This window comes from Cucumis melo, chromosome 1 (genome assembly GCF_025177605.1).
Source record: "Cucumis melo cultivar AY chromosome 1, USDA_Cmelo_AY_1.0, whole genome shotgun sequence".
Lineage (NCBI taxonomy): Eukaryota > Viridiplantae > Streptophyta > Magnoliopsida > Cucurbitales > Cucurbitaceae > Cucumis > Cucumis melo.
In genome coordinates this window covers 17,966,944-18,039,032 of record NC_066857.1, presented here as the reverse complement: position 1 = coordinate 18,039,032, position 72,089 = coordinate 17,966,944, and the positions used below count along the sequence as shown (strand labels likewise).

Sequence of the window (72,089 nt, the reverse complement as noted above, 5' to 3'; positions counted from 1 at the left end):
ATTAATTAAATCAAGCCAACCATCTTCTCTCTCTCCAAATCTCACCAAAAACTCAACCAACCCACCTTTAAATAAACACAATTGATTTTGTTACCTTCACAAACAAATATTTTATTTTATCTTTAAACTTCAATAATTAAATAATCAACCAAAGTAACTCTTTAACCTTAATTAAGTATAAGGTCAAAAATAATCCAATTCCATAACAAATTTTGAATTTACAAAATTACTCTTAAGATGAACAAATGAAACTCCAATCAGTTGGGGCGTTACAACCTTCCCTCCTTAGGAAACTTTCGTCCTCGAAAGTTCTAATCCTCGAACAGCTCGGGGTACTGAGCCCTCATGTCCTCTTCTCTCTCCCACGTGGCCTCTTCCACTCCATGGTTCTGCCAAACGACTTTGACCAGTGAAATTTCTCGACTACGAAGCTTCTTGACCTCCCTTGCCAAGACCTCGACAGGCTGCTCCTCATAGCTCAAGTTCTCGCAGACCTGCAGTGGGTCGAAGTCCACTTCATGCGTCGGGTCTGCGACATACCTCCTCATCATGGAGACATGGAATACGTCATGCACTGCAGAAAAAGATAGGGGCAACGCCGGCCGATAGGCCACGGGGCCAATCCGCTCCTGTATCTCAAACGGCCCTACGAAGCGTGGACTCAGCTTCCCCTTCTTCACGAACCTTAGAACACCCTTCATAGGTGCTACCTTCGGAAAGACCACGTCTCCCACCTCAAACTCGAGATTCTTACGTCGTACATCAGCATAACTCTTCTGTCTGCTCTGTGCTGTCAGCATACGAGCTCGGATCTTCTGTATGGCTGCATTGGTAGTTTGCACTAACTCGGGGCCTAGCATCCTCTATCACCAACCTCGCCCAAGCAGACGGGAGATCTACAACACTTACCATACAGAGCCTCAAACAGTTCCATACCGATAGTAGTCTGGTAACTGTTATTATAGGCGAACTCCATCAGATGCAGATGGGAGTCCCAACTCCCTAAAAACTCTAGCACGCAGGCTCGCAGCATGTCTTCCAAAACCTGGTTCAATCTCTTTGTCTGACCATCAGTCTGAGGGTGGAAGGCCGTGCTGAAGTCTAATCTCGTACCTAACGCAAGTTGAAGTCCTTTCCAGAACTTCGATGTGAAACGGGCATCCCTGTCTGAAATGATGGATACGGGCACTCCATGCAGTCTCACTATCTCCGTCATATATAACTGCCCCCACTTACTGGCAGTGTAAGTGGATTTCCCTGGCACGAAATGGGCCGACTTCGTGAGTCTGTCGACAACAACCCAGATCACTGTATAGCCCTTTAGGGTCTTGGGCAGTCCCGTAATAAAATCCATCGACACACTCTCCCACTTCCACCCTGGCACACTCAAGGGTTGCAACAACCCGGCTGGACGCTCTCTAGGTGCCTTCACCTGCTGGCACACCAAGCACCTACTGACAAAGTCTGCCACTTCCCTCTTCATGTTCCTCCACCAATAGACACTCCTTAAGTCCTGGTACATCTTCGTACTCCCAGGGTGCATGGTAACCGGGGAACTGTGAGCCGCAGTCAAAAGCTCTGTCTTGACTGCGCTGTCTTCCGGCACACACAAGCGTCCCTCAACCATAAGGCCATCGTTAGAGGATATGGAGAAGTCCTCACCTTGCCCTGTCTCTACCATACGACGCTTCTCGACTAAGTAAGGATCATTCAGCTGAGCAACGATGATCTTTTGCCTCAAGGTTGGCTGAACTGACAACTGAGCCAACTGTGAGGTAACCTCCCCTACTGAGACTGCAATCTCGGCTCTCTCAAAATCTCTGAGTAAGGGGATTTGCTTGGTGATCAGTACTGCTGAATGTGCAACCTTCCTACTCAGCGCGTCAGCCACTACATTTGCTTTACCTGGGTGGTACAGAATCTCGCAGTCATAGTCTTTCACCAACTCGACCCACCTCCTCTGCCTCATGTTCAACTCCTTCTGGGTGAAGAAGTACTTCAGGCTCTTATGGTCAGTGTAAATCTGTATCTTCTCACCGTACAGGTAGTGCCTTCATATCTTCAGTGCAAAGACTACAGCTGCCAACTCCAAGTCGTGGGTAGGGTAGTTCTGCTCATGACTCTTCAACTAGCAGGAGGCATAAGCAACCACCTTACCTTGCTGCATCAGAACACAGCCCAGTCCCTTCTTGGAGGCATCATTATAGATCACAAAGATTCCCGACCCATCGGGCACTGTCAGGACTGGTGCAGTCACCAGCTTCTGCTTGAGCTCCTAGAAGCTACTCTCGCATGCTGGCCTCCAGACAAAAGGGGTTCCCTTCCTGGTCAACTGGGTCAAGGGGTGGCTATACGTGAGAAGTCTTCAACGAACCTCCTCTAGTAACCTGCCAAGCCCAGAAAACTTCGAATTTCACTAACTGTGGACGGTCGAGGCCAGTTGGTCACTGCTTCGATCTTTGCTGGATCCACAGAAACTCCCTCACTGGAAACCACGTGGCCAAGGAACGTCACCTTCTTTAACCAGAATTCACACTTGGAGAACTTGGCATACAACTTGTTGGCTCGAAGAGTCTCTAAAACCTGGTGCAAGTGTTCCTCGTGCTCAGCCTCAGTTTTTGAGTAAATCAAGATGTCATCAATGAAGACTATGATGAACGAGTCTAGGAAGTCCTTAAACACCCTGTTCATCAAATCCATGAACACTGCAGGGGCATTAGTCAAGCCAAAAGACATCACAATGAACTCGTAATGTCCGTACCTCGATCGAAAGGCCGTCTTGGGAATGTCACTGTCCCTGATCCTCAACTGGTGATAGCCTGATCGCAGGTCGATCTTGGAAAAGACAGTGGCTCCCTGCAACTGATCGAACAAGTCATCTATCCTGGGCAAGGGGTAGCGGTTTTTAACTGTCACCTTGTTCAGCTCTCGGTAGTCAATGCAAAGGCGCATCGACCCATCTTTCTTCTTCACGAACAACACTGGGGCTCCCCAAGGTGACACGCTGGGCCGGATGAAACCTTTGTCCAGCAACTCCTGCAACTGGACCTTCAGCTCCTTTAGCTCGGCCGGAGCCATTCTGTAAGGTGCCCTCGAGATAGGAGAAGTGCCCAATTCTAACTCGATGGCGAAGTCTACCTCTCTGGGAGGCGGAAGTCCTGGGAGCTCGTCGGAAAAAACATCAGGGTACTCCCTTACCACTGGTTCGGAAGATAAGGAAACTTCTGGCTCTCTAATATCTACTACGCTTGCCAAGATGCCCCAAGTACCCTGGCTGAGTAGTTTACTAGCCTTCATGGCTGAGATGACCTTGGGTACACATACCATGCCTGCCCCTCTAAACTTGAAACTAGGCCCCGATGGAGGACTAAAGACGACTTCCTTACCAAAACAGTCTATGCTTGCATGGTTCGCTGACAGCCAATCCATGCCTAAAATCACATCAAAATCCTGCATATCTAACACTAGCAGGGTCACGTCTAACTCATGATTCGCTATCTCTACTCAACATGCCTTTATTTTTTCTTTAGACAACAGGACCTCCCCAGATGGAGTAGAAACAGACAAAACACTACCCAAAGGTTCTACCTCTAAACCCACATGGTGAACGAATACAGAGGATATAAACGAATACAGAGACCCACTACTAGTCCCACTAGGTGCCTGTTAGCTTCATATCAGAGTCCTGTAACTTGTACCCAATCTCTGGCACGTTCCCGAACACGTGCAACATGCGCTCCCGTAGGAACGTAAATCTGGTCTTCGGTGTCCCGGGGGACACCTAGAACAATCGGGATGCGAGGACCCCGTCAAGTCACTCGAGTCATATCTATATCCATGCTAGACTGGTGTCCCGTCGGACCACACAGTCCTAAATAGGTGGTGATCCCGAAGGACACCCATGCAGGTACGACTCTAATAGGCTAAGCTAACAGGTACCCTAACCATAGCATACATACACATAGCATCATCATATAATCATAACAGACTAATCATCATCTCACACTCCATCTCAACAGCCGTCGTACAGTTATAACAGTTCTCGTCATCACAATATCATGCCATAATGTAACCATATCATCAATCGCATCATGCTATCATCAATTTCATGCATCATACAGTCTAGTCCTCAACATGCACAACTGAAGGTGTACGTGATCTCATAATTCTAAACATGGAGCTAGCAGTAGAAATCTCTTACCTGGAGATTTACTTGGCGAGTCCTAACCGCAATTCAAGTGTGCTTTCCAAGAAACGAGGTCCTAACTGTTTATTACGCCAAAATTCATAATTAAGTCCCTAACGACTAACGGCTCAAAACTCAGTTGAAATGACTTACCCTAGAAAGAGGTTGAAATGCTTGAGCCCCTACCGAAGAAATCCCACGCTGCAGCGGTTACTTGGTCCAAGACGTCCCTTAAGGAAGATAATTTAATTTAATTCCAAATTAAATTATTTAGTGTCCAAAAACATTGAGTCTTACTGGGTAATGCCAAAATAATTAATTAATTTACCAAAAATTAGATGGAAGGAGCCAAACTAGGCTTGGCGGCTCGGCTGGAAAAAGAACAGGGATCGGCTCGGCTCGGCTTGGCGCAGGCTCGGCTCGGCTTGGCGCAGGAACCGTGCGCGTGCGACTCGGCTTGCGACAGAAGAGAGGCGCGGCTCAGCTTGCAGTGCAGGCGGCGCGGCGCGGCTTGCACGTGGAAAGGGCTGGGCACGCGCGGGCACGGAGCGGTATGCGGACGTAGGTTCGGTTTGCGACTCGGGGCGGCGCGCAGGCACGGAGCGGTATGCGGATGCGGGTTCGGCTTCGGGCTACGGCTGCGAGAGACGGGCTGTGCGGCGGACGCTCGGCGTGTGCGGATCGGCTTGGATGGATCGCCGACCCGGCTGGAAGATTGGCGACGGCTCGGGTGGTCTGCAAACTCGGCTGAGCTGCTGAACAGAAGGAGGAAGGCTTGGGCGGCTCGGGTACTCGGCGGCGGCGGCGTGCGGCGGCTAGGGTTTTGTTTTCTTCCTTTTCTCCTTTCTTTTCCCCTCTTTCTTTCTTTGATTTTTTTTTCTTCCTTATGCACGGGACCCAAGGCTCTTTTATAATAAAAGTCTCTTTTCTTTTCCATTAATTAAATCAAGCCAACCATCTTCTCTCTCTCCAAATCTCACCAAAAATACAACCAACCCACCTTTAAATAAACACAATTGATTTTGTTACCTTCACAAACAAATATTTTATTTTATCCTTAAACTTCAATAATTAAATAATCAACCAAAGTAACTCTTTAACCTTAATTAAGTATAAGGTCAAAATAATCCAATTCCATAACAAATTTTGAATTTACAAAATTACTCTTGAGATGAGCAAACGAAACTCCAATCTGTTGGGGCGTTACAAAGATGGAAAGGCAAACCTGGAATATTTAAAAAATGGCTAACCTTATGTGTAACGACCCAACTCCTTATACTGAGCCGAAGTCATTACTAAATGTAATTAACAAAATTTTAAGTCATAAAGTTTAGTTAAAATGAATAAAACCTCAGAATTTTATTTTAAAAAAATCGAATCAGGGAAATGTGCAAAATATAAACGAATATTAAAATCCTACTCGGGCCCTATCTACTTTTAAAGAATTGAAATAGTAAATAAAGAGGAAAATAAAGCTCAAGTACTAAAGGTTTAAAACGGGGTGTAAGCAGAAGCAGAAATCCCTATGGCTCGCCACGGTCACTTCTGGTCGCTCGCCAGCTTGCCCTTGCCCCTACCTCGGCCTCTACCTGAAATACATGACATGGAAAGAGTGAGTATAAAATACTCAGTAAGGGACCCACTACTAGTCCCACTATGTGCCTGTTAACATCCTATTAGAGTCTTGATAATGGTACCCAAACTGGCACGTTCCCGCACACGTGCAACATGCGCCCCAGTAGGGACAAGTTGATCCTTGATAATTCCCAAGGGAATACCTAAGACGCCCGGGCTGTGAGCGGTCCCGTCGGATCACTCACGTCATGTCTGTGTCAATGTCAATGTCAGACTGATAATCCCGTCAGACTACGCAGTCATAAGTGGGAGCGACCCCGTCGGGTCTCTCCATCATGTCTGTGTCATAAAAGTGGTGATCCCGAGGGACACCCATGTAGGTACGACTCTAATAAGAAGTTAACATACACCCTAACCATAGCATACATATACATAACATCATCATGTAATCATATCACATCTCATCACCACAACCAAGCATAAAGTCATAATGAGCCACGTCATCACATTACCATGCCATCATATAAAACCATATCATCAGTCACATTATGCTCTCATAATTTACATGTGTTATACCGTCTAGTTCTTAACGTGCATAACTGAAAGTGTATGCGGTCTCATGGTTCTAGTCATAGAGCTAGTAGTAGAAATCTCTTACCTGGAGATTTGGACGACGAGTCCTAACAGTAAGAAAAAGATGTGCTTTCCAAGCAGCGGGGCCTTAAATTGTTAGGAACAACAATTAAAACCTAACCTTCAAGGAAAAGAGGTCCAAGAGTCGTTCGAAGCAACTTACCCAAGATTAAGGTTGCGTTAACCCCCTTTCAGTCGAGAAATCCCACGCTCCAACTCCAACTGGTCCAACTGGCCCTTTCAGAAAAATAATTTAATTTAATCCAATTTTAAATTATTTAAAACCAAAATTACTTTTCGTTGGGTATGCCAAAAACCCAACTAATTTATCAAAATCTTACCAAGGACACGCCGGGAGGGACCAAAAACTAGGTGGCTCCAAAAAGGCTTGGCGGCTCAGCTGGAAGAGCAGGGATCGACTCGGCTTGGGCATAGGCGTGACTCGGCTCGGGCGCAAGCGCGGCTCGGCTCGGACACAGGTGCTGCGTGTCACAATCGTAACTTCTCAACACGATTGTGTGGCACTTGTTTAGCTCGATTAACAAGTCAGTCGTTCGAAATTCGGAATCTGCGGACAAACTCGCGGTATGATGTAGCGTCCCTCCTCGTTCTTCAGAAAATGTTTTTATAAAACAGGAGAGAGAAATTAAATAGTTGAAAACATCATAAAGAAAGCATTGAAGACTGTCAATTGCAAAGAAAATAGCTTAACTTGGAAAGAGTGCGTAAAGGCTTGGGCGGGGGTCGGACTAGTCATGTACCCCCTATAGTACATATTGAGATTTTTGGCCTTGGCACGCTTGCATATGAAAAAGCCGAAATGTCACACTGTGACTCGGCGACACCTAAACGAAAGAATTAACCTAAACTACTTTCACGACATAAAGATAATGTGATTTGGTGGTATTTGGGGATACGACCATCGGTAAATAATACCTTGGACAATTATGCCCTTGACATTCTCCCCCACCTAAATGGTTGACGTCCCCGTCAACTGGCGAAGCTTGGAATCTTCTATCTTCTGCTTCCACACTTCGAGATCTTCGACACGTTCCCAGTTGGTCTCCTCCACATGAAGGTTTTTCCACTTTACCAGATACTCGTGGATCCTTCGTGCGAGTCTTCTTCCCCTCCTTACTCGCTCGACCAGAATTTCTTCAACATCTTTGTCTTCCTTCTGACTAAGGTCGATAATTGGGCGAGTTATGATATTCCGCTGCAGATTTTCCGTGTCTTGATGGTACGGTTTCAGGTTACTAACATGAATTACTGGGTAGATTTTCATCGATGTGGGCAACGCTACTCTGTAAGAAGTATTCCCTACCTTTTTCAGCACTTCAACTGGTCCTTCGTACTTCCTGACGAGACGCTGGTCTTTGCGTCCTCGAAACCTGACTTGCTCTGGTTGTAGTTTGATGAGTACCTGGTCTCCCACCCGAAACTCAAGAGGCCGTCGCTTCTTATCTGCCCACTTCTTCATCCGCTTCGATGTTTTTTCTAAGTACGCTCAGGCGATGTCGTTTGTCTGTTTCCACTCCTTCGTGAAATTGAGGGCTTGAGGGTTCTTCCCTGCAAAGGGATGATCAACAAGGTGTGGCAGTATTGGTTGCCTCCTAGAAACAATCTCAAATGGGCTTCTCCCTGTAGATGAACTTGTCTGAGCATTGAAACAGAATTGAGCTACGTCCAACAGCTGGACCCAGTTCTTTTGTCTTGCGTTTACAAAATGGCGCAAGTATTCCTCGAGCATGCAGTTGAATCACTCAGTCTGGCTGTCAGTTTGGGGATGGTAGCTTGAGGATATGTTCAGACTTGTCCCCAAGAAGGAAAATAATTTCGTCCAGAAGGAGTCAATGAATCTACCATCCCTGTCACTCACTATACTTGTCGGGACTCCTCACAACTTAACAACATGCTTAAAGAACAATTGAGCTGTCATTTCTGCTGAACACTGCTTGGTGGTGGGCATGAAGGTGGCGTACTTTGAAAAGCGATCAATGATGACTAAGATGGCTTCAAAGTCGCCTACCTTAGGATGATGGGTGATGAAGTCCATAGAGACACTCTCCCAAGGTCTTGTTGGAACCGGTAGACGGTCAAGAAGTCCAGCAACCTTCACTTTCTCTACTTTATCTTGTTGGCAGATGAGACACGTCTTAGTGTACTGCATGACATAATCTCTCATATTCGGCCAAAAGTAGCCCTTCTTCAACAGGGCGTACGTCCACTGCCATCTGAGATGGCCAGCCCATAGAGTGTCGTGACACTCATACAACAATTTCTTCCTTAAGTCCCCTGCTCTTCGAACATATAGCCGATTGCCCTTTATGACTAACAAGTCTTCCTCGACCCAAAGCTGTCGTGTTTTGCCCACCTTCACTAAATTCATGACATTCTGAGCGGCATGATCTTTCTGTAGGAACTCTCTCAAGGTGTCTCTAACCGACCGACCAATCTCTCTCCCCCTGAGGTGAGCTAAAAGGCACATGACTGCATGTTCTTGTTTTCGACTTAAGGCATCAGCAGCCTGGTTGCTCGACGCCTTCTCGTGTTCAAATTCGAAGTCGAACTCGGCCAGAAATTCCTACCATCTTGCTTGTTTCGAAGTCAACTTTGGCTGAGTAAAGAAGTGGCAGGTTGCACTATTGTCCGTCTTCACTACAAACGACGAACCTAGTTGGTATTGTCTCCAGGCCCTCAAACAATGTACTACTGCGAGCATTTCTTTTCCAGACACAGTATACCTCATTTCGGTTGCATTCAATTTTCGACTTTCGTATGCGATCGGGTGCCCATTCTGTAGGAGCACACCCCCCAACGCATAATCAGACACATCTGTTTCAACTTCGAAAGGTTTGGTCACATCGGCAATTCCTAGAAGTGGCCCCTCCATCATGGCTTGTTTTAAGTCGTTGAAGGCGGCTTGGCACTCGGGGTCCCAATTCCAGTGAACGTCTTTTTTCAGTAGTTCAGTCAGCGGGCTGGCTCGTTTGGAGAATCTCTCGACAAATCGACGATAGTAATTTGCCACCCGAGGAAGGAGCGTAACTCCGAGACTGATTTCGGCACTCCTCAGTCGCGTATCGCAGCAATCTTCCCTTCTTCCATTCCAATTCGGCCACCCTCTATCACATGGCCCAAGAAGTTTATCCGCTCTTGTGCAAAAGAGCATTTTTCTCTTTTGACATAAAGTTGATTCTCCTTCAATTTCTGAAAAACCTTTTGCAGGTGGTCTCTATGTTCCTCCATGGTCGTACTATAGAGCACTATATCGTCAAGGTAGACTACTACGAATTTATTGAGATATTCGTGGAAGACCTGGTTCATCAACGTACAGATAGTGGCAGGGGCATTGGTGAGACCAAATGGCATTACGAGGAATTCGAACGCACGATATCGGGTGACACAAGTTGTCTTCGGCTCATCTCCCTCTGCAATTCTCACTTGGTAGTATCCCGATCGCAAGTCTAACTTTAAAAAATACTTCGCCCCATGTAAGCGATCGAACAAGTTAGTAATTATGGGAAGTGGATACTTGTTGCGAACCGTGAGCTTATTTACGACACGATAATCAATACACAATCATAAACTCCCATCTTTCTTCTCTGGAAAAGAACTGGGGCCACATACGGAGCTTTTGCAGGCCTAATGAACCTTGCATTCAGTAACTCATCTAACTGTTTCCGAAGTTCAGCTAACTCCGGAGGTGCCATACGATAAGCATTCTTCGCAGACGGTTTTTCCCCTGGCACCAACTCGATCTCATGATCAATCATTCTTCAAGGTGGCAAAGACTTGGGCAAACTATCAGGCATCACATCACGGTACTTCTCTAGCACACGCATGATCTCCTTAAGGACTGTCTCCCCTGAGTTCTCTGACGAATTGAGTGGGATGGCCATAAATGTTGGTTCGTCTCGAGAGAGACCCTTCTTTAATTGCATGGCCGAGATCATTTTCAACTCATCTGGCTGACGTAGGTCAGTCTGTACAACCGAGGGTGTAGGTCCAGTGATCACCAAGCATTTGGCCAAAGGCATTTGGATTACATGATGTTCGAGTAGGAACTCCATTCCCAGTACCACATCAAAGTCATCCATTTTTACTACTACAAAGTCTACGAGGCCACTCCATCCTCCGAATCTTATCATCGTTCGTTTCACTAGTCCGATGATAGGTAGGGCAGCAGAATTCACAGCTTTCATTCTTCCTGCATCCTTCTCCCAGCGGAGATTCAAATGTTTAGCTTCTGCTTCTGTTATGAAATTGTCGGTGGCACCGGAGTCAACCATAGTGCTTTTGGTTGGCTTCTCGTTGATCCAGGTGTCACCGTACATTAAGCCCCTTTCCACGGTGTGTTCGTCTCCCCCACCTTTTTCTGGAGAGATGACAGAAATTTCAAGGCCCCCATTCGATGGGCCTATGGGCTTTTTCCATTTTCAGAAATATTCTATACAATGTAAATATTTTGTCTTTTTTTTTATATTTTTAAAAAGACTTCATTTATCTTTCTTGAAAATAATTATCTTTCATAATAATTAATTATTATTTATCTTTCTCCAAAATAATTAATTATCTTCCAGGATACTTAATTATTATTTACCTTTCTCCAAAATAATTAATCATCTTCCACAAATATTAATTTTTATTTATCTTTCTATAAAATAATTATCCTTTTACAAATAAATATATTTTTTTAAAATATAAATATTTTTCTTTTCTCCCTTAATAAATATCTTTTCTCCAAAATATATATTATATTTTTCTTAAATAATTATATTTCAACAAATATAATTATCTTTCCTTTCCCATAATAATTATATATATGTTTCCACATATACATATAATTATCAAATTTCCAACAAAATTTCCCTCTACAATTTAATTAAATAACATCCATAATTATTTAATTTAATTCAATTTCAACATCACAAGCTAAAACCTCTAGTTAATTAAATATTCATCAAACAAATATTTAATTAACTCTAATGTCTACAAAATCAAATAATTTTCATTAAATGAATTCAAAATAATACTCCATAAATTAAATCTAGTTAAACAAAACTAAGATAATTAACTCCAAAATTATCTTAATTTTTGGAGCGTTACAATCTTCCCTCCTTTAAGAAACTTTCGTCCTTGAAAGTTATAATCTTCAAACAACTCGAGATACTAGGCTCTCATGTCTATTAATAACAATTTCTACCAAACTCCATAATCTTTAATTAAATATGCATATCCATGTATATATATTTAGTAAAACCAACACAATAAACCAAATCAATTCCTTAACTTCTAATTTTAATGAATCTAACACCAAACAAATTCTACAACTTCCAATTCTACTTAATGTAATACTCATAATAAGTTCATTAAATTTTTGGGATTTTACATCAAATAATCCATGGCAATGACAAAAATGAAGGGAGAAATTGGATCCCCTTGCCTAATACCTCTTATAGATTAATTCTCCCATGGGGTTTTCCATTCACAATAATTAAGTAATTCACATTACTTATGCAGGCTTTGATCCATCTTTTCCATCTTTGAGGATAGACTTTCATTTCTAGCATGTAATCTATGAAACTCCAGTTGATGGTGTCAAAGACTTTTTCTATATCCAACTTCATTACAAAGCCACGAGGTTTCTTCACTTTCCACAAATCAACCGCCTCATTAGCTATTAGAGAATAGCATTTGTTATCTGTCTGCCTTCCACAAATGCCATCTGATCAGCAACTATGTCTCTTTTAGAGTTGTCTTGAGTCTAGTTGCTAATGTTTTAGCTATCATCTTATAGAGAAATGTTTTAGCTATGATATGAAATCATATGTTTTGATGCATTTTTCATTCGGTATGAAAGTGTTGTTGACATTTTTATTTATAATGCCCTTGTTGCGGAAGTCTTCAAAGACATCCATAATGTCTTTTTTTTATTAGAAGTCAACAACTCTTGTAAAACGAGATTATGAAACCATCAGGACCAGGGGCTTTTCCATTTCTAAGAGAGACTATAGCCCTTTTTACCTCATTCTCATTGAAAGGGGCACACAGATAATGGTGGTGTTCCTGATTAATTTGGTTATAATCCAGATTGGAAATCCTCATAGGGGGAATTCTCTCATTTTTATAAAGAGTTTGGAAATGTGAAATGAAGGTATCGGCTATGGATCCATTTGTGACATGTTTTGTGCCTTTGCAATCTTCAATTTCAGAAATTTGGCTCTTTCTTTGATTTATGGAATAAGCTTTGTGGAAGAAATTAAGCAGTGTTTTCATCCTTTTCAGTGATCCATAATTTTCTCGTTCTTTGATCCTATATTTGCATTTGTTTCATCTCCTCTTCATTTAAGGTTGATTTGAGGGATAGCCCTTTGGTGTTAAGGATTTTTGTCATCTGACCATTTGCTTGAACTATGTCAATCTGTTCAATTTCTATTAACAACCATTTCTTTTCTTCAACATGTTGCTTCTGTTTACTAAATTGTCAACTCTTAACTATTTTAGCTAGAGCTCTAAGCCTTAAGGTGAAGAAAAAACCATGAAGCCTTATTTGAATTGTATTTTCCCACCAAACTTGGATATTCTTTTTAAATCCAAGTTCCTTTAGAAAGACATCACTTAGGCGAAAGGGGCATGGACCCCATTGAATTTGATTTGATTCTAGGACAATTGGAAAGTAATCAAATAATGTTCTACTTAAAGCTCTTTGAGACGTGTAACGACCCAACTTTTTATACTAAGCTGAGGTCATTACTAAAAAAGAAATAACAAGAGACACTTTTTTGAAAGGAGGAAAACTAAATTTTCATTAAAAATAGAATGCTGGAACACTGATATATATACGCGGAAGCAAAACTGTGTCCCCATATGGCATGTCACAAATCCTTCTCTGTCACTCGCCAACTTTCCTCTACCTTTATCTTCGCTTGAAATATTAAACATAGAGAGAGTGAGTATAAACATATACTCAGTAAGGGACCTACTACTAGTCCCGCTAGGTGTCTGTTAACTTCCCTTTAGAGTCTTGTAAAGAAGTACCCCTGAACTGGCATGTTTCCGAACACATGCAATCTGTGATTCGTAGGAACAAATTTGGTCCGGTGAACCCAAAGGAACACCTAAGACAATCTGGTCTTTAGTGTACCCAAAGGAAACACTAAGACAATGGGGCTACGAGCAATCCTGTCGAATCACTCGCATCATGTCTGTTAATGTCAATGTCAGACTGGTGGTCCCGTTGGACTACGCAATCCTAAAAGGTGGTGATCCCGAAAGACACCCATGCGGGTACGACTCTAATAGAAAAAGTTAACAAAACGTCCATCCATAGCATGTAGCATAACATAAACATCATAAACAAGATAAGAATATTAATTTTAACGTCCTTAATCATGTGATTAATATATATCATGCATTAACATCAACAGTCATCAAAATAATATCAGTCATCATCATCAATAATCAATATAATGACAGTCATTATCAATAGCATCAAATTATGCATTTTAGCTACCATCAATGCATAATCATAATTACATGCGGTCTCTTAAATTCAGTTCGAAGGTCTAGTAGGAGAATCTCTTACCTAAAGATTTTAGCCAAACAAAGTACTCCCTAGCTGACAGTAAAAATTCTCCAATTAACTTGATCCTAATCATAAAAGGAAAAACTCAGTATCTTAATTAATAAAAATTAGCAATTGGCTAACATCCAAGAATTCTCCCAAATTAATTAACTTTCTAAAAATTGGGGTTGAAACCAATTCAACCTTGATTGGGAAAAATCCAAGATTTAAATCTTAGAAAATTAGCCAATTGAACCTTTAATGAAATCCCAAATAGATCTAAAATTAAATTAAGAAAATATTAATTTAATTTAAGAAAATAACCTTGATTGGTTATTCAGATGGAGGTTGAAAAATTCTCTTATCCTTGATGGGAAAATTCATCACTTTAAATCCTTAAGCTTTCCAAAGAGACCAATCTTAACTACAACTTGTGAGACGGATTCTTTGAAATATTTTTCTTGGCTTTTGTATGATCTGATTCAGATGAAGAATCTGTCATCAATGCTCTATTTTCGAACTTGCTTTCCAACTGTTCAAGTGGGATGGCTTGAGCTCCGGTGAAAGAAAATATCTCAGCTTGCCCATTGTACTCATAAAATTCCATGGCTACTTCACTCTTGAAAGAACCATGAATTCTAATATTTCTCTCAATGAACCATCTACTTGTTGGTGGTAGGACTGTATGAACAACAAACTTTTTACCTTCTTTGTCAGAAATGAGAATTGTAGCAGGGACAAAACCAATGTTAGTTATGACGAACTTTGATTTTAGCTTCTATCAGATTGTCCAGATCCATCGTTTCCCTTGCTACTGCTGAGAAACCTCCAAAAGCTTTACAAATATTGGTAAAAGATTTGTAGTTCCATAAGTGAAGAGGAACTCTCCGAAACTTAACCATCCACCATAACTGGGAATGAGAGTGTGTGTTACGTGAGAATCAGATTTCCATTCCTAAAATTTTACATAGTGTTTTCCAACAGTAGACCAACCATTTACATACTTATTACTGCATAGAAGTTTGGCATGTTCAGGTGCGAGAGTGAGGATAGCCTTGTCCGCATGAAATGGTTTGTAAGAGAAATCAAATTCAGTCTGTTTCTTCAATGCTGACATAATTCGTTCCATTCATCCTGAAAGTATCTTCTTGTTATAAAAACTAAGCCTTCTAACTCCAAAGGTGATTTTAAAGAACCTGCCTTTCTGAAATTGGAATTGGAGCTTTTCTTGCTTGAGCTTTCATCTAAGTAGTTTCTATTTCTTTTTTTTTTCTATCATCTTCACTATTGTCTGATAGAACAACTACATATGATTTCCTTGGTGTCTCGGAGTCAGAGGAGGAAATGTACCTTGTCTCATGGACTTCTCTGTATGTTGATCTTGGTCTCTTTGGAACCCAGTCGGATGTGAAAGTAATGAAAGACAGGAAAGTCTGCCAACCTTTTTTTATCAGATCCCTCTAGAACAAAGATGCTACATTTTCTTTCTTTGTTATCAATCCTGAAGATCTCAGCAGTGTTTCCTGTCTTACTCTTGTTTTTGGTTTTTCTTATCCACATACAGTTATCAAGTTGTCTCCTGTCTACAAAGAACTGCTTGCTTGAGTGATTCTGCATCAGATCCTTAAAACATTTTCTCGTCCAGTCAGTTTGTCTTGCTATGCATGGAAAGAAGAAATTATTTCCTTTATAATTAATTGACAGTATTTTAGAAGCTGCTTTATGAAGGACATCTTTCTGTTTCTTTGTTGTCTGAAAAGGAAAGGGAGAAAAGGACAGTAGGGGAAGGTTCTTACCTTTTTTAGTAACCACAGAGATTCTTTTATCCTTGTTGCCCGATCATTAGGCAGCTGGAAGTGGTAGTTGTGAATGATGAGCTTCGAAGTTTGCGTAAAATGAAAGTTTTAATGGTTATCAAATAGAGTAGTAACTTTTAAAAAGTTGTTTTTGATTTCGAAATTAATGTTTCAAACTTTCAAAGATACCATTATAAAGAAATGGTAATAAAACGAACATAGTCTTCCTAAACAAAAAAATAAACACCAACAGTTGTAAAAAACAGGTCTCCTTAATGGAACTTCTAGCCCAACTCCAAGCAGTATTCAATGGTGACTCTAGTGGTGGCTTCAATACTTCCATTGAGATATGTGAGGTAGGAGTGGGATGTTAGTGTATGTGTAAGGAGTTGAGCTCTTGATACTCATTTATCTTAAAAAACTAATAGAAATATGTATAGGTATAAAAAGAAATGGATTAGAACGTACACTCTGGTCGAGCGTGGCAGAACACTGGGTTGGTCGGTGATGGCGGAACACTGAGCTGGTCGAGCGTCGGCGGAAGAATCAGAACACTGGGCTGGTCTGTGCAACGGAAGAATCGGTGCACTGGTCGGGCGTCGGTGGCTTGGTGTCTGCGGAAGAATGGGAAGAGTGGTCGACTGTCGACGGCTTGGTGTCCGCTGAAGAATGGGAAGAGTCGTCGACCGTCGACGACTTGGCATTAGCGAAAGAATGGGAGATCATGGTCGGGCGTGGTAGCTTGGCATCTGCATAAGAAACAAACTCCTGGTCGGGTGTCGGAGCCGGCTTCGCGTCTGCGGAACAATGGGAAGATTGGTCGCCCGTCGACGCCTTACCGTCTGCGGAAGAATAGGAAGAGGCAAAAGAATTGAACGATTGGGGTTGGCGCAAATTTTGGGATTCTCAAAATGAAGATGAAGACTAGGGATTTTATGTTATTTTTAATAAAAATTGGGCTTTTTTATTTTAATAAATTATATTAATAAATCCTATACCTTTAATGACACCAAATAACTGTCACGGAAAACAATATCCGAAAACGTCTTTTCCTGCCAAAAAAGCGCATTTTCACATATTATGATAATTGTTTCTTCTCTCCTCTCAATTGTTTTTCTTTAGAAATGTCATAGAAAATCACTTTTCTTATAGTGTTCATTTACTTGAAATCAATAGATTTGAAGTTTTGCGGCTGGGTCTCAAAAGAGTTGATACACTTGTAAAGAGAATCTCTCTCATCCTTCTGTCACTACTCCCCTAATTAAGTTGGTGAATAATATGTATTAGATAGCATGTTGTTTTATCTTAAAACTAAATTGATTATGTAATGAGGAACTCATCAATCTCATAAGGAGTTATTAAACAAAAATATGGATCAAATTTATCTATTGCCTTCATAACATTTAAATTTTGGAAAAGTGTAGTGGGTAATAAATGAAGATATAATATTTAAAGTGTGTCACACACTTTTTCCATTCTAATTTGCAGATATGACACTTTTTTATCTAGTGTGTTGTAACGCCCCGACAAATTTGATTTTCATTTATTACTATTTAAGTGTGGTTACAGAAAAATCCGAATTTATTTGAGGAACTCTATCATTTTGATTGTGATTAATTAAGGTTTGGAGTTTTTATTTGGTTGGATTTTAATTATTTTATTTGGGAATAAATTGGTGAAGTTTTGTTGTTAAAGATTAAAATTGGTTGGTTAAGGAGAGAGAGGTGAGGATTTAATTAGGGAAAAGAAAGAACGATTCTTTTTCTAAAAAAGAGAGCAAAATGGGGTATTTATTAAGATTTGGGGAAAGAGAGAGAAGGTAGAGTAAGTGGGTTTAAATAAGCATTGGGACCCGTGTACAAAAAGTAAATTTTCTTTTTGGAAAAGAAAACAAGAGAGAGAAACCTAGAGAAATTTTGGAAGAAAAAAAATAATAAAAGAAATTGTTTGGAAACCCTAGCCGCCGCCGACCCTAGCTCCGCCACGCCGCCGCCAGATTCCAGCCAACTTGTACGGGAGCCCAGCCGCAACCCCCGAGCCAAACTCCCTCGTCCGTCCCACGCCGTCACGTCGAGTCGAGAGCTTCGAAGCCGCGCAGCCCAGCAAGCCGTTGCCTTTGCGGATCGGAAGCCGCCGCATCTTGCCAGTCGAACTCCGTCGTCCGCAAGCCGTCGCGTTCACGGATCGGAAGCAGCCGCGTCTCGCCAGCCGAAACCCGTCTGCAAGTTGTCGCCGAGCACCGCTAAAGCCAGCTGTCGAAGCCGCGGTGTTAGCCGGATCGCCCCGCAGCCCGTTCACGTTTAAACCCGACTCGGCCGAGCCTCCGCCCTGCAACCCAAGCGACCCGCGTCCGCACGCGCACAACACTTCCGACCAAGTTGAGCCGCGTCTGCGTCATAGCCGAGCCGCTTCCCACCACGCCACGCCTGTCTGCGCCATGTTCAAGCCGATCCCAGTCTTCAAGCTTAGCCAGTTCCTGCTTCTCTAGCCGAGCCGATCCGCCTGCCCTTGAGCCGCCAGTCCGCTCCGGTTCCTTTTCACCTACTTTGGTGAGTCAAAAGTGTTTCTTACACCCAGCCAAGATTTGAAACTTTAATCTAAATAATTTAATTTGGACTAAATTAAATTATTCCTTTTAAGGAACGCCGTCGACCAATTGACTTGGAGCGTTGGATTTCTTCAGCAAGGGCAAGCGTTGCAACCTCGACCTAGGGAAAGTTGTCCCAACCACATTTGTTTGGTCTTGGGTCATTTGGTGATTCAATTACGAGTTTTGGTGTTTTAAACATTTAGGATCTCGCTGCTTGGAAAGCACGTTTTCTTGCCGTTAGGGCTCGTTGAGCAAATCTCCAAGTTAGAGATTTCTACTACTAGCTCTGTGATTAGAACCATGAGACCACTTACACCTCCAGTTATGCATGTGAAGGACTAGACTGCATAACACATGTAATTAATGAGAGCATAATGTGATTGATGATGTGGTTACATGATGGTATGATATTGTGATGACGTGACTTGTTGTAACTGTATGTTGGATATTGTGATGGTTGTGAAATGGCAATTAGACTGGTTTGATTACATGATGATGCTATATGCATGTATGTTATGGTTAGAGTTCTGTTAGCTTAACCTATTAGAGTCGTACCTGCATAGGTGTCCTTCGGGATCACCACCTATTTAGGACTGTGTGGTCCGACGGGACGTCAGTCTAGTATAGATATAGATATGATTCGAGTGACTCGATGGGGTCCTCGCATCCCGATTATCTTAGTGTCACCCTCGGGTTCACTCTAGACTAGTATGTCCTAGGTTCTCCCCCGGGACACTGGAGACCAGACTTTCGTTCCTATGGGAGCGCATATTGCACGTGTTCGGGAACGTACCAGAGATTGGGTACCATTTACAGAACTTTAATAGGAAGCTAACAGGCACCTAGTGGGACTAGTAGTGGGTCCCTTACTGAGTATTTATACTCACTCTCTCCATGTCATGTTTTTCAGGTAGAGGCCGAGGTAGGGGCAAAGGCAAGCTGGCGAGCGACCAGAAGTGACCGTGGCGGGCCATAGGGATTTTCGTTTCCGCTTACACCTTGTTTAGACATTTAGTACTTGAGTTTTGTTTTCTTCACTATTTACTATTTCATTTCTTTAAAAGTGGATAGGGCCCGAGTAGGATTTTAAATATTTAATTACATTTTGCATATTATCCTGATTTGATTTTCATAAATAAAATTTTGAACTTTGATTCGTTTTAACTAAACTTTATGGCTTAAATCATGTGTTTTACCTTTAGTAATAACTTCGGCTCAGTATAAGGAGTTGGATTGTTACAGTTGGTATCAGAGCCTAGTGTTTTAGGTTCTGTAGACTGACTTACGAGGTAGGTCTTGTTTTGTTTGGTTTTACTTTAACCCTATGGCTATACGGTCCTTCGTCACTCGCCAGGTATGTCTCAAAGCCTTGCTAGTGTTAAGATTATAATCTTGCCTGAATAGACTAAGCTTAGAAATTTGAGTGTCATGTTCTTGTGGTGAAAGTTTTTACTAGTGAAATTTAGGGAGAATGCCGCCACGTAGAGGTGCACGCCGAGGAGGTGGTAGGGGAGGCAGAGGAGCCGGTCGTGGCCAGCCAGAGGAGCAACCCGTTGTACCGGCGGTCGACCCTAACGCACTGGTCACCAAGGCGGATCTCGCCGCGATGGAGCAGCGTTATCAGGATATGCTGCAAGCTGCTCTAGCGCCTTTCCTCACTGCCCAGCAGAACCAGACCGCCCCTGTTCAGAACCAGGCCACCCCTGTTCAGGACCAGACCGTCATTCCTCCAGCCCCGGTGGAAGCTCAGCTCCTGCCAGTTCAACTGTCAACTGAGGCCAAGCATTTGAGAGACTTTAGGAAGTATAATCCTAAGACTTTCGACGGATCCATGGACAACCCCACAAAGGCCCAAATGTGGTTGACGTCCATAGAGACTATCTTTCGGTACATGAAGTGCCCAGAAGACCAGAAGATGCAGTGTGCAGTTTTCTTCTTGGAGGATAGGGGCACCGCCTAGTGGGAGACTATTGAGAGGATGCTGGGGGGCGACGTCAGCAAGATAACCTGGGAGCAGTTCAAGAAGAACTTTTACGCTAAGTTCTTCTCGGCCAACATGAAGCACGCCAAGCTACAAGAATTCCTAAACTTGGAGCAAGGCGACATGACCGTGGAGCAGTACGACGCCGAGTTCGACATGCTATCTCGTTTCGCTCCCGATGTGGTAAGGGATGAGGTCGCCAGGACTGAGAAATTCGTTAGAGGTCTCAAACTAGACCTTTAGGGCATCGTTCGAGCCTTCCGACCAGCCACTCATGCTGATACACTACGCATAGCACTGGATTTGAGCCTGCATAAGAGAGCTGATTTGTTTAAGGCTACCGGTAGAGGGTCGAGCCTTGGCCAGAAGAGGAAGGCGGAGTCACAGCTTGCCCTGGCACCACAGCGAGACTTGAGGTCAGGAGGCGTCTTCCAGCGGCATCGTCAGGAGCTAGTTGCTGCAGGGAGGACGTTGAGGGAGCTACCTCCTTGTGGGAGATGTGGGAGAGTGCATAGAGGTTGTTGCTTGTTAGGGAGCGGGGTTTGCTTCAGATGCAGACAGCCGGGGAACACCGCTGACGCGTGTCCTCGGAAACCCTTTGAGACGACACCGCATCAGCCTTCTGCTTCTCAGTAGGGAAGAGTTTTTGCCACTACCCGTCAGGAGGCTGAGCGAGCTGGTACAATGGTGACAGGTACGCTCCCAATCTTGGGGCATTATGCTTTTGTATTGTTTGACTCTGGGTCGTCCCACTCGTTCATATCCTCTGTTTTCGTTCAGCATGTGGGTTTAGAGGTAGAACCGTTGGGTAGTGTTTTGTCTGTTTCTACTCCATCTGGGGAGGTCCTGTTGTCTAAAGAGAAAATAAAGGCATGTCTGGTAGAGATAGCCAATCACGTGTTAGATGTGATCCTGCTAGTATTAGATATGCAGGACTTTGATGTGATTTTAGGCATGGATTGGCTGTCAGCGAACCATGCAAGCATAGACTGTTTTGGTAAAGAAGTCGTCTTTAACCCTCCGTCTGGGCCTAGTTTCAAATTTAGGGGGGCAGGCATTGTATGTTTACCTAAGGTCATCTCAGCCATGAAGGCTAGTAAATTACTCAGCCAGGGTACTTGGGGCATCTTGGCAAGCGTAGTAGACACCAGAGAGTCAGAAGTTTCCTTGTCCTCCGAACCAGTAGTAAGGGAGTACCCTGATGTTTTCTCCGACGAGCTTCCAGGACTTCCGCCTTCCAGGGAGATACACTTCGCCATTGAATTAGAGCTAGACACTGCTCCTATCTCGAGGGCCCCTTACAAAATGGCTCCAGCAGAGCTAAAGGAGCTGAAGGTCCAGCTGCAGCAGTTCTGGACAAGGGTTTCATCCGACCCAGTGTGTCACCTTGGGGAGCCCCAGTGTTGTTTGTGAAGAAGAAGGATGGGTCGATGCGCCTTTGCATTGACTACAGAGAGCTGAACAAGGTGACAGTTAAGAACCGCTACCCTTGCCAAGGATTGATGACTTGTTCGACCAGTTGCAGGGAGCCACCATCTTTTCTAAGATCGACCTGCGATCAGGCTATCACCAACTGAGGATCAGGGACAGTGATATTCCTAAGATGGCTTTTCGTTCGAGATACGAACATTACGAGTTCATTGTGATGTCTTTTGGTTTGACTAATGCCCTTGCGGTGTTCATGGATTTGATGAAGAGGGTGTTTAAGGACTTCCTAGACTTGTTCGCCATAGTTTTCATTGATGACATCTTAATTTACTCTAAGACTGAGGCTGAGCATGAGGAGCATTTACGCCAAGGTTTGGACTCTCCGAGCCAATAGACTGTATGCCAAGTTCTCCAAGAGCGAGTTCTGGCTGAAGAACGTATCTTTCCTTGGACATGTGGTGTCAAGTGAGGGAGTCTCTGTGGACCCAGCAAAGATCAAAGCAGTTACCAATTTGCCTCGACCGTCTACTGTTAGCGAGATTCGTAGCTTTCTGAGCTTGGCAGGAGGTTCGTGGAAGACTTCTCACGTATCGCCAGCCCCTTGACCGAGTTGACCAGAAAGGGAACCCCTTTTGTCCGAAGCCCAGCTTGCGAGAGTAGCTTCCAGGAGCTTAAGCAGAAGCTAGTGTCTGCACCAGTCCTGACAGTGCCCGATGGGTCAGGAAGCTTTGTGATCTACAGTGATGCCTCAAAAAAGGGACTGGGCTGTGTTTTGATGCAGCAAGGTAAGGTAGTTGCTTATGCCTCCCAGTAGTTGAAGAGTCATGAGCAGAACTACCCTACCCCGACTTGGAGTTGGCAGCAGTGGTCTTTGCATTGCTGATATGGAGGCACTGCCTGTACGGTGAGAAGATACAGATTTTCACTGACCATAAGAGCCTGAGTACTTCTTCACTCAGAAGGAGCTAAACATGAGACAGAGGAGGTGGCTCGAGTTGATGAAGGACTATGACTGCGAGATTCTGTACCACCCAGGTAAGGCAAATATAGTGGCTGACGCGCTGAGTAGGAAAGTTGCACATTCAGCAGCACTGATCACCAAGCAAGCCCCCTTACTCAGAGATTTTGAGAGAGCCGAGATTGCCGTTTCAGTAGGAGAGGATACCTCACAATTGGCTCAGTTGTCAGTACAGCCGACCTTGAGGCAAAGGATCTTTGTTGCCCAGCTAAATTATCTTTATTTGGTCGAGAAGCGTCGTTTGGTAGAGGCAGGGCAAGGTGAGGACTTCTCCATATCCTCTGACGATGGCCTTATGTTTGAGAGTTGTTACAACCCTTGAGTGTGCCAGGATGGAAATGGGAGAGTGTGTCGATGGACTTCATTACGGGACTGCCTAAGACCCTAAGAGGCTATATTGTGATCTGGGTTGTTGTCGACAGACTCACGAAGTCGGCCCACTTTGTGCTAGAGAAATCCACTTACACTGCCAGTAAGTGGGGGCAGTTGTACATGACAGAGATTGTGAGACTACATGGAGTATCTGTATCCATCATTTCAGACAGAGATGCTCGTTTCACATTGAAGTTCTAGAAAGGACTTCAGCTTGCATTAGGCACGAGGTTAGACTTCAACACGGCCTTCCACCCTCAGACTGATGGTCAAACAGAGAGATTGAACTAGGTTTTGGAAGACATGCTGCGAGCCTGCGTGCTAGAGTTTTCAGGGAGTTGGGACTCTCATTTGCATCTAATGGAGTTCGCCTATAATAACAGCTACCAGGCTACCATCGGCATGGCACCATTTGAGGCTCTGTATGGTAAGTGCTGTAGATCCCCTGTCTGTTGGGGCGAGGTTGGTGAGCAGAGGATGCTAGGTCCCGAGTTAGTTTAAACCACCAATGCAGCCATACAGAAGATCCGAGCTCGTATGCTGATAGCACAGAGCAGACAGAAGAGTTATGCTGATGTACGACGTAAGGATCTCGAGTTTGAGGTGGGAGACATGGTCTTTCTAAAGGTAGCACCTATGAAGGGTGTTCTTAGATTCGAGAAGAAGGGGAAGCTAAGTCCACGCTTCGTAGGGTCGTTTGAGATACTGGAGCGGATTGGCCCCGTGGCTTACCGCTTGGCGTTGCCTCCATCTTTTTCTGCAGTGCATGATGTATTCGATGTCTCCATGCTAAGGAGGTATGTTGCAGACCCGACGCATGTAGTGGACTTCGAGCCGCTGCAAATCAGTGAGAACTTGAGCTACGAGGAGCAGCCTGTCGAGATCTTGTCAAGGGAAGTCAAGAAGCACCGTAATCGAGAAATTTCTCTTGTCAAAGTCCTTTGGCGGAACCATGGAGTTGAAGAGGCCACATGGGAGAGAAACGAGGACATGCGAGCCCAGTACCCCGAGCTGTTCGAGGATTAGAACATTCTGAGGATGAAAGTTTTCCAAGGGGGGAAGATTGTAACGCCTCGACAAATTTGATTTCCATTTATTACTATTTAAGTGTGGTTACGGAAAAATCCGAATTTATTTGAGAAACTCTATCATTTTGATTGTGATTAATTAAGGTTGGGAGTTTTTATTTGGTTGGATTTTAATTGTTTTATTTGGGAATAAATTGGTGAAGTTTTGTTGTTAAAGATTAAAATTGGTTGGTTAAGGAGAGAGAGGTGAGGATTTAATTAGAGAAAAGAAAGAAAGATTCTTTTTCTAAAAAAGAGAGAAAAGGGGGGGGGGATTTATTGAGATTTGGGGAAAGAGAGAGAAGGTAGAGTAAGTGGGTTTAAATAAGCATTGGGACCCGTGTACCAAAAGTAAATTTTATTTTTGGAAAAGAAAACAAGAGAGAGAAACCTAGAGAAATTTTGGAAGAAAAAAAAATAATAAAAGAAATTGTTTGGAAACCCTAGCCGCCGCCGACCCTAGCTCCGCCGCGCCGCCGCCAGATTCTAGCCAACTTGTACGAGAGCCCAGCCGCAATCCCCGAGCTGAACTCCCTCGTCCGTCTCGCGCCTTCGCATTGAGTCGAGAGCTTCAAAGCCGCGCAGCCCAGTAAGTCGTTGCCTTCGCGGATCGGAAGCCGCCCCGTCTTGCCAGCCGAACTCCCTCGTCCGCAAGTCGTCGCCTTCGCGGATCGAAAGTCGTCGCGTCTCGCCAGCCAAAACCCGTCTGCAAGCCATCGCCGAGCACCGCTAAAGCCAGCCGTCGAAGCCGCGGTGTTAGCCGGATCGCCTCGCGCCTCGTTCACGTGTAAACTCGACCCGACCGAGCCTCCGCCCTGCGACCCGCGTCCGCACGCGCACAGCACCTGCGCCCAAGCTGAGCCGCGTCCGCGTCGTAGCCGAGCCGCTTCCCCCCGCGCCGTGCCTGTCTACGTCGTGTTCGAGTCGATCCCAGTCTTCAAGCCGAGCCAGTTCCTGCTTCTCTAGACGAGCCGATCCGCCTGCCCTTGAGCCGCCAGTCCGCTCCGGTTCCTTTTCACCTACTTTGGTGAGTCAAAAGTGTTTCTCACACCCATCCAAGATTTGAAACTTTAATCTAAATAATTTAATTTGGACTAAATTAAATTATTCCTTTTAAGGAACGCCGTCGACCAATTGACTTGGAGCGTTGGATTTCTTCAGCAAGGGCAACCGTTGCAACCTCGACCTAGGGAAAGTTGTCCCAACCACATTTGTTTCGTCTTGGGTCATTTGGTGATTCAATTACGAGTTTTGGTGTTTTAAACATTTAGAATCTCGCTGCTTGGAAAGCACGTTTTCTTGTCGTTAGGGCTCGTTGAGCAAATCTCGAAGTAAGAGATTTCTACTACTAGCTCTGTGATTAGAACCATGAGACCGGTTACACCTCCAGTTATGCATGTGAAGGACTAGCATGCATAACACATGTAATTAATGAGAGCATGATGTGATTGATGATGTGGTTACATGATTGTATGATATTGTGATGATGTGACTTGTTGTAACTGTATGTTGGATATTGTGATGGTTGTGAAATGGCGATTAGACTGGTTTGATTACATGATGATGCTATGTGCATGTATGTTATGGTTAGGGTTCTCTTAGCTTAACCTATTAGAGTCGTACCTGCATAGGTGTACTTCGGGATCACCACCTATTTAGGACTGTGTGGTCCGACGGGACGTCAGTCTAGTATGGATATAGATATGATTCGAGTGGCTCGACGGGGTCCTCGCATCCCGATTGTCTTAGTGTCACCCCCGGGTTCACTACAAACCAGTATGTCCTAGGTGCTCCCCCGGGACACCGAAGACCAGATTTTCGTTCCAATGGGAGCGCATGTTGCACGTGTTCGGGAACGTGCCAGAGATTGGGTACCATTTATAGAACTCTAATAGGAAGCTAACAGAACTAGGTTATGGGCCAAATTTTTAACTTATTTTGCCATATTTGTAAGAAAAGCCTTACAATTAAACTAATTTAACTACAAATTTATTTTCATGTTTTTTATTTAACCATGAAGAAATTTTTTGTGAATATAATTTTTAAAATTTTTCGAATGTCATTCATCCATAATATAAATATGAATGTCACACAGTAAGTGCTAACAAAGATAATTGTAGTTAACCAGATAGTTAGAGAAACAATAAGAACACGTACGAAGTTGGTAATATAGTTTGGTGATGAACCACTTACGTCTAGGGACCAATCTGCCCAAAAAAGAAAAATAATAATAATAAGAAGAAGAAGAAGAAGTGATTACAACATTATCCTTATCTGCAAATAACAAAAATTACAATGACACGTGTAGAGCCAAACATAGGTAAACATCTAAGCTCTCTTTATATGTGAGACTCCCTCTCTTTTAAACTTAAGCTCTAAGTATGTGAATGTTAGTGTGGTGCAATTTTAGGCTTCCCCTACTTAAGTGTTTGAGATTCTCCCTCACTTGAAGATATCTTATTCTTACTAAGAATTTGATAACTCCCTTCTCGATGACAACACCTAAAGATCCTCTTAGAGCTGAGAAATCCTTCTCAAACAACATAGTCTTAGGTGTCCCTTAAGACCAACCAATACTTCGTTTGAGATAAGAACAATGTATAAAATCAATCACCACACTTGAGAATAATACTCTCTTCTTCAAAACACGGAAAATGTAGATGAAAGTAGTCTATAAAGCTCAATGAACAGTCTGACATAACAATTTGTGCGACAACCCTAATATAAAATCAGCAGAAAAGAAAAACAATCCAGATCAGTAAGTATTTTGCAAAATATGTTAAATAAACAAAGAAAAAATTTGCAGAATCAACATCTTAAGCCGCAACCTCCTTCGGAAACAAGATCTCAACAGCCAATTAATAAAGCTTTACATATATATCTTAAAAAATATTACATAAGCTAAACGTGTTCCAAGTTGTATAAAGTAGTTGTCAGGTATGCCTTTATTTTCTTACATTCAATATTTCCAAAAGAATGCAATATTCAATCAATCATAAGATGGGCCCATAATAGTAAATTGTGATAGTTTTGTGGAATTCAAACTATTCCCTGTGCATATCCTCCTTTTATTTATTCTATGTTAGGAACAAAAAAATATTTACATTTATATATTCAACACTTAAGTTTACCATTAAGCAACGTTTCTATGAGTACCCCACATTCAAAAACCATAGAGATTTTACACTCTTCTACATATACATACATAGGTTTACTCTCTTTATAATATCATTATTTGGTTTGCCAATTAAAATACTATGTTTTTATCAATCTACAATGATATCAATTCAAATTTTGATTTGCTGGTTATAATTAGAAGGCATTGTGTATGTTTTTAGAATCTATATTCTTCCGTAAATATGATATAATCACATTGAGAATCTCATTAAATAGTATTTTTAATATAATTAAGAGTTATTTTAATTTAGTTTATAAAAATGATATCTTCTAGTCAATTAAACTTTATTTATTCTTAAATATATAACATTTAGTTTACCTAGGAAACACATCATCGTAGTTTTGGAAGGTATATATATAAAACTTAATTATGAATACCAATAAACTTTACAGTAGTGTACATAGATTTAGTAGGAACATTTTCATTTTTATATAATTTTGAAAAGTGGTATCACGTGTAAGGAAAATTATTAAAAATGGCAAAACTGTTGAAAATATTTAAAAAATATAACAACATATCATGTTCTATTAATGATATATATCGATAGAAGTCTATCAATATCCATTAAATGTAATATAAACATTGATAAAAGTATATCTGTGTCTATCATATTATAGTTCATTACGAACATATTTGAAAATACCTCTTTTAAATAATTTATAAAATACTAGTGCTTCTAGAATAGTACTTTTGGAGGAAGGGAAAATAACTCTTTGAAAGATACTGATTCTCCATTTCCAATTGTTTGTTGCATCTTTTGTCCTTGCAACATCTTATGGTTTCTAAGGAGACAAATCATTGAAATGCTCTTTCAAGGGAAAAAAAGATATCTCATTGCCCATTTGAAATTACCCCACCTATGGAGAACAAAAAAAATTCAAATAGGCCGCCATTATGTAATTGCTGATCTTAAAATAATCACGTCTAAGGATTATCATGAAATAACGGTGGGATTGTGGCAACCTAATCGAATAAATTTTTTCCCCATCAACCCTTTGCTTCCTACTTATAAAGAGCACCCATTGCTCATTCTCTGGCACACACATTATCGTTTGTTTCCCACAGCAAACTTTTGAATCCCTCTTTCAAACCATTTTTTTTTTTCACTTCTTCAAAACAATTGAAGCTTCTCTTTATTTATCATCAATGGCTTCGATGTCTTCTCATGGATCTGGTACATGGACTGTAAAGCAAAACAAGGCCTTTGAGAAGGCATTGGCAGTTTATGATCAAGACACACCTGATCGATGGCTAAATGTTGCAAAAGCTGTGGGTGGAAAAACTGCTGAAGAAGTCAAGAGGCATTACGCACTTCTTGTCGAGGATGTTAAGTTTATTGAGTCTGGCCAAGTTCCTTTCCCTTATCGAACCTCCGGAGATGGTAACCAAGGTAATGCATAAGCCTTTCGTGTTAGTTGGTGATTTAATACACGGTATTAGAGTATGACGGTTTGTTTCAAAAATGTTAGTTTTTGTTCACCTTATTTGATCATCTACTATGTTTTGAAGCCTATAAGTGAAACGAGAATGTTAATTAATATATCGATATATAGCTAAATTTAGTATAACTTCTAAGCGTGGGAGATTTTAGGTTTGATTATTTGTTTAGACGATGACAAAATTAAACGGTATATACATTAAAAAAAGATTAATGATGACAATATATATTAGACAAATGAGATTATTTCATTTCAAGATTAAACTATTCGACCTTATTAGAAGTATGACTAATATATCTTCTAAAATTGTAAGGCTTTTCCATTATTATAATGTGGAGATTTTATTCACTCTCAGTATTCTATCTTTGAATTCACGATATATTCTTGTGTTGGAACTCAATTTTTGTTTGGAATCTAATAATGATTTGGTTTTCATAGACTTTGATACTTATTTAAAAAAACAGTTCTTGGATTAAATCATTATCTTTATAGTAACTAATACAATATAGTATTATTGTATAAAGTCATCTTATATTTAATGAAATAAATGATTCGAAACGTATATTTTTGTTAATAATTAGTCCTGTTTTCAACTGATATAGTTGAATTCAAACAAAGTACCCAAATGATTTTTTATGAAAAAGAAAAGAAAAAAAACAAACCCTCCCCCCTAACCCATTGGGTTTTGAATGATGTCTTGGCTCTCTTGCAAAAGCTATGTCTTTATACAATTTGTATGTATATGAGCAGAGGAAATGTCAATATCAATAAATAGTAGCCCCCCATTTGGCATGGCTTCTTCTCTGAATTTATGGTTGCATGTCTCAATAAAAATACAATATAATAACTCTTGATCTTGTAAGCTTTTTGAAAGGCCCCCTCTCTCTTCTTGTTCTTTGAAACTAAAGCTGCACCAATCCCTTAGCATTGCCTCTTCACAACCCCAATAAAAACAACATTTATATATATTAGGAATACTATAATAATAATATATCGTTTATAGAAATTAACATCTTGTTGTGTTGTTATTATTATCATTATGTTTTTGACTTTTTTTTTTTTTTTTGATTCTTAGGATGAGGAACATGAAGTTCCACCATGAGATTTGATGGTGAGAAGTAATGGAAGAATAAAGGAGGAAAGAAGAATGAATCTTTTGCTCTAACTTATATATAAAATATGATATATTTCTTGTGTTTTGTTTTTTCAATGATATCTAATATTATTGATTTGTGTTAAGCTTTTAAGTTATTGGTTAATTCCATGTATTATTGTGCATCGACCTCTGATTTTGGAGGGATCAACAGATTGAAATGAATCATTCCTTCCTTTTTCGTGAGGTTAATTAATGAGTATTTGTGTTTGTTTTTATAATGAAAAAATCTACTCATGATATTGTTCGAATTCTTACCTTACATGTCTCAATGATTATTTAAGTTTTTTTATTTGTTTGTTAGTTCACATCTTGATTGGATGTATGTTAAAAAATAAATGTAATTAGCAAATGAATACGTGTCCATATTTGTGCCCTCGTAGACATTTTCATATAATTAATAAATAAAAACATGGAGATTCAGACTTCTGATCTATAGAAGGAAAAGTATATTGATATAAACAAAATTTGACAAAAATAAGTTTAATTCAATGGTAATTGTCAAATATTTTCTCTCTTGAAAATAAGAGGTCTAATGCATTGTACTAGTGATTGTTGTACTAAAAAATAAAAATTAGTGATTTAACAATTGTATCAGATGAAAAAACTCTTGTAGTTTGAACTTCGAAAATGACATTTAATTTCTTTCTCATATAATACATATGTTTAAAATAATGTACAACAAAAAAGGTAGATCAAGTTGTGCACTCGAATATTTTAACTAAATTGACACATCTTCCTATTTTAATCATCATATACCACCATCCAAAATTGGATGTACTGATTCCAAGATGATTTTTCTTCCTAAAAAGAGTTTGAAGAAAGCTGAATACAACGAAAGAGATTAAGTTAAGTACAAATATTAGAGGAAAGCCTTTCTGTAACGACCCAACTCCTTATACTAAGTCGAAGCCATTACTAATTTTTTTTTTAAAAATAAAGTTTATAAAGTTTGGATAAAATAAAACAAAACCTCAAAAATTTAAATTATTTAAAAGCCTAATCAAAAGTAATTTGCGATATGTGTAAAGGTAAAATCCTAACTCGGACCCTATCTAATTTTAAAGAAATAAAATAACAAATAAGGAATAACTAAAATGCAAACATTTAAGGTCTAAACTCGGATATAAAGCGGAAGCAAGAGATCCCTATGGCTCGCCACGGTCACTTCTGGTCGCTCGCCAGCTTGCCCTTGCCCTTAACTCTGCCCCTGCCTGAAAAATGAAATGGAAAGAATGAGTATAAAATACTCAGTAAGGGACCCACTACTAGTCCCGCTAGGTGCCTGTTAACTTCCTATTAGAGTCCTGAAAATGGTACCCAAGAATTGGCACGTTCCCAAACACCTGCACCATGTGATCCCGTAGGAACAAAATCTGGTCTTCGGTGACCCAAAGGAACACCTAGGACAAACTGGTCTGTAGCGTACCCGCATTACAAGAGACGGGGGTACTCCCGACGCACAAATACGACGGCGAAAATCAAAAGATCGTCGGAAAAAGATATCCCGACGTATAAAACGGCGTCGGGAAGAACGTCGGAAGAAATGCGTCGCGAGAGGCTTTCCCGACGCCGTACATGGATTTAGTTCATATCTTGCGTCGGGAATAAGGTATTCCTGACGCCGTCTATGCCAACGCATATCTTGGCGTCAGGAAAATCGCTTTTGTCGACGTTTTTTTTTCCTGACGTAAAGAACGTCGGGAAATCCTTTTTATATATTTTTTAAATATTTTATTCCTACTTTTTTCCTTATAATATTCGCTCAAACATTCACAATGATGTTCGGATTGCTTAAAAAAATTTTGCGACGTATTGGATTAAATTAAAACAAATTAAATATAAATTAAAATAAATTAATAAATATACAAACACAAATTAAAAAAATAGAATTAAAATTAATAATACGAATAAGTTGACTACAACAAAATATAGTTCTCAAAATAGAAAAAACATAAACATAATGAAAAGTCTCCCAACGAGGTGCGTATGCGCGTCATTCTAGACCTTCGGTCCTAAAAATGGTATAAAAATAACTAAGTTTAGTACATAATCATATATTGCAAAAACTTAAGAATAATAGAGACATATACATACCGCAGAGCTAGGGACCATGTGGTGGTCCCTGTTGTGCACGAGTTAGTTTTTCTATCATCTTTTTCATACTTTCCACTTGTGAAGCTAATGCTTGGTGATTTCTATCTTGTACTTCAATCCGTTCCAAAGCTTCATGGAGTTTAGCTTGTAATTCAATCTCTTTTTCGGTGGACGGCGAACAAGATGTCGACGAACTGCTTGCACTCGCCGTTCTACGGACCTTCGGCTTGGGTCCCCAACCAAGACCTTTTGAGTAGCTTAGTCGTCTACTCAACACCTGATTGCATATCTCATCCTCAGAGAGTGGCTAACTACCCTAAGACAATCGGGCTGCGAGGATCCCATCGAATCACTCGAATCATGTCTATATCAATGCCAGACTGGCGGTCTCGTCGAACTACGCAGTCCTAAATAGGTGGTGATCCAGAAGGACACCCATGCAGGTACGACTCTAATTGGGTAAGCTAACATGCACCCTAATCATAGCATACACGTAACATAGCATCATTACGTCATCATGTCACATCCTATCATCATATCACACCACATCATCATGTCAAATCATATCATCATATCAAATCACATCATGTCATATCATATCCTCATTAATTGACATGTCGTTATGCAGTCTAGTCAACAATGTGCATAACTAAGAATGTATGCGATCTCTTAATTCTACTCGTAAGGCTAGTAGTAGAATCTCTTACTTGGAGATTTGCTCAACAAGTCCTAAACGCAAGGTCACGCTTTCCCAGTAGCGAAGTCCTACTTGTTAGAACACAAATTTTTCATAACTTAATCACCAATCGACCAAAGACTCCATACATTCCATTCAGGTAACTTACCTTAGGTCGAGGTTGCGACGCTTGAGCCCTTAACTGGAGAAGTCCCACGCTCCAAGATCAATTGGTCCTAGATGTTCCTTAAGAGAAATAATTTAATTTTTAACCCCAAAATTAAAGTATTTGAGATCCACCAAATTTTAAATGTTTAATTAGGTATTCTAAAACCCAATAAACTTACCAAACTAGGTGAAAAGGACTGAAGCAGGCTAGCGGCTCAAAGACGGGCGAAGCGGCTAGGCGACTCGGCTAGAAAGTAGAAAACGACTCGGACAGACGGCTCGCGCGTGCAGGACGGCTCGATAGGAGGCTCGCGTGTGCGACTCGGCTACTGTGTAGGCACTAGCGCGGCTCGCGATCGACTCACGGAGAAGGGCGCGGGTCGGATTGCCTTCACGCGGTGAAGAACACGCGGGCACACGGGTCAAGTTCCGGGTCGAAGGTGAGGGCATGACTGTTCGGGTCGGGTAAGCGTGTGCGACTCGGGTTGTGGAGGCGCAGGCACGGCTGGGCTTTGCAGACTTCAACGGACGGTGCTCGATGTGCGATGGTGTGGCTGAGTGAGCGGCTGGGCAACGCGGGCTTCACAGACTTCGATGGACGGTGCTCGATGTGTGACGGTGTGGCAGGGCGAGCGGCTGGGCAACGCGGTTGAACTCGTAACAACAGCTGACAGAAATGCTCGAGCGGACGACGGGTCGACGGAGACGATGCGATGGGGCTCCCCATGAATGGTTTGGAGACGCGGCTGAAATCCGCGCGTGACGGCTGGAGCTCAGCGATGCGTCGGGCTGCGATCGACGGTAGTGGCGGCTAGGGTTAGGGTTTGGTCCTCCTCCTTCTTTTTTTTTCTCTTTGTGAAGAAGATGACCCACTTCCCAAGAAGCCTATTTAACCAATAATAATAATACAATTATTATTATTTTTCTCCTTTTCCTACTCCTTTAAAAATTCAAAAACAACCAAATCTTCTCTTTTTAAATTTCAAAAACAACCTATCATTTTTATCTACAAACCAAATCTCTACCAATTTTCATTATCCAAACAAAATAATTATATTCCTCAAAACTTAATTAATTACATAACCAAAAATTTCATTAATCAAGTTTCCTCAAATACATCCAAAAATTTGGGGCGTTACAATCTTCCCTCCTTTGAAAATATTTCGTCCTCGAAAGTTCTAATCCTCGAACAGCTCGGGGTACTGGGCTCTCATGTCCTCTTCTCTCTCCCATGTGCCTCTTCAACTCCGTGGTTTCGCCAAAGAACTTTGACCATAGAAATTCCTCAATTACGAAGCCTCTTAACCTCCCTTGCTAAAATCTCAACAGGTTGCTCCTCGTAGCTCAAGTTCAAATTAATTCGCAATGGTTTGAAGTCAACTACATGCGTCGAGTCTGCGACATACTTCTTCAGCATGGAGACATGGAATACATCATGTACTGCAAAGAATGATGCGGGCAACGCCAAACGGTAAGCTATAGGGCCAATCCGCTCTAGTATCTCAAATGGCCCTACAAAACGTGGACTTAGCTTCCCCTTCATCTCGAACCTCATAACACCCTTCATTGGTGCTACGTTCAGAAAACCATGTCTCCCACATCAAACTCGAGATCCTTACGTCGAACATCAGCATAACTCTTCTGTCTCCTCTGTGCTGTCAACATATGAGCTCTAATCTTCTGTATGGCTGCATTGGTGGTCTGCACTAATTCAGGGCCTAGCAGTCTCTATTCGCCTATCTCCCCCTAACAAATAGGAGACCTGCAACACCTACCATACAGAGCTTCAAACGGCGCCATACCAATGGTCGCTTGATAACTGTTATTATAGACGAACTCCTTATACTAAGTCGAAGTCATTACTAATTTTAAAAAAACAAATAAAGTTTATAAAGTCTAGATAAAATAAAACAAAACCTAAAAAATTTAAATTATTTAAAAGCCTAATCAAAAGTAATTTGCGATATGTGTAAAGGTAAAATCCTAACTCGGGCCCCATCTAATCTGAAAGAAATAAAATAACAAATAAGGAATAACTAAAATGCAAACATTTAAGGTCTAAACTCGGTTATAAAGCCGAAGAAAGAGATCCCTATGGCTCGTCACGGTCACTTTTGGCCGTTCGCTAGCTTACCCTTGCCCTTACCTCTTCCCCGGCCTGAAAAAATGAAATGGAAAGAATGAGTATAAAATACTCAGTAAGGGACACACTACTAGTCCCGTTAGGTGCCTGTTAATTTCCTATTAGTGTCCTGAAAATGGTACAAAAGAACTTGCACGTTCCGAAACACGTGCAACATGTGATCCCGTAGGAACAAAATTTGATCTTCGGTGACCCAAAGGAACACCTAGGACAAACTGGTATGTAGCGTACCCGGAGGAAACACTAAGACAATCAGGCTACGAGGATCCCGTCGAATCACTCGAATCATGTCTATATCAATGCCAGACTGGCGGTGCCATCAGACTAGGCAGTCTTAAATAGGTGGTGATCCCGAAGGACACCCATGCAGGTACGACTCTAATAGGATAAGCTAACATGCACTCTAACCATAGCATACACGTAACATAGCATCATTACGTCATCATGTCACATCCTATCATCATATCACACCATATCATCATGTCAAATCATATCATCATATCAAATCACATCATCATGTCATATCATATCCTCATTAATTGACATGCCGTTATGTAGTCTAGTCATAAATGTGCATAACTAAGAATGTATGCGATCTCTTAATTCTACTCGTAGGTCTAGTAGTAGAATCTCTTAATTGGAGATTTGCTCAACGAGTCCTAACCGCAAGGTCACGCTTTTCCAACAACGAAGTCCTACTGGTTAGAACACAAATTTTTCACAACTTAATAACCAATCGACCAAAGACTCCAGAAATTCCATTAAAGTAACTTATCTTAGGTCGAGGTTGCGACGTTTGAGCCCTTAACTAGAGAAGTCCCACGCTCCAAGATCAATTGGTCCTAGATGTTCCTTAAGAGAAATAATTTAATTTTTAACCCCAAAATTAAATTATTTTAGATCCAACAAATTTTAAATGTATAATTGGGTATTCCAAAACCCAATAAACTTACCAAACTAGGTGAAAAGGACGAAAGCAGGCTGGCAGCTCAAAGACAGGCGAAGCGGCTAGGCGGCTCGCCTAGAAAGAAGGAAACGGCTCGAACAGGTGGCTCGCGCGTGCAGGACGGCTCGGCAGGCAGCTCACGCGTGCGACTCGACTACTTTGTAGGCACTAGGGTGGCTCGCGACCAGCTCACGAAGAAGGGCGTAGATCGGATCGGCATCACACGGTGAAGAAAACACAAGCGCACAGGTCGAGTTCCGGTCGAAGGCGAGGGCGCAGCTGTTCGGGTTGGGTGCGCGTGTACGACTCGGGTTGCGGAGGCGTGGGCGCGGCTGGGCTTCGTAGACTTCAACGGACGGTACTCGATGTGTGACGGTGTGGCTGAGTAAGCGGCTTGGCGACACGGGCTTCGCAGACTTCGACGGACGGCACTCAATGTGCGACGGCGTGGCTGGGCGAGCAGCTGGGTGACGCGACTGTACTCGTAACGGCAGCTGACGAAAATGCTCGGGCGGACGACGGGTCGATGTAGACGATGCGGCGAGCCTCCACATGAACGACTTCGAGACGCGGCTAAGATCCACGCGTGATGGCTGGAGCTCGGCGATGCGGCAGGCTGCGGTCAACGGTGGCGGCGGCTTGGCGGCGGCTAGGGTTAGGGTTTGGTCATCCTCCTTCCTTTTCTTTTTCTCTTTGTGAAGAAGATGACCCACTTCCCAAGAAGCCTATTTAACCAATAATAATAATATAATTATTATTATTTTTCTCCATTTTCTACTCCTTTAAAAATTCCAAAACAACTAAATCTTCTCTTTTTAAATTTCAAAAACAACCAATCATTTTTATCTACAAACCAAATCTCTACCAATTTTCATTATCCAAACAAAATAATTATATTCCTCAAAACTTAATTAATTACATAACCAAAAATTTCATTAATCAAGTTTTTTCAAATACATCAAAAAATTTGGGGCGTTACACTTTCGCCATCTCAAATAAGAATGATTATATTTTTCAAGTTTAAAGAAACTTCAAACCGACTTCATTTGGTGTTATCGAGGCTTTAAAGCCTCCTTATGTTCTTCCCTCGGGTATCTTTTATATATATATTTTTTAATATTGTTCATCTTTTCCTCAGGAGTAAGTTGTGGCTTTTCATTCTTTGTACTCATTTGAGTCTCCTGAGTCTTTTGATTCTTTCTTAATTTTACATTTTTTCAAATATCAAAGAAATCTCCAACTTCGAACTATCTGATGCCCTTCAAAACATAGAAGATTGATGAATTTGGAATGCTACGCCGATTCAAACAAGAATGGGCCAAAAAAGTAGAAGAACTTTTATGTGTCTTAACAGGGGACGAGTCACGTGGAGCAGGAGGCAGCCAATCACTAAACTGTATTCAATTTCCTTTTACTACTTTAATTATTTGCTTTCTGGCTCCATTTTTTCTTACCTATTCTTAGGTGCTAGAAGAAGAGGAGGAAAGATGGGAAGAAACAACATCACCACCATCCTAAAGAAGTAAACGTTATCAGGGGAGGTTTTTTGCGCTCTTGTCTTTTTATTTCTTTTATACCTCGATTAGATATACATTACGGAAAAGTGTATCATTTTAATTTGGTGGTGGTGTACATCTGTTTTTCTGGTTGGAGCTCTTGAGCATCTGAGCTCGAGCTATTATGTGTACTTCTAATTTGTTGCTTGCTTTGTTACCTTGTGCTTTTCTACGATTACTGACTTATTATACACTTTTAGAGTCATGCATGTGTATGTTGGGACAAAATCCTCTCAATTATACAGCAGAAATAATTAGAAAATAGTAGATAAATTTAAAAAAAAAATCAATGAAAGCTAAAAACACAAGAATTTATGTGGAAAACTCCTAAACTAGAGAAAAAAACCATAGACCAGAAAAATACTACTACATGAAAAACTATTACAATCACACACAATATTTTCCACTCTTGTCCTCAATTACAAAATCACTCTCTTCAAAGCTTTTGACTAGTTACACCATTTTTCTCTTTCAAATTAAAAAATACAGAAGGGAATTTAGTTCGAGTCAATATACAAGAGCTTAAAGTGCAGTCAATTGGGACATTTGTAAACAAAGGCGAGGTGTGCTCCTTTTATAGGTTTGGAGCCACCCACTTTCCTACAAAATAAATGATGTGAGATTCCCACATCCTGCATCTTATCGGACCCAACTCATTCCACCTTGGCAAGATATTTGAAGAATCCACATCATACATTCTTTTACCGACAATCATAATTCCCAACTTAGAGAATTATAAATCACTCCACCATAAAGAGGACGTAGTTTCCAAGAACATTCCTATTTTATCACATGCCAGAAAAGCTTTCTAATATTTATTGTTCAACTTTCACCTACTTGGCTCATCTAGAAGTTCTTCAGCCGTCGATATAACTTTCACCACACACCTTGCATAACCTCCAAGTCAATGCATGTGTGCAAACTTGTCGAACCGCTTACATCACATTCTCTATCATAGCAAAACGAGCATATCACAAGAATGAACATTGTCCTGTTTCAATGGAAGTCACTATTCGTGACAACAGAGACAAAAATTAGCACTTCGATTTAGAGCTTTTTTAAGAACTTGCTCTGTTTGAATATTTCTTTCTTAGATGGCTAGACTGTCCACATTCCCAAGAAATCCATTTCTATACGATCTTTTCTTCTTCCATTTGCTAGCTACTATAATTGAACTCTTTTGTGAAGTATGCCTCTTCACTCTTCGATATCTTTTCTCTTCTAAAAGAAGTTTATTATTAACCTCACAAAAATCTAAAGTTTCTCACCCATACATCGAAAATTGGCTTTATATGTTTATAAGAAGAAGGAAGTGACAAGATAAGTCATAGTGCCTTATCTTCATCTTCTATCTTCACTTCTACTACCTTCTGCTAAAAAACAAGCTAAGTTCATTGACGACACTCAGATGATCTGAGATTTTTGTACCTTTTGATGTTTGCAGCAAAGAAAATTGCTCCTTTAGGTAGAACCAATTTAACAAACTTTTTGCTCTCGATACATTACTTCAAGCTTTTCCTAGATTTCTTTTCTTTACAAAATTTCATGCTGGTTTGCAAGAACATTTTTCGCCGACGTTAGCCTCGTCAAACTTTCAAATCTCAAATCGATTTCCTTCTAACCTTCACCTCTCATGTTGAACGTTTTAGAACCTCCACTGGACTCTCCTGGACCACCATCACCGCTTGAATCTTTGGAAGCACCATTGCCTGGTCTTCCCATCAATGTCTTTTGTAATCTAGTGTAACACCCCCAAAATTAATTAAGGTAGTTTTGTTACTTAATTATCTTGAATAATTTATGATTAGATTATTATATTGGGTGTTAGATTAATTGAAATTGAAAAAGTTAATAAATTTATTTGGTGTAATGTATTAGATTAATCAAACATTTTAAAATTTGGTTGTAACGCCCAACAATTTGATATTTCTTTTTTGTTTTGCCCATTGTCATAAATATTAAGTGTGGTTATGGGAATTTTAAATTTATTGGAAGAACCTTACCATTTTGATTTTCTCGAGTAATTAAGGTTGGGAACCCTTATTTGTTTGGGAACCCGCAACGCCGTCGCTCACACGCCCAGCCACGCCGCGCCGCTTAGATCCGACGCAGCGCAGCCGGAACGTTCGTCAGCCAGCCGTCGTGCCGATGGAAATCCAACAGCTAAGCCTCGCGCGCCTCCAGCCGTCGAACCCAAACCCGGAGCCGCTCCACATCCGCGCGCCCGAACCCGAAGTCGAATCCGCGTGTGAGCTGCGTCCGCGTGTGAAGCCGCGCCGCGTCTCCCTCCTGTTGCAAGCCGAGCCGCACGCGTAAATCCCTGTACCGAGCCGAGCCGCGCCTGCGCCAAGCCGAGCCGGTCCCTGTCCTCTTCCAGCCGAGCCGCCAAGACTAATTTGGCTCCATCCACCTAAATTTTGGTAATTTAATTAATTATTGTGGCATTTCCCAGTAAGACTCCATGCTTCGGACGTTAATTAAATTAATTTGGGACTAAATTAAGTTATTTTCCTTAAGGGACGTTTTGGACCAAGTAATTGCTGCAGCGCGGGATTTCTTCAGTAGGGGCTCGAGCACTGCAACCTCTTTCTAGGGTAAGTTAGTTCAAATGAGTCTTGAACCGTTAGTCGTTGGCGACCTAATTACGAATTTTGGCATATTAAACAGTTAGGACCTCGTCGCTTGGAAAGCGTACTGCCTCGCGGTTAGGACTCGACAAGTAAATCTCCAGGTAAGAGATTCTACTACTAGCTTCATGTTTAGAAGTATGAGACTATGAATGCTCCAATTTTTCATGTTAAGAATTAGACAGTACGATGCCTGAAATAAATGTTAGTATGATGCAACTGACGATATGGTTATACTATAGCCTGTTATGTGTGGCGAAAGCTGTTATGGCTATACGACGAAGGTCGAGACGGAGAGTGTAGAGACGATTTATGTGATATGTTATATGCTTATGCCATGTGTATGTATACTGCAATTAGGGTACCTGTTAGCTTAATCTGTTAGAGTCGTACCTGCATGGGTGTCCTTCGGGATCACCACCTATTGAGGACTGTGTGGTCCGACGGGACACCAGTCTAGCATGGATATAGATATGACTCGAGTGACTCGACGGGGTCCTCGCATCCCGACTGTCCTAGGTGTCCCCCGGGGCACCGAAGACCAGAGTTACGTTCCTACGGGAGCGCATGTTGCACGTGTTCGGGAACGTGCCAGAAATTGGGTACCAGTTACAGGACTCTAACAGGAAGTTAACAGGCACCTAGTGGGACTAGTAGTGGGTCCCTTACTGAGTATTTTATACTCACTCTCTTCATTTTATGTTTTCAGGTAGAGGACGAGGCAAGGGCAAGGGCAAGCTGGCGAGCGACCCGAAGTGACCGTGGAGGGCCATAGGGGCTACTGCTTCCGCTTATCCTTATTTTAGACTTTCGTATTTGAGTTTGAGTACTTTTCATTACTTATCATCTTTTTATGTAGATAGGGCCCGAGTAGGACTTTAGAACGCATTACACCTTTTTGCATAACTACCTTGTTTAAAATTTTCATAAATAAAATTTCTTAAACCTTACGTGTTTTTAATAGATTTTATGACTTAAACCACTTGTTCTATATTTAGTAATGACTTCGATTCAGTATAAGGAGTTGGGTCGTTACAGTTGGTATCAGAGCACAGTGTTTTAGGTTCTGTAGACTGACCTACGATGTAAGTCATTTTTGTTTTGGTTTTACTTCACCCTATGGCTATACGGTCCTTCGGCACTCGCCAGGTATGTCTAAAGCCTTGCTAATGTTAAGATTACGATTTTGCCTGAATAGTCTAGACCTAGAGATAGGGTGTTAAGTTCTTGTGGTGAAAAGTTTGTTGGTGAATTTTAGGGAGAATGCTGCCACGTAGAGGTGCACGCCGAGGAGGTGGTAGGGGAGGCAGAGGAGCCGGTCGTGGCCAGCCGGAGGCTCCACCTGCTGCACCGGCAGTCGACCCAAACGCACCGGTCACCCAGGCGGATCTCGCCACGATGGAGCAGCGTTATCAGGACATGCTGCAAGCTGCTTTGGCGCCTTTCCTTGCCGCCCAGCAGAACCAGGCCGCCCCTGTTCAGGCCCAGGCCGTCGCTCCTCCAGCCCCTGAGGAAGCTCCACCAGTACCAGTTCAACTGTCGGCCGAGGCGAAACACTTACGGGACTTTAGGAAGTATAATCCTAAGACCTTTGACGGATCCATGGACAACCCCACAAAGGCCCAAATGTGGTTAACGTCCATAGAGACTATTTTCCGGTACATGAAGTGCCCAGAAGACCAGAAGGTGCAGTGTGCAGTCTTCTTCTTGGAGGACAGGGGCACCGCCTGGTGGGAGACCGCTGAGAGAATGCTGGGGGGCGATGTCAGCAAGATAACTTGGGAGCAGTTCAAGGAGAACTTCTATGCTAAGTTCTTCTCTGCCAATGTGAAGCACGCCAAGCTGCAAGAGTTCCTAAACTTGGAGCAAGGCGACATGACGGTGGAGCAGTACGACGCCGAGTTCGATATGCTGTCCCGCTTTGCTCCCGATATGGTAAGGGATGAGGCTGCCAGGACGGAGAAATTCGTTAGAGGACTCAGGCTAGACCTTCAGGGCATTGTCAGAGCTCTCCGCCCAGCCACGCATGCTGATGCACTACGTATAGCACTGGATTTGAGCCTACCTGAGAGAGCCGATTCGTCTAAGGCTGCCGGCAGAGGGTCAGCCTTGGGGCAGAAGAGAAAGGTGGAGACGCAGCCTGACGTAGTACCACAGCGAACACTGAGGTCAGGAGGTGTCTTTCAGAGACACCGACGGGAGCTTGCAGCAGCCGGGAGGACTCTGAGAGAGCTACCCGCTTGTACTACCTATGGGAGAGTCCACGGAGGTCGTTGCTTGGCTGGAAGTGGAGTCTGCTTCAGATGTAGACAGCCGGGGCACACTGCTGATGTGTGTCCTCGGAAACCCTTTGAGACGACACCGCCCCAGCCTTCTGCTTCCCAGCAGGGGAGAGTTTTCGCCACTACCCAGCAGGAGGCCGAGCGAGCTGGTACAGTGGTGACAGGCACGCTCCCAATTTTGGGGCATTATGCTTTTTTGCTATTTGACTCTGGGTCATCCCACTCGTTTATATCCTTTGTTTTCGTTCAGCATGTGGGTTTGGAGGTAGAACCCTTGGGTAGTGTTTTGTCGGTTTCTACTCCATCTGGGGAGGTTCTGTTGTCCAAAGAACAAATAAAGGCATGTCGGGTAGAGATAGCGAATCGTATGTTAGACGTGACCTTGCTAGTGTTAGACATGCAGGATTTTGATGTGATACTAGGCATGGATTGGCTGTCAGCCAACCATGCAAATATAGACTGTTTTGGCAAGGAAGTTGTCTTTAACCCTCCCTCCGGGGCTAGTTTCAAATTCAGGGGGGCAGGCATGGTATGCATACCCAAGGTCATCTCAGCCATGAAGGCTAGTAAACTACTCAGCCAGGGTACTTGGGGCATCTTGGCAAGCGTAGTGGATATTAGAGAGCCAGAAGTTTCCCTATCTTCCGAACCAGTGGTGAGGGAGTACCCCGACGTTTTCCCAGATGAACTCCCAGGACTTCCGCCTCCCAGAGAAGTAGACTTCCCCATCGAGTTAGAGCCGGGCACTGCCCCTATCTCGAGGGCCCCTTACAGAATGGCTCCAGCCGAGCTAAAGGAGTTGAAGGTCCAGTTACAGGAGTTGCTCGACAGGCTTCATCCAGCCCAGTGTGTCGCCTTGGAGAGCCCCAGTATTGTTCGTGAAGAAGAAGGATGGGTCGATGCGCCTTTGTATTGACTACCGAGAGCTGAACAAGGTGACGGTCAAAAACCGCTACCCCTTGCCCAGGATTGATGACCTGTTCGATCAGTTGCAGGGAGCCACTGTCTTTTCCAAGATCGACCTGCGATCAGGCTATCACCAGTTGAGGATTAGGGACGGTGACATTCCCAAGACGGCCTTTCGTTCGAGGTACGGACATTACGAGTTCGTGGTGATGTCTTTCGGCTTGACTAACGCTCCTGCAGTGTTCATGGATTTGATGAACAGGGTGTTTAAGGACTTTCTAGACTCGTTCGTCATAGTCTTCATTGACGACATCCTGATTTACTCAAAAACTGAGGCTGAGCACGAGGAGCACTTGCACCAGGTTTTGGAGACTCTTCGAGCCAACAAGCTGTATGCCAAGTTCTCCAAGTGTGAATTCTTGTTAAGGAAGGTGACGTTTCTTGGCCACGTGGTTTCCAGTGATGGAGTTTCAGTGGATCCCGCAAAGATTGAAGCGGTGACCAATTGGCCTCGATCGTCCACGGTTAGTGAAATTCAAAGTTTTCTGGGCTTGGCAGGTTACTACAGGAGGTTCGTGGAAGACTTCTCACGTATAGCCAGCCCGTTGACCCAGTTGACCAGGAAGGGAACCCCTTTTGTATGGAGCCCAGCATGCGAGCGTAGCTTTCAGGAGCTTAAACAGAAGCTAGTGACTGCACCAGTCCTGACAGTGCCCGATGGTTCGGGAAACTTTGTGATCTATAGTGATGCCTCCAAGAAGGGACTGGGCTGTGTTCTGATGCAGCAAGGTAAGGTAGTTGCTTATGCCTCCCGCCAGTTGAAGATTCATGAGCAGAACTACCCTACCCACGACTTGGAGTTGGCAGCTGTAGTCTTTGCACTGAAGATATGGAGGCACTATCTGTACGGTGAGAAGATTAAGATTTACACCGACCATAAGAGCCTGAAGTACTTCTTCACTCAGAAGGAGTTGAACATGAGGCAGAGGAGGTGGCTCGAGTTGGTGAAAGACTACGACTGCGAGATCCTATACCACCCAGGTAAAGCAAATGTAGTTGCTGACGCGCTGAGTAGGAAGGTTGCACATTCAGCAGCGCTAATCACCAAGCAGACCCCCTTACTCAGGGATTTTGAGAGAGCCGAGATTGCAGTCTCAGTGGGTGAGGTTACCGCACAGTTGGCTCAGTTGTCAGTTCAGCCAACCTTGAGGCAAAAGATCATCGCTGCTCAGTGGAATGATCCTTACTTGGCCGAGAAGCGTCGTATGGTGGAGACAGGGCAAGGTGAAGACTTCTCCATATCCGCTGACGATGGCCTTATGTTTGAGGGACGCCTATGTGTGCCGGAAGACACCGCAGTTAGAACGGAGCTTTTGACTGAGGCTCACAGTTCTCCGTTTACCATGCACCCTGGGAGTACGAAGATGTACCAGGACTTAAGGAGTGTCTATTGGTGGAGGGGCATGAAGAGGGAAGTGGCAGACTTTGTCAGTAGGTGTTTGGTGTGCCAGCAGGTGAAGGCACCTAGGCAGCATCCAGCAGGGTTGTTGCAACCCTTGAGTGTGCCAGGGTGGAAGTGGGAGAGTGTGTCGATGGATTTTATTACGGGACTGCCCAAGACCCTAAAGGGCTACACGGTGATCTGGGTTGTGGTCGACAGACTCACGAAGTCGGCCAATTTCGTGCCAGGGAAATCCACTTACACTGCCAGTAAGTGGGGGCAGTTGTATATGACAGAGATTGTGAGACTACATGGAGTACCCGTATCCATCATTTCAGACAGAGACGCTCGTTTCACATCGAAGTTCTGGAAAGGACTTCAACTTGCATTAGGTACGAGGCTGGACTTCAGCACGGCATTCCACCCCCAGACTGATGGTCAGACAGAGAGATTGAACCAGATTTTGGAAGATATGCTGCGGGCCTGCGTGCTAGAGTTTTCAGGAAGTTGGGACTCCCATCTGCACCTGATGGAGTTTGCCTATAACAACAGCTACCAGGCTACTATAGGTATGGCACCGTTCGAGGCTCTGTATGGCAAGTGCTGTAGATCCCCTGTCTGCTGGGGCGAGGTTGGAGAGCAGAGGATGCTAGGCCCCGAGTTAGTGCAGACTACCAATGCAGCCATACAGAAGATCCGAGCTCGTATGCTGACAGCACAGAGCAGAAAGAAGAGTTATGCTGATGTACGACGTAAGGACCTCGAGTTTGAAGTGGGAGATATGGTCTTTCTGAAGGTTTCACCCATGAAGGGTGTTCTGAGGTTCGCGAAGAAGGGGAAGCTGAGTCCACGCTTCGTAGGGCCGTTCGAGATACTGGAGCGGATTGGCCCCGTGGCTTATCGCTTGGCGCTACCCCCATCTTTTGCTGCAGTGCACGACGTATTTCATATCTCCATGCTGAGGAAATATGTCGCAGACCCAACACATGTGGTGGACTTCGAGCCACTACAGTTTAGCGAGAACTTGAGCTACGAGGAGCAGCCTGTCGAGGTCTTGGCAAGGGAGGTCAAGAAGCTTCGCAGTCGAGAAATTCCACTGGTCAAAATCCTTTGGCAGAACCATGGAGTGGAAGAGGCCACGTGGGAGAAAGAAGAGGACATGAGAGCCCAGTACCCCGAGCTGTTCGAAGATTAGAACTTTCGAGGACGAAAGTTTTTTAGGAGGGAAGATTGTAACGCCCAACAATTTGATATTTCTTTTTTGTTTTGCCCATTGTCATAAATATTAAGTGTGGTTATGGGAATTTTAAATTTATTGGAAGAACCTTACCATTTTGATTTTCTCGAGTAATTAAGGTTGGGAACCCTTATTTGTTTAGGATAATAAGAATTTCTTTTTTATTTTATTATATTTATTTTGTTGGAAATAATTGGGGGAAGCCCTTATTAAACTAAAGTTGATTTTTTTTATTGAAGTTAGGGGAGAAATAATCTAATTAATGGATTAGCAAATTAATCATTTGCCTTGGAAAGGGTCAAGGGTGGCTTAATTGAAGAGAGAGAAAAGAGGGTAATTGAAGAGAGAGAAAAGAGGGCTTATTGATTTCTTTTACTATTTTAAATTCTTTTAAAAAGGAGGCATTGGGAGACGTGAGACTTCTCATCTCCCCAAAGAAGAAAAACCCTAGCCGCCGCCACTCTCCGCGCCGCCGCCGCCCGCCGCCGCCGCCAGCTTCAAACACAAGCGTCGGAGCCGGCCGAAGTAGAGCCGAACCACCCTCCCAGTCGCGCCATGTCTGCAAGCCGAAGCCGGAACTCGCCGAGACAGCCGAATCCGATCAGCCGCGCGTCTGCAAGCCGAAGCCGGAACTCGCCGAGACAGCCGAAGCCGGAACTCACCGAGCCAGCCGAAACCGGAACTCGCCGCGCCGCTTCGATTTGAGGAGGACAGCCGAGCCGCGTCGCGTCCCTCCGATCCAGTGCTGAGGAGCCGCAGCCGATTCGCCAGCCAGCCGTGTCTGCAACGCCATCGCTCACACGCCCAGCCATGCCGCGCCGCTTAGATCCGACGCAGCGCAGCCGGAACGTTCGTCTGCCAGCCGTCGCGCCGACGGAAATCCAACAGCTAAGCCTCGCGCGCCTCCAGCCGTCGAACCCGAACCCGGAGCCGCTCCACATCCGCGCGCCCGAACCCGAAGCCGAATCCGCGTGTGAGCCGCGTCCGCGTGTGAAGCCGCGCCGCGCGCTTCTGCGTAGCCGAGCCGCGTCTCCCTCCTGTTGCAAGCCGAGCCGCACGCGTAAATCCCTGTGCCGAGCCGAGCCGCGCCTGCGCCAAGCCGAGCCGGTCCCTGTCCTCTTCCAGCCGAGCCGCCAAGACTAATTTGGCTCAATCCACCTAAATTTTGGTAATTTAATTAATTATTGTGGCATTTCCCAGTAAGACTCCATGCTTCGGACGTTAATTAAATTAATTTGGGACTAAATTAAGTTATTTTCCTTAAGGGACGTTTTGGACCAAGTAATTGCTGCAGCGCGGGATTTCTTCAGTAGGGGCTCGAGCACTGCAACCTCTTTCTAGGGTAAGTTAGTTCAAATGAGTCTTGAACCGTTAGTCGTTGGTGACCTAATTACGAATTTTGGCATATTAAACAGTTAGGACCTCGTCGCTTGGAAAGCGTACTGCCTCGCGGTTAGGACTCGACAAGTAAATCTCCAGGTAAGAGATTCTACTACTAGCTTCATGTTTAGAAGTATGAGACTATGTATGCTCCAATTTTTCATGTTAAGAATTAGACAGTACGATGCCTGAAATAAATGTTAGTATGATGCAACTGACGATATGGTTATACTATAGCCTGTTATGTGTGGCGAGAGCTGTTATGGCTATACGACGAAGGTCGAAACGGAGAGTGTAGAGACGATTTATGTGATATGTTATATGCTGATGCCATGTGTATGTATACTGCAATTAGGGTACCTGTTAGCTTAATCTGTTAGAGTCGTACCTGCATGGGTGTCCTTCGGAATCACCACCTATTTAGGACTGTGTGGTCCGACGGGACACCAGTCTAGCATGGATATAGATATGACTCGAGTGACTCGACGGGGTCCTCGCATCCCGACTGTCCTAGGTGTCCCCCGGGGCACCGAAGACCAGAGTTACGTTCCTACGGGAGCGCATGTTGCACGTGTTCGGGAACGTGCCAGAAATTGGGTACCAGTTACAGGACTCTAATAGGAAGTTAACAGGCACCTAGTGGGACTAGTAGTGGGTCCCTTACTGAGTATTTTATACTCGCTCTCTTCATTTTATGTTTTCAGGTAGAGGACGAGGCAAGGGCAAGGGCAAGCTGGCGAGCGACCCGAAGTGACCGTGGAGGGCCATAGGGGCTACTGCTTCCGCTTATCCTTATTTTAGACTTTCGTATTTGAGTTTGAGTACTTTTCATTACTTATCATCTTTTTATGTAGATAGGGCCCGAGTAGGACTTTAGAACGCATTACACCTTTTTGCATAACTACCTTATTTAAATTTTTCATAAATAAAATTTCTTAAACCTTACGCGTTTTTAATAGATTTTATGACTTAAACCACTTGTTCTATATTTAGTAATGACTTCGATTTAGTATAAGGAGTTGGGTCGTTACATTGGTGGAGAATGTTATTAATTATATAGTTTTTGCTATATAATTAATGAGTAGAAAATTGATAATTATATAGTGAAATATAATTGTTAGGAAAAGAGAAATAACATCCCAAATTTTTGGGAATTTTTTATTAATTATCTTAAATTATTTGGGTCTTATCTTGGACATTGGGGCTAAAATTGAATTATTGGGTTAAGATAATTCGTATTGGAATTTATGAAATAAGTGATTTATTGGAGAATATTTGGTTAATTAAAATAATTGAAAATTTGAGTTGATTTGGGGTCTTTAAATGAAAAGTTGGTTTTGATGGAATTGAAATTAATTAAGTATATATATATTTGGTAGGTATATTTAATTAAAATTTTGGATTTTTGGTGTAATATTATATTAACTATTGGGTATTGTATAAACAATTAATATGAAAAAGTAAAGTTAATTATATGATGGAATATAATTATAATTGTTGAAAAGCAACATAATTAATGAGAAGAGAAGGTTGATTTGATTGAATGAAAAAAGATGATAGATTTAATTACGAGAGAAAAAGACTTTAAATAAATATGTGTTTATTATATTTTGGTGAGAGAATAAAAATAATAATAATAAATAAGTATTATTATTATTATTATGGTTATAAATGCCTAAGGATTAACCAGTACAAAATTGAGCTAAATCGACATTAAAGAGGTACGATATTGGTTGACAACTAACATCTATGATAGTGTTATTAAAACCCTTTAATAATGTCGGTTGACCTTTGATGTCAGTTTAAAACCGACGTTAAAGATGTACGATGTCAGTTCTAAACCAACATCTATGATTGTGTTATTAAATCTCTTTAATGTCGGTTGTGCTTTGATGTTGATTTAAAACTGACATCATATATTTCCAACAATGTCATTTCTAAACCGCTTTCAGTTGCACAAACTCTGTAAATTATGTCTCTCGCAAAATTCACCCTAATCAGACCAACGAAAAGACTAATATCGACAGGCAAAAATCTACTTCAGTATCAAATCTTTTACTAAGGAAAGTATCGATTTTCATAAAGGACCCAAATAAATCTTTTTCAAGGAAAAAGATTCTTCACAATCTTCCATAAAATAATTCTTTTTGCCTTGTTAACAAGACTAAAGTAAATAATGAACAAATCAAATAACCACAGGCCTACATACTAACAAAAAGATAAATATATCATCTGATCTCAATAACTATTGTGTTTTAGTGTGGCACTCGAATGTAACAACCCAACCTTCCGGACTAAACTGAGGTCACTACTCAGTACCAAGACTCGACCACATAACACATAAACTCATAAAGGACCGGTTACGATTCATTAAAAACATTTTAGAAATAATACAAACAAAACAGTTTCGGGCCCTATTTTAAATCAAAATCAAGAGAGTTCCAAAATACAGTACTCAACTCATCAACAACAATATCACAATCAAATATTCTAAACATGATTCGACTCGACAATGAAAATAACGAGTAACAAAATACATCAGCGGAAGCATAAAGAAAACCATACGCGTCCATATGACCTTCACGCATCCTTCTTGCCCCTCGTCGGTCTGCCCCTCGTTGTACCCTTACCTGAAAAGTCAAAGCGGAAAAAGGGTGAGTATAAAATATACCCAGTAAGTGACCCACTACTGGGCCCGTTACGGAACAATAGTTAACTTCCTATTCAGGGGTACCCTACATAAACAGTCTAGTGGTCCCGTAGGACGCACACATCAGTCTCGTGATCCCGAAGGATGCACGTATCAGTCTAGTCACCCCGAAAGATACACCTATCAGTCTAGTGATCCCGAAGGATACACATATTAGTATAGTGATCCCGAAGGATACACATATCAGTCTAGTGATCCTGAAGGATGCACGTATCAATCTAGTGATCCCGAAGGATACACCTATCCGTAAGGTACACTACCCCATAGATGAAGCTAACCGTTACCCCTTAGTCCATACTAAACCGTCTACAAAAGTCACGCTTCGACAAAGTTCATATTGCAATCTCGTCATAGACTCCGTCAGTCAGATAGTATAGGTTTAAACAACCATATCCTCAGTTGCTACATGCATATCCAATTCACACATCATTGTAATATTCTTTAGATCTAGTCAACCAGTCAAATCAGAATCGGACTCCCAGTCCTTCCACGACATAATTCCATAAACAAAAATCCAGACAATAGACTACCACATACCTAACCTTAAGACTTTTAAGTCCATCGACATACAATTCCAGTTCACAACATAGCCCATTAACATAACTACTGTACACAGAACATCCGGGCATCGGTGTCTATCCGTAAACAACTCATTACACACGATGGCACACAAGCTACCACTAGCGATCACGTTACCCTTAATCAGACAAGAGCATAAAGCGATATTTAATAGTCAAACATGCGTCAATTCATTCAGTACAGTTACTAACGTATAATCCCCTGTGGATTACTACGTTTCCAGCCTCGACCCAAGGTCCAGTAGTAGGAAATCCCTTACCTGATACTTGGTTATGCCCCTCGATCGAGTCCACGCTCAACGAATCCACCTAAACGAAATCACAAGGATTTTAAACGATGATACTAGTAAAAGTCATTTTTAAATGGTCCTAAGAAACATTCGTTGACCTACCCGAGAAAAGTAAAGCTATCTCCAAATAAGCCTGCTGCGGAACCAGAGAACTTGAGTGTCAACTCCCTAATACCTTCAAGGAACGACAGATGGGACTATGTCTTACTCCAATATTCAAACTCGAATCGGTTATAGCAACATTGGGTAAATTACCAAAATAATCCTTGCCGAAGACTCACCGTGACCCGAAGTTGAGGTAAGAAGGCTTAGGTGGCTCAGCTCGGCTCCGCTCGGCTCAACCCTCGACTCGCGGCTCATCTCAGCTTGACTTTCGGCTCGCGGATCACGGCTCACGGCTTAGCTCGGCTTGACTCGACTCGCGGCTCGGCTCAAAGCTCACGGCTCGGCTCGGCTTGACTCGGCACGCGGCTCGGCTCGGCTCGCGGCTCGTGACTCGGCTTGGTTTGACTTAGCTCGCGGCTCGGGACTCACGGCTCGACTCAACACGCGACTCGACTTGGTTTGGATCCGCAGCTCGGCTCAGATCTTTGCTCCACCCGACAACGGCTGAATGAGGGATGTCGACGGCGGAAGTGAGCAGCTCCACTCGGTGTTCTGGGCTGCATTGGAAACACGGGATGAGGAAAGCAAAACCATCGGCGGTGGCGGAGACGAAGAGGGAGGGAGAGACGTCGGCTGCAAGCTGTCGGATGCCGATTCGGGGATTCCGTCGGTGATGTGCGGATGCGGAAATGGGCGGACGATGAAAACGCGTGGATGGCGGCTGTGTTCGTCTGGTGAAGAAGCTGAATAGAAGAAGAAGAAGAAGAAGAAGAAGAAGAAGAAGAAGGAGAACGGGCGTTGTCGGCTGAAGGTGGAGACGTCGGGCGGCTGTTGGGCGAGGAAGGGAGAAGAAGAAGATGAAGCGGCTGGGCGGGTGTGTTGCGCGCGTCCTAGGGTTTTTTTTTTAAATTTATTATTATTATTATTATTATTATTATTATTATTATATTAAATAATAATAATAATATTAATATTAAATAATAATAATATTAAATATTAAATATGAAATAATAATAATATTATTAAATAATAATAATAATAATTTAATTAATATTATATTCTTATTATATCAATTTACAAAATATTAAATTTAAAGAAATTTTTATCCCTATATTTCTTTTTCTTCCCTCTTCGAAGGAAACCGAGAATTTACACCAAAATTTTAAATTTATGAAAATTCACGCAAAACGATAAAATTTACCTCGAAAAATTTGGGGCGTTACATCTAAGCACTTTAAAAAACATCGATTTCAGGACTAAATACTACACCAAAACCAATAAGTGTAATGGAGGATTAATTTATTTCCCAAACTAATCGTTCATTGAAGTATCAACAACACAAAGGGCAAGTGAATAATTTAGTTTTTCCATGTCAGAAAGCATAAGTTTACAACAATAACTAATAAACTCATTGTTGATATCAACCTTTAAATTACGTAACGGAATTCTTCATTTTGTAAGTGCAACACTAAAGCTTAAGCTCGCATGTATTGTTTCCCAAGTTAATTCTTCTTCAACACATTAAAACTTTATTTATAAGAGTGCCAAGACCCTTTTTTCAATCCTAGAATCAACAATTCATCAATTCGTCAACAATTCATCAAACAAATTCTCCAACTTCAACAAATGGGTTTTTAGGGCAACTTCTAGAATCAACAATTCATAAAAAAAAAATCTCAAAACAAAGTAATTTTTCAGGTAGATTTTAAGGAACAAAATGATTTTAGGGAAAATAAAAAATCTACCTAAATATGTCAAGCATCCAACATATATATCATGAACCAAATAATTACAAGCAGTAAATCTAATTTTATTTTTAAAGTTAAACCAAAATAAAGAGGAAAAAAACTATATTGATTACTGGAAGAATGCAGCGACGGAGGCAAGAGAAGACCGGGACACAAGCGGTGGTGGGCGAGGATGGTGGCACATGCAGCGAGCAGCTGTTGGCGGCGATCTTCTCTCGTTAAGGATGAACGTGGTCTTCTTTTGTAACGACCCAACTCTTTATACTAAGCTGAGGTCATTACTAAAAAGAAACAATAACAATAGACACTTTTCTTGAAAAGAGAGAAGACTAAATTTTCAATAAAAACGAAATATTAAAATACTGAAACATAACGCGGAAGCAAAACTGGGTCCCCATATGGCATGTCACGGATCCTTCTCTGTCGCTCGCCAGCTTTCCTCTACCTTTACCTTCGCCTGAAATAAAAAAACATAGAAAGAGTGAGTATAAACAAATACTCAATTAGGGACCTACTACTAGTCCCGCTAGGTGTCTATTAACTTCCAATTAGAGTCGTGTAAAGAAGTACCCCTGAACTGGTACGTTCCCGAACATGTGCAATCTTTGATCCCGCAAGAACAAATCTGGTCTTCGGTGAACCCTAAGGAACACTTAGGACAAACTGGTCTGTAGTGTACTCGGAGGAAACACTAAGACAATCGGGCTGTGAGCGATCCCGTCGAATCACTCGAACCATGTTTATGTCAATGCCAGACTGGCAGTCCTGTCGGACTACGCAGTCCTAAAAAGGTGGTGATCCCGAAGGACACCCATGAAGGTACAACTCTAATAGACAAAGTTAACAGAACACCCTATCCATAGCATGTACCATAACATAACATCATAACATGGCATAAATATTAATCTTAACGTCCTTAATCATGTGATTAATATATCATGCATGAACATCAGCATCAACAATCATCAACATAATAATCTCAATCATTATCATCAACATACTATCAGTCATAACATGACATTAGTCATCAACATAATATCAATATAATGACAGTCATTATCAATAGCACAAGTTATGCATTTTAGCTACCATCAATACATAATCATAATTACATGCGGTCTCTTAAATTCAGTTCGAAGTTCTAGTAGGAGAATCTCTTACCTGGAGATTTTAGCCAAACAAAGTACTCCCTACCTAACAGTAAAAATTCTCCAATTAACTTGATCCTAATCATAAAAGAAAAATTCATTATCTTAATTAATGAAATTAGCAATTCGCTAACATCCCAAAATTTTCCGAAATTAATTAACTTTCTAAAAAGTGGGGTTGAAACCAATTCAACCTTGATTGGGAAAAAAAATCCAAGATTTAAATCTTGAAATATTAGCCAATTAAACAATTATTCTCTCTTTTAAATAAATATATATCTTTGTCATCCAATCAAATCAACCATCTCTTCTCGTAGATTATCTTCTTTTCCAAACAAATATAATTATATTTCATCGTATAATTAACTTCACTTTTCCAAATTATTAATTAATTAATTAATTATATATATATATATATATATCCGTATATATATACTCAATTAAATCCAATTGCACCCTAACTAACTTTTCCCTCCAAAATCTCAAATTAACTGAAATCCTCAATTAATTTAATCAATCAAATCTTTTCCAATAAATCACTTATAACTTACAACATTAATTATCTTAATCCAACCAGAACAACTTCACTCCATAATCAATATTTATCTTTCTGCAGAATAATTAATTATTTTCCACAATAATTAAATAGTATTTATCTTTATCTAAAATAATTATCCTTTTACAAATAATTATATTTTTCCAAAATATAATTATTTTATCTTTCCTCCTTTGCTAAATATTCTATCTCCAAGATACAATTATCTTTTCCTTAAATAATTATAATTCAACAAATATAATTATCTTTTCCTTTAACATAATAATTATATATATATATATATATATATATATATATATATATATATATATATATATATATATATATATATATATATATATATATATATATATATATATATATATATATATATATATATATATATATATCCACATATACATATAATTATTAAATCTCCAACAAACTTTCCACCCCACAATTTCATTAAATAACATTCATAATTATTTAATTAAATTCAACTCCAACAACACTAAAAATCCACAACTTTTACTTAATTCTCTTAACGTACCATTTAATCAAAAACTCAACAAACACCACATGCCAAAACCTCTAATTAATTAAATATTCATCCATGAAATATTTTAATTAATTTCAATTCCCACATAAATCAAATAATTCTCATTAAATGAATTCAAAATAACCCCCAATAAATTAAATCTAATTAAACAAAATTAAGATAATTAACTCCAAAATTATCTTCATTTTTGGAGCGTTACATCTTCGCGTGTCTTTGTTTCATCTCTCCTTTGACATTTCTCTTCCAAATCTGTAAATTACAAATTTGGAAGAGGGTTTTTAAAGGAGAACTTCTGATACACCACGATAAGCATCGAGAGTTCTCCATTACTTTTGACGCCATTAGTAATGCTTTGGGAATGCCCGTGCAACGACTCAACCTTTTAAACTTAAGTGAAGGTCATTACTAAAAAAGACGAAGGACAAATTACACTTTTGCGAAGAGACAAACGACTAAGATTCTTATAAAATCAAGAATTTTACAAAATATAAGGTTATAAAAACGAACAAAAGTAATTTGAAAACGTGACCCACGGGTTCCAACAATTTTAAAGAAAATAAAATCAAATAAATAGGACAAAATCTTAAGTAAAATGTTAAAAATTTAAAATACTGAAAAAACCATATAAATAGACGCGAAAGCTAACTGTGTCCCCATATGGCATGCCACGAATCCCGTTATGTCACTGGCCAGATTCTCAAGTTTTCTGCCTTACCTTGAAATATTAAACATAGAAAAGAATGAGTATACAAATATACCCAGTCAGGGACCCACCATTAGTCCTGCTAAGTGATATGTTAACTTTCCGTTAGAAACATAATCATAACGTCGTGTGTCTAATGGAGCATACGTGAGTGAGTGAGACCGTATGAACACCCTTAAATTGTGCGAGTGATCCCGTGGGAACACCTCTAGTCGTGCGAGTGATCGTAGGTACTCACTTCATAAACATATATGTAATACATAGGTACACCCCTAATTGTGCGAGTGGTCCCATCGGAACACCCCTAGTTGTGCGAGTGACCCCATATACACAATATAACTATCCCTAACCATGCTTGTGATCCGTAGGTACACCCCTAAATCGTGCGAGTGTCCCGTAGGAACACCCCTAGTCGTGCGAGTGACCCCATAGATAGGATCACAATACAGGTGGGGTACGAAACATAACATACAAAGTTAACAAACACACCATAATTGAAAAGCATGTAACATCAACATAAACATTATAACATAACATGAATATTAATCATAACGTCTTTAGGCTTGTAATGAATATATCATATATCACAATAATCATAAACATATTAGTCATCATCGTCAATCATAACATCAGTCATCATCATAATATCAACCATCATCTAAAGCATCGCATTATGCATCTTAGCTTACCATCAATGCATAACCATAAATACATACAGTCTCTTAAATTCAGTTCAAAGGTCCAGCAGTAGAATCTCTATCTCGACAGTAGCTAAAACAATTATTTTCTAATTGACGGTTGAGAGTCTTCCAATTAACTCTATCCTAAATAGTAGGGAAAAATCAATAACTTAATTAATAAAATTTACCAATGGCTTGTATCTAAAATTTCCCAATTTAACTTATCCAAAATTTAAGGTTGAAACCAATTCAACATTTATTGGGAAAAATACTAGATTAAATCTAAAAAATTAGTCAATTGAACCTTTAAAGAAACCCCAATTAGATTCAAAATTAAATCAACAACTTTTGCCAACAAATTACTAATTTAATTACCTTAATTTACCAAACTTAACCAAATGGAGGTTAAAAAATCATCTTAACCTTAATGGGAAAATGCATCACTTAAATCAACAACCCCACTACTTATAGTGTTTAAATTTTCAAGCATTGCCAAAGGCATCAATATTCATAACTAAAACTGGTGAGACCACAACAACATAGGGTTATCTTATTGAAGGAAATGGAGAACCTTTTTCGTTTTTTTTCTTCCAACTTAAACAGTCCAATGCTATTTATAAAGCCAAATAATAACAATAATATTTATTATTATTATTTCATGTTTCTTTTACGATATATATCATACCAAAATCTACATATATCTTTATTCCTATTATCCTTCTTTAATAAAATCTTAGGCATTTATAACTATTAATAATAATAATAATAATAATAATAATAATAATAATAATAATACTTTATTTATTATTATTATTATTCTTTCACCAAAATCTATAATAAACATATATATTTATTTATTCCATTATTCTCTCTTCTAAAATAAATATATCTTTTCTCGTCAAATCAAATCAATCATCTCTCTCCTCATGGATTATCTTCTTTTTAAAAGTAATTAATTATTTTTCATAATAATTAATCTTAATTCTTTTCCAAAATAATTATTCTAGTTTTACAAATAATTATGTTTTCCCAAAATATAATTAGTTTCTTTTTTCTCCCTTAATAAATATCTTTTCTGTAAAATATAAATTATCTTTTCCTTAAATAATTATATTTCAATAAATATAATTATCTTTTCTTTTCCCATAATAATTATATATATATATATATATATATATATATTTCCACGTATATATATAATTATCAAATCTCCAACAAAATTTTCACTCTATAAATTAATTAAATAACATTCATAATTATTTAATTTAATTCAATTTCAACAAAAAAAAACAAAAAATAACCCAAACTTTACTCAAACCTCATAACATACCATTTAATCAAAATCTCATCAAACACCACAAGCTAAAATCTCTAATTAATTAATTATTCATTCAACAAATATTTAATTAGTTCCAATTTCAACAAAATCAAATAATTCTCATTAAATGAATTCAAAATAACGCCCAATAAATTAAATCTTATTAAACAAAACTAAGATAATTACTCCAAAATTATCTTAATTTTGGGGGAGTTACATCCCACACAGGTCTTGAAGTATACAAGCATTGCGTTGGGATAAAAAAATCAGTATTTAAATAATTTCTTTCTACCGATGACTTGCATGTACGCATTGGAGAGTTGGGTGGGCATTCCCGACGCATTACTAATGGCATCGAGAGCAGCCCACTATTTTTTGGTGCTTTACACTCAGCGTCGGAGGATAGACGATCTTCTGACATTCCTGTTAGTGCATTGGAAGAGACTCTATCTCCCAATGCGTTCTTTCTCGACGAGATAAAGAAGCGTTGGGATATCATGAAATTCTTGTAGTGCAAAAAGCCTCATGCTTGCTCTAATAATTGTTACTTGTTTTAAAAGGAATATGTCAACGCAATCGTGTGCCTTGAATGCGGTGAGTCTAGGTGAAAATATGGTAAAAATATGCAAATAAGAAAAAAAATTCTTGCCAAAATAATGTGGTATTTTCCACCTATTTCATGATTTCAAACGATGTTTAGAAGTGCGTTGAATGTGCTAAAAACTTAATTTGATATGCTATTAAAAGAGTAATTGATGATAAATTATGACACCCTGTAGACTCCTCAACTTGGAAGTTAGTCGACATCATGTGGCCAAATTTTAGTTTTGAACTTAGGATTCTTTGTTTAGCATTGGCAGCAGATGGAATAAATCTGAATAGTGATATGAGCTCCTAGTATAGATGGTGGTTTATAATCTTCGCCCATGGTTGTGTATGAAAAGAAAGTTCATGATGTTGTCAATATTGATGTTGGGTCGAAAACAATCAAGAGATGACATTGGGATATACTTAGAACAATTGATTGATGATTTAAAACTTTTGTGAGAAAGTGGTATGCAATGTTACGAAGGTTATTGTGAAAAGGGCATAAGGCATGTGCAACTATTCAACCTAAGAACAGTTCTTTTATCGACGATTAATGATTTTCCAGCATATCGAAACCTCAGTGGATGTACTGTGAAAGGGTATAAGGCATGTCCAACTTGTGGAGATAACACATTTTCAATACGACTAAAATATGGAAAGAAAATGACATACCTTAGGCATCAAAAATTTATATCACATAATCATCATTTTTTTCTTCAAAAAAATCATTTAATGGTCAGCAAGAACTTGGAAGTATTTCATAACATTTGTCTCGGGAGGTTGTAATTGAAAAAACTAAAGATCTTAACTTTCAAAGAGGAAAAAGAAACAAGAAAAGAAAACATTGATCAAAAGGAAGCACCAAGAGTTGTTGGAATAGGCGTCTGCGTTTATCTAGCTCCTCTATTGAAAGCAGTTTCGTGTTAGACATTGTTTAGAAGTGATGCATATCGAGAAAATATTTGCCTGAATATTTTAGGTACACATCATGATATTCTAGAAAAAACTAAGGATAATTTCAAGGCTAGATGTGATTTATAAGTTGATTTAAAGATTCGACCTGAGTTTACACCTATTAATAGGGATAAAAAAATTTTATTCCTTCTAATTATTATAGTCTTACTAAGAAAAAAAAAGTTTTCTTTTGAAGATGTTATCAGAAATAAAAAATCCTTGAAGTTACTCTTCCAATGTTAGCTAGGAATCTTGACGTAGAAATTCAAAACTCAATGGTCTAAAATCTCATGATTGTCATGTCCTCTTACAACTATTGCTCCCTGTTCCCATCAAATAATGTGCTTCCAAAACATGTTTGATATGCTATGACTCGTCTGTGTCTTTTTTCATCTCAATATGTAACAAAGTTATAGATGTTATATAGATAGAGAAGCTACAAGAAGACATTGTGTGTATATGTTCTATTTCTCTAAACTAGAACGTTTCGTTTGATTGCATTTCAATCATCTACTATCATGCTTTTACTTGTATGCACATTTGATCTCAAACTAATCTCCCCCCCCCCCCAAATTTATCACTTAAAATAATTAATGTTGAGAAACTAATCTTCATGCTTCCCTGTGGATCGATCCGATCTTGTCACTTGTACTACTTAGTAGTATAGGGTGCATTGATCGATATAATATAAATTTCATTTGATTGGCCATTTACAAGACGACAGTAGAAGACTACATCAATGAAGAGGCAAAGCATCATTTCCGATTATTGTAAAGATAACAAATGATCTAGACGAAATTAATAAGCATACCTGAAAAATTGAAAAACATAGTAGGTTTAGTGAGCTTAAACTCATTCTCATAAGTTCTGTCATTGATCAACACCATAATTTTGTATACCTTATGAAATAAAAAGTGAAAAAATCTACTTTAAAATAACTAAAAAATATAAATTATAAAATTTAAGGAAGAATGAAGAGTTAAATTTCACATACCGACATTAATAATGGGTAAAGTTACAGAAACAAGGGGTTGAGAGAAGGTTGGAGTATAGATGACCACCTCATAGTGTACTTTTAGAAGTAATTTAAGTTCCCATTTAGAAAACAGTTTCACACCTTTTATGGCAGTAGTTGCAGCTTTCTTTGACATAATAGTTATAAGTTTCACAACTTTCGTACAATTCCTTTCCTTCATGATGCATGTGGTCCAAGTCGAAGCACCATTGTCGAGCTTTAGATTTGAGATTGCTGAGATTTCAATTAGATCCCACCAGCGAAGGACTCCATTAGTGTTCAGCATCAAGCCCTTCATCGGTGCTTGTTTGCTTCTATTTTTATTACCAGATTTCATTATTAAATTTCTCCAAATCTATAGCCAAATGAGCATAGTTGTATGTTATCCACGCTCAGAATTTTTCATGATACCACTGATTCCTTTTTCGATTTCAATGTTAAATAAATTATTTAACATCAACTGCAATCGAAGAGTGGGAGAGGGTTAGGAAATAGCAGAAGTGGGAAATAGTCAAAGGAAAGGGAGACAGAGATGCGAAGTTCGTAAAGATTTCAGGAAAATCTGAGGGCCAGTCCAAAAATTTTACTTTGATCTCTCCGCACTGTTCTTCTTCTTCTTGTTTTTTTTGTTTTTGTTGTTCTTTTTTTTTTTTTTTTTTGTATTCTCTTTCCATGCGTTTTTAACCCTTCTTAATAGCGGGTTTTAGAAAATTTATTATTTCAATGTTATTAAAAGTCATATTTGTGGTAGTGACAACACAATAATATTGAGATGCATTTCAAAGATTAACATCCACAATACTATTGCGTCAACATAAATCCATAGTAAAGTTCATCAATACACCCTAGAACTAAAGCGTTTAGCCACATATCTTTGCTACAAAAGCAATCTTATACATTGCAACAAGGACGATAAGTAAATAGTAAAGGGAAATGAAAAAAAAAAAAAATCACTCTTTAATCTCCAACGTTGATGTTTGTCAAACTTGCCTTGATTCACAAAAGAAAAAAGAAATAGTTTAGTTTAATTCCAAATCTGTTAACAACGTACAACTCACTCTAAAACAAAGTTTTAAAATTTTTTTTTGTCAAAAGTACAACTTTAACTCTTAAATTAAAAAACTATCAAAGTGTTACTTTCAAATTCAAAACCAACCTAAAAAATACTAAAGATGAATCTTAGTGTTACTTTAACTATCAAAATAACTTAAAATAACGTATGACTTAGAAACTCAATATAAACCTAAAAAGTTTCTTAAAAGTGTCGAAGTATCATTTTAACTCTAAAGAGTACGTTAAAAAGTGTTTAAGTAACACTTTTAACTCTAAAAAGACGTTAAAACTACCTAACTATGATTTTAGATTTAAAAACAGATTAAAGATCACCTAAAAAGTGTCTTAATTCTCAAAGCAACCTACAAATGTCTAAATGGGCTTTCATAACTCAAAATCAAACAATCAAACAAAAAAATCTCTAAAAGATGTCCAAGGTTCTCAAAACAAGTTAAAATTGAAATGAAATAAGTGTAAACTCAAAATTGAAATGAAAAAATTCTACAAAGTTTCCTAAAAAGTGCGAAAATATGAATCAAAATCTCAAGGTAACTTTAAAAGGTGTAAGTGAAACATTTGACTCTTAATCCAACCTAAAAAGTATCTATAAAGTGCCTAAATCTGACTTTTAAACTCAAAATTAAACAAACTACAGATCACCTACGAAAATTCTATTGTCACTTGTCTATAATTAGTTTAATACCAATTGTCTATTTGATATTGATTGTTAGTGATATTAATTGCTGTATGGTTGTTTGTTTGATCACTCCCTCATATTGATTGCTACTAAATTATTTTGTGATTATTCTTTGATATTGATTCTAGTATGATTGATAATTACACTAAATACTATCTGATTATCTTGTTATTCATTTGATACTAATTTTTAATGATATCTACTGCAATCTAACTTATATATGATTGTATCATTTGGATTCTAAATGATACAAATACTTTTATCGTTGGATTGATATTTGATACTAATTATTATCTTATATAGATTACTGAAAATATTTATTCGTTATTTCAATATTGTGTGGTTGCTTACTTGACATTGATTGTTATCTAATTACTAATAACATTTGTGATATGACTATCACATGATTGCAAATGATTTTGACGGTTATGATCTGATACAAACCTAGAAAAGTTATAAAACTAGAGTGAAATGAAGGTCCCATGAAGAATTCAATATAACCAAATAAACAAATTCATCTACTATTCCTAGTTAAATTAAAAAGGTTGAATCAAACAATAAGAACACAAAGAAGAGGAACAGTGACAAAACGAAGGTAACTACGACAATCTCTATATCCACTTTATTTCTTCCATCTCCATTATATCTACGAATATCATCAAATCAAAGCATTAAAACATGCTAGCAATCGTACTGCTAATTAAACTGAGAGACAAATTGGATACGTTTGTCATAAAATATTTGCTACATAACTAAGTAGTATACATGGATGAAATTGAAACTCTGCTGCCCCTTAATGTCATACAGTACATCTTCTGAATCTTCGTTGGGATTTTGCCGGACTTTTTGGGTACCTTAAAAGGAAATTGAACAGAGTCGAAGAAAAAACAGAATTACCCTTTTTTAACCTCCAAGCTCTTATAACTACTATTTTCTCTTTATTTTCCGCATATAAAAGAGGTCAGAATGTGAGTTTGAGTGATTGAGTTCTTTTTCGTAAAATCTCTTCAAGATTGAAAGAAACAAAAAAAATACCCCCTTGTAAAGTGGATCGCTGTAGTAAAAAATTGGCCAAACCACTCTAAATTTCTGCGTGTGTTTTCCTCTTTAACCCATCTCTCCATCTTCACTTAGTATCTTCAAGATCTTCATCTTCTACCACTATGATTTGCTACTATCATAACTTTATTCTTCTCAGAATCCCTAATAGTGAAAGAGAGGAAAGTTGAGATCAGAAATTTGCATGCTAAATTGAAGTCTGAAAAAACTTGAAGAAAATAGCGTTATCTTATGGGTTTTTAATACTCGTTAAAGGATTTGACTGATAATTCTAGATTAATTGGAAGTTTTTTCTTGGATGTTGAAGAATTTATTGGAGCGATACTTTGGAATTTATTCCAATGTCAAGTTGGTAAGTTAAAGATATTTAAGGTTAAATTTTAGTTGATAATTTTAATGGATAAAATTATTGATTAAAAATTTTATGTTTAAGACTTTGATTTGAGAAGTAAATTTAAGGCAAGAACTCAACTGTAAATTTGAGGTAAGAGGTTTAATACCGCGTCTTCAACATGAGAAAGAATGGATATGAATTGCGATGACTTAATGTGCAATGACAATATGTCTGTAGACTTAAAATGTGATTTATTATGTAAAGTCATGAAGAAGCATGATGGTTATTAATTGAATAAATTTTATTACATGATAAGCTTATGACCGAATGGGATTTGAGTGTTAGTAACTACTAACTTTGGCTATTAAGTTAGTATACCATGAATGTATGGTGCCATATGGGATCATTACTTATACATTGTTAACTGTTGGTTGTATTGACTGTGAAGTGTACCTTCAGATTTACTTTTACTACTTATGTGTGCTCCCTATGAGACCACTCGACTGATATGACACATGGTGTATGCTTAATATGAAGTTAATGGTTCATCTAGTGAGTCCCTTGTTTGGTATTGAAAACTAGATCGCATTGAAGTCTAGAATATTCTTAATGCAAATTTTAAAGATTTCATGCAAACAATTGAGATGAAAATATAGATATAATTGGTTTCATGAACTAGTTAGTTGTGGATTGAATTAAATTGCAACGCATCTCCTTGTTCAATGATAGAAAAATTCGTAGAATGATCTATTCCCACTTTAAATCTAGAGAGAATTTCTTATTTTCTCTTGTATTGCTAGACTACTCTAAAAAATACAAAAACATCTAACGTTGTTATAATTTTTTTCTTGCATTGTCATGTTAAACCCCATTGCATGACTTGAATTCTTGAATTTTAATTTTAAGATTTGCCGTGTCGTAACAATTGAATTCTTTGGGTACGACCCCTTTGTTGCTCTTTACTAATATTTTTTTTTTTGTTAATTATATATCTTGACTAGTGAGATTGGGTTGCAAATATTTTTTGATAGTTTAAAGTTAATATTCCTTAACCCAATTTACACTACAAGAAGAAGAGGATATACCGATGCAAAGATGAGTCGGCAGAAACTAGGCTTGTGTAGGGAGAGACAACGCTGATGCAAAAACAAATGTCGACAAGAGTATTGGGATGACGTCGACCTAGGGTTACTACCGATGCACTGTTTGTCGACACATAGTCAACATGTCGGTAGTAGAGAACTGACAACAATTGGTAACGACGTTGCAAATAGGTTATTGCCGACGTTGTTAAATACGTCAGCGTACATGACCATCGACACAGCGGTGTTAGAGGTCGCCCCACGACTAAAGCCATTTGCAACGTATAAGTTGCGTCAGGAAAACTTTATTATAATTTTATATTCAATTTTAATTTTATTTATTTGCAAATTGGAATCGAATCCAATTTAAATTCATTCAAATATTAAAAATAATTAACGTAAATATAATAAAATAGCAAATGAAATTTATATTAAAAATAATTCAAAAATACACATTTGTAGTTCATAAATTACATAAATAAAGTGGACAAAGAAAGTGGGTGGACGGCGGTGCAACGAACGACAGCTTCCACTCCTCTCTTTTCTTTCTTTCTCTTTTCTCTTTTATCTTTTCTTAGCGTGGTTATGTGTTTTGTGAATCAAAAAACTAAAATGAGTGGATCTCATTTATCGTATCGTGAGAATCTTGCCAAAAGCAGTCAAAATGTCATATATCTTGCGACTTGACCTATCCTATGTCGGTACAGGTTCAACCTCTCATGACACCATGCAATCTAGCGTCATGATATGGTTATCAAAATTTTTTAAATTGCAACCTTTGTCGATGCGGTCAAAGCAACGTCGACAAAGGTTCACCCTTCACGATATCTTACATGCAACATCGACAATTATTGGGACAATGACGATGTGTACATGCATGGCATCGCGAAAAGCCCATATTATTATTTAAATTAAATGTTTTTGCGATGTCTCCTTGGTTGGCATTGTGAAAGCCTCATCCCTCTGTCGATGTTATATGTTCACCATCGCCAGAGTTCCACACTATTGGTGCCTTCTTAACGGTGTCGCGAAAAGGTCTTTCTTACGGCGTCCCTTTTCTCGACGTCTGTTTAGGCGTCGGCAGAGCTCTGATTTTTTGTAGTGTTAATTGCATATCTTTTCTTTGAAAATCTTTTGCATATTATTTGTATCCATTTTTGAAACGACACTCTAACTTTTGAACTTCATTAAATATCTAAAGTATTATAAGAGTTCAAGATTAGTTTACAAAATGAAAGATCCTTCCAATGAAGACCTCTATGAATTCGTAGATGCATATTTTGCAAGGGACCTAGATAAAAGGAAGTCTCTATCAGGTTTTTGAAAATAGACATTAAACATCCGCCTTTTGAAAAGCGATATTAAAGCTCAGTTTTCATTTTTTCACTTGACATTAAAGATCAGATTTCTTCTAGTATGAATTTTACTTAACCAAGCTGGGGTCATTCTAAAAACATTAGTGGAAGCACAAACCAATCAGTTCTTATATGGCATGTCATGGCCCTTTAAGCCACTTACCAGCTTTCCAGATCCTCTACATCTACTTGAAATATTAAACATAGAACAAGGGTGAGTACAAAAAAATACCTAGTAAGGAACCCACTATTGGTTCCCTTAGGTGATTGGTTAACTTCCCATTAGAAGGTACAATAAAGTAATAATATCGTGTGTCTGATGAAGCACACCAGAGCGAGTGATTGCATAGAAATACCCTTAATCGTGCAAATGATCCTGTAGGAATACTTGAAAAGGTAGGGTACACAACCTAAAAGCCAAAGTTAATAGACACCATCATCTAAAAAAAGCATATAACAATCAATATAAACGTGAGGTGAAGGACTAATCATAACAGCCTATAATCATGCAATCCATAAAACATGCATAATCATCATATAACATTAGCATCAACTATAACATCTCATTATGCATTATAGCTACCATCAATGCCTAATCAGTAAATACATGCAACTCTTATATTTACATCCAAGTGTCCAATAGTAAAATATCTTATAACTCATCTATGTGTTTTTTACCTACTGTCAATGCATATTCTAGCAATATATGCGAGCTCTTAAATTTTCATTCGAAAGCCTAGTAGTATATTCTCATACCTGAGATTGGCTAAAAGAAAACCCTTGGTTGACAATGAACTTTTCCCAATTAAAACAGATCTTAAATAATAAGGAAAATCTTTTAATAACCTTAATTAATAAAATTTACCAATGGCTAGCATCCAAATTTTTCCAATTTAACTTATCAAAAGATTTGAGGTTAAAACCAATTCAACCTTGATGGAAAAAGTTCTACACATTAAATCTCCAAAATTTTCCAATTAAATCTTCAAAGAAAAGAATCTAAAAATTAATTTATCAAAACTTTCACTTTATATATGAGTAAAACAAACATTAAACCTAATCCACTAGTCACCTTTCACAACTTAACAGTAACCTTAGGCTATACAGACAATTCACCATCACAGATTATGTATATATAGTTGCATCATTATTATCACACAGTAATCCAACTCTCAATTGGAGATGTAGTAGTAGAACTCTTACCTTAGGTTATGCTGAGTTCCTTGCTACAAACAAAACCACAATCCTCAAGTGTTATTTTCGCCAATAAATTACTAATTTAATTATCTCAGCTTACCAAACTTACACAAATGGAGATTGAAAAATCCTCTCAACCTTGATGGAAAAATTCACCAATTAAACCGTCAAGTTTTGCTAGAGGGACTTTCCAAAGGCATGTAACCAAAATCAATTCCAACAATAATGTAAATTTAGAGTCTCAAATAACCTTTAATGGGTATTAAAATCCCACAATAAAGACCCAAAACACTCGTCTAAGCTAAGCAAACCAAGATCGGTGAGCAGCGGCAACGACAGACAGTAGTGGCGACGAAGAACTTTAATCCAGTAAGGGTGATGACAACTATATGGTTTTCAATTTACGCTTTCCAATGTCCTCTATAAACACAAATAATAATAACAATAATAATAATATCTATCATTATTATTTCCTTTTCCTTTTACAATAAATATATATATATATATATATATATATATATATATATAATACAAATACATTAATAATAATATATATCATTACTATTTTCTTTTCCTTTTACAATATATGTATAATACAAATACATAAATATTTTTTTATTCTAATTCTCTTTACTCAATCAATTCCTTTAATGCACGAAACCTTAGTTTATAACACCCTAGGCTCGGAATTTGGAATTATTCCCTCTGATCTGACAACATCATTCTTACGTGTCTTAAAGACTTATTAGAATGAAAGTCGTCTCCACAAACCAACACAAGTCTTTTCAACATGTTTTGTCCTTAATCACATGCATCTAGGATCCTCAGTCACATGCATCCTAGAAAAATTTCCAAGAGATCATCCAACGTAGAACTGTTTTGAGCTAAGCACGCTTAGCTTTGTAGTTCCTATGATTGAGTCACTAAAAAGGAATGTGCACGTTTGGTTGTTTAGGTAGTAAATTTTTTATTTTTTTAAGACTTTTTAATCTTACTTTCATGTTCTCAGGATCCTTTTCATTCAAATGTGATTTTTGTTCATTCATGTCTCCCTCCTAAACTCAGGGCCCTATACTTAGGCATTTGGAACCATTGCTAATAATAATATTAATACTTATTTTTATTATAATTATTTTCTCACCAAAATAAATAATAAACATATGTATATTTATTTAAATCCATTTTCTCTCTTCGAAATAAATCCATTATCACTTCTCATCCAATCAAAACAACCATCTCTTTCCTTATTTATTATCTTATTTTGCAACAATTATAATTATATCATATCATATAATTAACTTTATTTTTCCATATTATTTATACAAAGTCAAATAATTAATGTCATATTCCATTAAAAATACAATTTTTTAATTAAATATACATACCCAAAACACATAGGGGAGCTACTCACTTCGTCTCTGCCACCTCCGACGGTTTCTCTCTCCTCATCCCGTGTTCCCGACGTAGCCCAAAACATTTAGGGGAGCTACTCACTTCCGCTGTCGACGTCCCTCATTCAGCCATTATCGCGTGGAGCGAAAATCCGTACCCGAGCCGCGATTTCAAGCTGACCGGAGCCTCAAATCCAAACCAAGCCGACCCACGTGTTGAGCCGCGAGCCACGAGCTACGCTAAACCGAGCCGAGCCGCGAGCCGCGAGTTAAACCGAGCCGAGCCGCGAGCCGCGAGCTAAGCCGAGCCGAGCCGCGAGCCGCAAGCTAAACCGAGCCGAGCCAGGCCGACAACCGAGCCGAGCCGCGAACTGACCAACCTAAGCCGCGAGTCGAGCCAAGCCGTTCACCTCCAAGCCAAGCCGAGCTCCCTGTTCACCGAGCCACCTAAGCCTTCCTTCCTCCACTTCGGGTCACGGTGAGTCTTCGGTAAGGATTATTTTGGTGAATATTCTAATGTTGCTATAATCGGTTCGAGTTTAGATTTTAGAGTAAGACATAGTCCTACCTTTCGTTCCTTGAAGGTATTAGGAGTTGACGCTCAAGTTCTCGGGTTCCGCGACAGGCTTAATTGAAGATAGCTATCCTTTTCTCGGGTAAGTCAACGGATGTTGCTTTGGACCATTTAAAAATGACTTTTACTAGTATCATCGTTTAAATCCTTGTGATTTCGTTTAGATGGATTCGTTGAGCGTGCACTCGATCGAGGGGTATAACCAAGTTTCAGGTAAGGGATTTCCTACTACTGGACCTCGGATCGAGGTTGGAAACGTAGTAATCTACAGGGGATTATACGTTAGTAACTGTACTGAATGAATTGACGCATGTTTGACTATTAAATATCGCTTTATGCTCTTGTCTGATTAAAGGTAACGTGATCGCTAGATGTAGCTTGTGTGCCATCGTGTGTAATGAGTTGTTTACGGATAGACACCGAAGCCCGGATGTTTTGTGTATAGTAGTTATGTTAATGGGCTATGTTGTGAACTGGAATTGTATGTCGATGGACTTTAAAGTCTTAAGGTTAGGTATGTGGTAGTCTATTGTCAGGATATTGGCTATGGAGTTATGTCCTGGAATGACTGTGAGTCTGTTTCTGATTTGACTAGTTGACTGGATTGAAATAATATCATAGTGATGTGTGAATTGGATACGTATATAGCAACTGAGGATACGGTTGTTTAAACCTATACTATCTGATTGGCGAAGTCTATGACGAAATTGTAATATGAACGTTGTCGGAGTGTGACTGTTGTAGACCGTTTAGTATGGACTGAGGGGTAACGGTTAGCTTCATCTATGGGGTAGTGTACCTTACTGATATGTGTATCCTTCGAGATCACTAGACTGATACGTGCATCCTTCAGGATCACTAGACTGATATGTGTGTCCTTCGGGATCACTAGACTGATAGATGTATCCTTCGGGGTCACTAGACTGATACGTGTATCCTTCGGGATCACTAGACTGATACGTGCATCCTCCAAGATCACGAGAGATATGTGTGCATTCTACGGAACCACTAAACTGTTTATGTAGGGTACCCCTGAATAGGAAGTTAACTGTTATTCCCTAACGGGCCCAGTAGTAGGTCCCTTACTGGGTATATTTATATTCACCCTTTCTCCTCTTTAACTTTTCAAGTAAGGGTACAGCGAGGGACAAACCGACGAGGGGCAAGAAGGATGCGTAAAGGCCATATGGACGCGTCTAGTTTTATTTATGCTTCCACTGATGTATTTTGTTACTTGTTCTTTTCATTGTTGGATCGAGTCATGTTTAGAATATTTGGTTTGTGGTTTTGTTGTTGATGAGTTGAGTACTGTATTTTGGAATTCTTGTGATTGTGATTTAAAATAGGGCCCGAAACTGTTTTTTTTTAATATTTCTAAAACGTTTTTAATGAATTGTAACCGGTCCTTTATGAGTTTATGTGTTTTGTGGTCGAGTCTTAATACTGAGTAGTGACCACAGCTTAGTCCGAAAAGTTGGGTCGCTACAGTTGGTATCAGAGCCTAAGTTTTAAGTTCTGTAGACTGACTTATGATGTGAGTCTGTGTTTTGTGTCCTTATGGCTAAAACGATCCTTGCCACTCGTCAGGTACGCTCTCATGAAATTATATGTATAACTCTATATGCATTACCTTACCTAAGTTAAACTGCGAAGTTAATTATCACATTTGACTAAAGGGATCATTGGTGGTTGTTAGGGAAATGCCGCAAAGGAGAGGTGCACGTAGGGGTGGTCGAGGAGGTCGAGGAAGGGGAGCAGGACGTGTTCAACTTGAGGTGCAGCCTGTAGTCCAAGCCACCGACCCGGCTGCGCCAGTTACTCATGCGGACCTCGCTGCTATGGAGCAGAGGTTCAGGGATATTATTGTGCAGATGCGGGAGCAGCAGCAGCCTGTCCCGTCAGCTCCTGCTCCAGCTCTTACTCCAGGTTCTATTGTGCCCCAGGTCATGTCGGAACAATTGTCGGCAGAGGCCAAGCACGGGATTTCAGGAAGTATAACCCCACGACATTCGATGGATCTTTGGAGGTCCCCACCATGAGTCAGTTGTGGTTATCTTCTTTGGAGACCATATTTCGGTATATGAAATGCCCTGAGGATCAGAAAGTCCAGTGCGCTGTTTTCATGTTGACAGACAGCGGAACTGCATGGTGGGAGACGACGGAGAGAATGCTAGGGGGTGACGTGGGTCAGATCACTTGGCAACAGTTCAAGGAGAGTTTCTATGCGAAATTCTTCTCTGCTAGTTTGAGAGATGCCAAGCGGTAGGAGTTCCTGAACTTAGGGCAGGACGACATGAAAGTAGAGCAGTATGATGCGGAGTTTGACATTTTATCCCGCTTCGCTCCCGAGATGATAGCAATTAAGACAACCAGAGCTGATAAGTTTGTTAGAGGCCTCAAGCTAGACATCCAGGGTTTGGTTCGAGCCTTCGGACCTGCTACTCATGCCGATGCACTGCGCCTGGCAGTGGATCTCAGTTTACAGGAGAGGGCTAACTCGTCCAAGGTTTCAGATAGAGGTTTGGCCTCAGGACATAAAAGGAAGGCTGAGCAGCAGTCTATTTCAGTGCCACAGCGGAACTTCAGATCAGGTGGTGAGTTTCGCCGCTTCCAGCAGAAACCTTTTGAGGCAGGGGAAGCTTCCAGAGGGAAGCCGTTGTGTACCACTTGTGGGAAGCACCATCTGGGCCGTTGTTTATTTGGGACCAGGACTTGCTTCAACTGTAGGCAAGAGGGGCACACAGCTGACAGATGCCCGATGAGGCTTACCGGGAATGCGCAGAATCAGGGAGCAGGTGCTCCACATCAGGGTAAAGTCTTTGCTACCAACAAGACTGAGGTTGAGAGGGCAGACACGGTGGTGATAGGTACGCTTCCAGTATTGGGGCATTACGCCTTAGTTTTTGTTTGATTCAGGTTCGTCACATTCATTTATCTCTTCTCCATTTATGTTGCATGCCCGCTTAGAGGTAAA

The 72,089-nt window shown here is 40.1% G+C and overlaps 1 protein-coding gene and 2 long non-coding RNA genes across 3 annotated transcripts; all 3 read left to right on the top strand.

The window, feature by feature from the left end:
• Nucleotides 1-28,297: 28,297 nt before the first annotated feature.
• On the top strand, nucleotides 28,298-30,170 carry LOC103489573 (protein RADIALIS-like 1). Its single transcript, XM_008448802.3, has 2 exons — nucleotides 28,298-28,781; nucleotides 29,906-30,170. Exons 1-2 carry the CDS (start codon nucleotides 28,538-28,540, stop codon nucleotides 29,908-29,910), a joined length of 249 nt encoding a protein of 82 aa, XP_008447024.1. The 5' UTR covers nucleotides 28,298-28,537; the 3' UTR covers nucleotides 29,911-30,170.
• Nucleotides 30,171-39,860: 9,690 nt separating this feature from the next.
• On the top strand, nucleotides 39,861-41,089 carry LOC127150014 (uncharacterized). Its single transcript, XR_007821922.1, has 3 exons — nucleotides 39,861-40,163; nucleotides 40,237-40,300; nucleotides 40,906-41,089. It is a non-coding gene; the product is annotated as an uncharacterized LOC127150014 (long non-coding RNA).
• Nucleotides 41,090-47,093: 6,004 nt separating this feature from the next.
• On the top strand, nucleotides 47,094-48,330 carry LOC127150013 (uncharacterized). Its single transcript, XR_007821921.1, has 3 exons — nucleotides 47,094-47,404; nucleotides 47,478-47,541; nucleotides 48,147-48,330. It is a non-coding gene; the product is annotated as an uncharacterized LOC127150013 (long non-coding RNA).
• Nucleotides 48,331-72,089: the final 23,759 nt, after the last annotated feature.

What these genes read in the sequence shown, in the direction of transcription:
- LOC103489573 (XM_008448802.3), top strand. Translation starts at nt 28,538, where the DNA reads ATGGCTTCGATGTCTTCTCATGGATCTGGTACATGGACTGTAAAGCAA.